The sequence below is a fragment of the Anolis carolinensis genome, chromosome 6 (genome assembly GCF_035594765.1).
Source record: "Anolis carolinensis isolate JA03-04 chromosome 6, rAnoCar3.1.pri, whole genome shotgun sequence".
Taxonomy (NCBI): domain Eukaryota; kingdom Metazoa; phylum Chordata; class Lepidosauria; order Squamata; family Dactyloidae; genus Anolis; species Anolis carolinensis.
The window spans coordinates 21,466,418-21,527,365 of NC_085846.1; the positions used below are offsets into that span (position 1 = coordinate 21,466,418).

General features: G+C 42.0%; 4 protein-coding genes across 7 annotated transcripts in view; 2 read left to right on the plus strand and 2 right to left on the minus strand.

Moving 5' to 3' along the window:
* The window catches only part of trim28 (tripartite motif containing 28), a 24,764-nt gene extending 15,244 nt beyond the window's left edge, over nucleotides 1-9,520 (minus strand). The window contains exon 1 of one of the 2 annotated variants that reach the window (XM_062957501.1): nucleotides 9,030-9,520. In XM_062957501.1, the coding sequence (XP_062813571.1) occupies nucleotides 9,030-9,342 (313 nt within the window). In that variant the 5' untranslated portion in view covers nucleotides 9,343-9,520. The remainder of the gene's footprint in view (nucleotides 1-9,029) is intronic. The other variant, XM_062957502.1, reaches the window with a different exon arrangement.
* Nucleotides 9,521-21,482: 11,962 nt separating this feature from the next.
* On the plus strand, nucleotides 21,483-32,871 carry LOC134292471 (zinc finger protein 436-like). Its single transcript, XM_062957505.1, has 2 exons — nucleotides 21,483-21,600; nucleotides 24,108-32,871. The coding sequence occupies exon 2, from the start codon at nucleotides 24,330-24,332 to the stop codon at nucleotides 24,975-24,977; it is 648 nt and encodes a 215-aa protein (XP_062813575.1). The 5' UTR covers nucleotides 21,483-21,600; nucleotides 24,108-24,329; the 3' UTR covers nucleotides 24,978-32,871.
* Nucleotides 32,872-37,569: 4,698 nt separating this feature from the next.
* On the plus strand, nucleotides 37,570-45,112 carry LOC100565190 (zinc finger protein 239). Of its 2 annotated transcripts, XM_062957503.1 has the most exons (3): nucleotides 37,573-38,074; nucleotides 40,749-40,876; nucleotides 42,293-45,112. In XM_062957503.1, the coding sequence occupies exons 2-3, from the start codon at nucleotides 40,777-40,779 to the stop codon at nucleotides 43,171-43,173; spliced, it is 981 nt and encodes a 326-aa protein (XP_062813573.1). In that variant the 5' UTR covers nucleotides 37,573-38,074; nucleotides 40,749-40,776; the 3' UTR covers nucleotides 43,174-45,112. The 2 variants fall into 2 exon arrangements, with proteins under 2 accessions (XP_062813574.1, XP_062813573.1); XM_062957504.1 differs by lacking the exon at nucleotides 40,749-40,876 and having other exon boundaries at nucleotides 37,570-38,074.
* A 6,316-nt stretch (nucleotides 45,113-51,428) lies between these two features.
* zbtb45 (zinc finger and BTB domain containing 45) lies at nucleotides 51,429-60,738 on the minus strand. 2 transcript variants are annotated; one of them, XM_003224514.4, is made up of 3 exons: nucleotides 60,581-60,738; nucleotides 56,699-58,326; nucleotides 51,429-54,745 (listed from the first exon to the last, which is right to left on the minus strand). In XM_003224514.4, exons 2-3 carry the CDS (start codon nucleotides 58,236-58,238, stop codon nucleotides 54,186-54,188), a joined length of 2,100 nt encoding a protein of 699 aa, XP_003224562.1. In that variant the 5' UTR covers nucleotides 58,239-58,326; nucleotides 60,581-60,738; the 3' UTR covers nucleotides 51,429-54,185. The 2 variants fall into 2 exon arrangements, with proteins under 2 accessions (XP_003224562.1, XP_062813576.1); XM_062957506.1 differs by lacking the exon at nucleotides 60,581-60,738 and adding an exon at nucleotides 59,848-60,178.
* Nucleotides 60,739-60,948: the final 210 nt, after the last annotated feature.

Sequence of the window (60,948 nt, forward strand, 5' to 3'; positions counted from 1 at the left end):
ACATCTTTCATAACATGGAAGCACCTACAGCACTAAGAAGATTTCATAGTTTTCTTTTTACATTTTATCTTGAGCACCCGATTTTCATCATTGTAATAATTAGGCTTTATTGCTTCCACATGTGGCTTTGTTTCTATTTGACAGAACTTTGATAATTAAACATTGTGGATTGATGTGCTAGTTATAAATTAGAGAGCACTATAAAATTGTTCTAACTACCCTGAACCTTAAGGACAGGGAAGAACATTTTCAATTTCTCCACTGACATTTATTTTTTAAATTTGAAACAATTAGCTGTACCTTATATTCTTAGTTCTGAAGACTAAAGTACAAGATGAAAACACACAGCATACTGAAACAATGGCCCTGAGCCAGGCATGACATCATTCCACCACCAAGATAGCGGAGACTGTACTTGAATAAAGCAGTCTTTGTAGGACAAGAATTATTCAACTGGGCAAATTGTACACATTTCTTGCAGACCAATAACAAATATCTATTTTTGAATATCACTGAACGAAGTAGTAAGCATTATAGTAAGGACCAATTTTAGTAGACAAGCAATACTGTTTTCATAGCCAAATGTCATGCAAACAAGAAGAGCACACAATGGATTGCCACTTGCCAGCCATCAGCGTGCATTAGTTAAGAAACTATAATTCTGTGCATTACTCATATGCATGCAAGCAAATAGACGTAATCTAATTAGCTCAATACTAAATCTAACATATCTTAATCTGAAAAGAGTGAAAACAAAACAATCTTAAAAATAAACTGCAGGAAGCCAGTAGCCACAATGAAACTGCTAATTCATCAGTAAGAATGGTGCTACTTCATCTTTTACTCTAGCTTACTCAACTATATGGTTTACAAACCTATACAGATATGATTTGCCCCCTTCAAATGAGTAACAAGTGATTTATTTTGGGGGAAGTTATACTACAGTCACTTCTGCCCCAGTCAGCTTTCCAATTCAATTGTTATGGAATTTCTTTTGTTTAAATAGTTGTCAATGAAAAACAATTTCAGAGTATTTTGTGTAATGTTAGTAGTTGAAGGAAGCTGTAAAGCCTACCCCAAACCCCCCTTTCTCTGCAAAATCCTTAGTACTATTCCTGTTTGCTTTACAAAGCAAAAGGTATGGACAAAGATGGGGTGGGGAAACCTTATCTCTGCTTTCCATGGTTCTCAGCCATCTCCAGTCTTTACATCCTGAAAGGACCGCCAATTTGCCCTTAAGCTATTTCTATTTTTTAAAAGCAGGCAGGAAAGGAAGCTCACTTAATATTCCTTAAAAAAATGTGCTCTTAAATAATGTTTAGGACTAATTGGTTTCACTTACAGGTGTATGCAATGAAGCTATCTGTTCCATTTTTAAAAGATAGTATCTTAGAACCTTTACATTCAAGCAGGTAATATGTCCTCTCCTCCAATACAAATGACTATATTTATTTTCCCACCTAAGGTATCGTTTCTCAGAGGAACAGGCACCAGATCTTAACAGGAATGATCAGAACATATTTTATCAGTTCTTTGTGCCAAGATACAGACCTTTTATGGGTTTTATGGTATGATCTCAACTATAGATTAGTTTTACACTGCTTTATTTTATTGCTTGATTGCAGTGTCAATTTATTGTCTATTCTGTATTAGATGTTTTGTGAAGACAATGTATTTGAAAGAGTTTCCATGCCCAACTGAAGAGCCGTTAGTTGCACAGGCCTCATAGACTGCTTTACAAATTCTGTCTTCCCTCTTTCTCTAGAGCAGCAGTTCTCAAACTGCTCTGTGGAGCACAGTCAGGGGCTCCAAGTGGGTCCCATGCCCCTACCTCCCACTCCATCCTGTCTAGGAAGCACACGGCCTGTGGAGTCCCACAGCGGCCTATGGCCTACAAGGCCTCCCCACCACCATTTTCACTGTGCTATTCCTGCAAGGCAGAAGCAGGTTATACTGGGTAGCCCCAGGTTGCTCCTACTACTACTTTGTTGTTGTTCATTCATTCAGTTGTTTCGGCTCTTTGTGACCTCACAGACCAGTGCACAACAGAGCTTCCTGTCAGCCATCGCTGCACCCAGTTCCTTCAAGGTCAGACTAGTCACTTCCATCCATCTTGCCCTTGGTCGGCCCATCTTCCTTTTTCCTTCCATTTTCCCCAGCATCATGATCTTTTCCAAAGCTTTGCTTCTTCTCATGTTGTGGCCCAAATACTTCATCTTTGCCTCTAATATCCTTCCCTCCAGTGAGCAGAGTATGGACTGGAGTATGGACTGGTTGGATCTTCTTGTGGTCCAAAGCACTCTCAGAATTTTCCTCCAACACCAAAGTTCAAAAGCATCTATCTTCCTCTACTACCTGAGATAGTCACCATGATTCACTGCAGACCTAGGTGTCCAACTATACCACGCAAATTAGGAAGCTATAAATCAGTCACTTCAAATCACTCAGTGCATGGGGAACATGTTAAAACCTAGGATAATCATAAATAATATACACAAGGAAAATACACTACACACACAGATAGACAACAAATTTATTTTCTATTTTGGCTAAGCAAACTATTATTTTTGTCTTACTTCTGCTAAATGCTGGCTTCCATCTTTTAATCACTTTCTGAAGAGCTAATCATGGTGAGTTCAATACAACTTATGTTTCACATCCTAAAAAGCTGTTTAAGGGCAATAACACTGAGCTAGGAGTATTTTGATATGCAGAAGAGTAGTCTGTCTAAGTCTACTTTTGAGCATTGCATCAGAAATAGGAAAAATAAATTAAATACATGTAGAAACATAGTTAAGAAGGTAACAACAACTCAAGGCTTAGAAGAATTTCAAATCTTGATTGTGAGGTAAAGGTACCTAACAAAGTTGTGGGACGATAAGCACAAAACTCAAGGAGAAAATAGATTACAAGCCCATACATCTTGAAAAACCTGAGATATTTCTAAAACTAGAGTTCAAATCATCCTGAGGCCTTCTGATTACTAACCCCAACAAGAGATGTTTTTTTGACCCTTGAACATAGTACCCATCCCCATGTGAACTTATTCAGGCATAGATCTTAAGTTCATGCTTCATGAACTTAAGACACAAATAATGAGCAGGTTTAAGGCTCTCTGAGCAAACCAGAACATTTAGTTGGTACTTGGATCAGTACTGCTAATTCTCCACTCAGCACTGTCAAGCTTACTTTATATTACCCCCATGAAAGCATTTGGCTACTTGTGACACATTTCAGATATTGCTGGACTACAATTCCCATTGCCAGAGACAAACTAGGGAAAAGTGATAGGGCCTTGCAAACTGGGCTGTGACTACCGTGTTTACCTTGTGCTGTAAAATAGTGATGCTGGACCATTATTCGTCTCCCCTCCTCCCTCCTATTTGTCTTATCTACTTCATGTAACTCTTTAGTACAAAATTGGCAAGGAAGACATACACATCACCTTGGTGAGATTTAATATTAACAAATATAACCAATAAATAATTTCAAGTTACTGCACCCATTATTTCTTTCATTCATAGTCAATTAACAGGCATATTGCCTCCTGAACTTGAGGGGGCATTTTATGCTTCTGCATTTTAGTGCTAGGATTCTACTGCCAGGGCTCCATTCCAACATCAGGGAAACAATACAGGTTGAGCATCCTTTATCTGGAATTTAGAAACCTGAAAATGGACTGGTGTTTAAACTCATGGATCTTTAATTGTCATATTAAATCTGTTCTGGATTATGGACATCTTGTCTGGACATTCCCAGAGTTAGATTAGGTCATCATACTCAACAGCTCTCACTCTCAATACTGAGACGCCACAGGGCTGTGTGTTGAGTCCTCTGCTTTTCACTTTGTACGCATATGATTGTACCCCCATCCACCATAGCAATATCATTACCAAATTCGTAGATGATACAACCACAGTGAGGCTTATCTCTGAAGGGGATGAATCTACCTATCAGGATGAGGTTCATTGGCTGCTTTGATGGTCTAAGGAAAATAATCTGGTTAACATCAAGAAGACTAAGGAGGTCATGATGAATTATAGGAAGAACAGGCCAGAAATGCAGTCCCTTGGTCATAAATAGAGACCAAGTGGAGGTCTCCAGTTTTATGTTCCTGGGTGTCAATGTGAAGGAAAATCTGACCTGGGGCACCCAATACGGCAGTGTTGATTAAAAGGGCCCAGGAAACTGTATTACCTGAGACTCCTAAGGAATCAACAAGTGAATGGAAAACCACTGTTGACTTTCTACTGCTGTGTTATAGAGAATATCCTAACTTACTGCATCTGCACATGGTTTGGTAATTGCACAGTGGCAGATAGAAAGGGTCACCACTTCTGCACAGCAATTAATCGGTTTCCCACTATCTTCTTTGGAAGAACCTTGGAGAGGGGGGTGGGATATAAATAAAGCTTTACTATTATTGGGTTGCTGTGGGTTTTCCAGGCTGTATGGCCATGTTGCAGAAGCATTTTCAGAGGTTGTGAGATCTGTTGAGAACTAGGAAGGAAGAGTTTATATATTTGTGGAAAGCCCAGGGAGGGAGAAATAACTCTTGTCTGTTTGAGGCAAGTGTGAATATAGCAATTGGCCACCTTGATTACAATTGAAAGGCCTTGCAGCTTCAAGGACTGGCTGCTTACTGCCTAGGGAAATTCTTTGTTAGGTGGTGTTAGCTGTCCCCGAAGAACAAAAATGAACAAAATCTGGCTACCAGTATTAAAATACTAAAATCAGGACAGTAAATAAAGAACAACACTCAAAAAAACAGAATTCCAGACAGAAAACAGGGCCAACTAACACCAGTCCTTGAAACTGCAATGCCTTTCAATGCTAATCAAGGTGGCCAACTGCTACCGTACATTTACACTTGCCTCAAGCATACAAGAGTTCTTTCTCCTACCCTGGACTTTCCAGACATATAAACACCTCTTCCCTAGTTTTTCAACAGATCTCACAACCCCTGAGGATGCCTGCCATAGATGTGGGCAAAATGACAGGAGAGAATGTATCTGAAACATGGCCATACAGCTCGAAAAACCCACAGCAACCCAGTGATTCCAGCCATTTATTTATTTATCATGTCAGAAGCAAACCGAGGGTATAATTACCGTGTTTCCCCGAAAATAAGACCTCCCCAAAGAATAAGACCTAGCAGGGGTTTGGGGGGATTTCCAAATATAAGGCCTCCCCTGAAAGTAAGACCTAGCAACTAAGGCTGCAGCAGAGTTCCATTGGGAAGCATGGCTGCAGGGCAGAAGCAGCACTCCTCATACACACACTGGAGGGAGGGAGGGAAAGTGCTTGCTGGCCTTGCCTTGCCTGCCCTCCAGCCTCCGTGGCTGCTGCTGCGCTGCCGTTTCTTCCTCCGGAGACAAGGCTATGCTTCCTGGCCATGCCCGCTTTGCCCCCAAGGCTTCTGATTGGCTCCTGGAGCCAGGGCAAGGGAAGGAGGGAGGGAAGGAAGAGGGCTTTCCACTCGTCCTGCTTTTTCAGTTTCTTAAAGGTACAGGACGCATTGGGATTCTCCTCTCATCCTTATTCCTATCCTATGCCATGAAACTGATTATTTTATACTATTATTCTATTGCCATATTATTATCATCATATTCTGTTACTATTATTATATCCCATTATTATATTATCCTATTAATATATTTTATATCATTATATTATTATTCTATTATATTTTCATATTATTATATTATTATTCTGTTATTATTATATTCCATTTTATATTACCCTATTAATATATTTTATATCATTATATTCTATACTATTATTCAATTATATTATCATATTATTTTATCATTATTAGCATATTCTTTTATTATTATATTCCATTTTATATTATCCTATTAATATATTTTATATCATTCTATTCCATTCTATTATTCTATTATATTATCCTATTATTATTATATTATTATGCTATTCTGTTATTATATCCCATTATTATATTATTCCATTAATACCATATTATTATCATATTCTATTATTATTATATCCTATTATTATATTATCTAATTAATATATTGTATATCATTATATTATTATTATATTATCATATTATTATTATAGTATATTATATTATTCATCATTCATGACTACATTGAAACTAGAATAGAGAGAAATCAGCGTGGAAACCTTGTGAAACCTAAACTGCAAGAGGTACCATAGATTGTTGTACATGTAAATAATGGTAGTAACAAGAAATTCTTGATAGGATTCATAGTTTGTCTGGTTATGCTGGTTTGTGATGACAACTACTTTACAGTATATAATAAATGTTCATTTTGTTGTTCAACAATAAATGTGAGCTCTTCTTCATGGAAAAATAAGACATCCCCTGAAAATAAGACCTAGTGCATCTTTGGGAGCAAAAATTAATATAAGACCCTGTCTTATTTTCGGGGAAACAGGGTATAATGTATTTTAAAAACACAAAGTTAAAAACTTGGCATTATACTAAATGGTGGTGGGGGTGTGGTGTGTATGGGGAAGGCTTTCATGGTCGGAATCACTGGGTTGCTGTGAGTTTGCTGGGCTGTATGGACATATTCCAGAAGCATTCTCTCCTGACATTTCACCCACATTTATGGCAGGCATCCTCAGAGGTTGTGAGGTCTATTGGAAACTAGGCAAATAAGGTTTGTCTCCAACAGGCAAGACTTCTTTCTTTCTCCCACCCTGGATCTTCCACAGATATTCCAACAGACCTCACAACCTGAGGGTGCCTGCCATAGATGTAGGCAAAATATCAGGAGAGAATGCTTCTGGAACATGGCCATACAGCCCGGAAAACTCACAGCACCCCAAATAAAGCTTTATTATTATATTATTATGATAAATCATCTGCTCAACGCATTCTTGGGGATTCATCTCACCCCACATATTCTGGTTTTTGAATTATTGCCATGTAATAATGACAAAAACACAGAGTGTTTTTGTCACTATTATTGTCACTGATGTGGCATTGAGGGCTTAGTGGTGGCGGTGTGTGTGTGTGTGGGGGGGTTGTGGTGTGTGATGAAGGCATGTAATTTTGCTGTGCGACAGCAGTGACAAATAACGCTATTCCATTCGATCCTGAGGGAGATGGAACACCATAGCACTCCCCCTCCTTCACTTCCCACCAAAGCTGCGTAGGAATTGCCCACCTCTCGCGAGAGCAAACTCGCGGTGTGGGCCCCCTCGTCGGAATGCACGTGGCCACGCCCCCCTCACTGCGCCTCCGCCGCCATAGAGGCGCCTCCACCACGATAGAGCCGAATGAATCTCAAGGGACACAATCGCGAGGGAAGTGGGGAGGGAGGGAGGATAGAAAGGACCTTGTGCAAATGATCTCTTCTTATTCCTCCGCGAAAGACAAAACACACCTCAAAAACAAGGAACACAATGCGAGGGAGTTTTCTGATAAAGGACAATGCAATGTGAAAGGGGCCTTTTCCTTCCACACGAGGCCTGATTTTTTCCTCTCCAATACAAAGCCTGCTTTTTTCCCCTCACTCTCCTTTAAAGGAAGAAATCGAGGTATAAATACAGAAAAAACCCTCATCGGGTTTCTTTCACAAATCACAAATCCTTCTCCTTCAAGACAAAGATATAATAGTAATAACAATTCTCAAGTTTTTCCTCTTTCAAGAAAGCGAGGTATAAATACACAATTCTCAGGTTTCATTCACAAAACAGGAATGGCTTGCTTCTCTTTCAAGAGAAGAAAGCGAGGTATAAAGATATAACAATAATAGTAATAATATAATTCTTAAGTTTAATTCACAAAATGAGAAGTTTCCTTCTTCAAAATAAAATGAGGTATAAATATATAATATAGTTCTTTTAGGTTTCTTTCACAAAGCGAAAAAGGTTTCCTTCTTTCAAAATAAGAAAGTGGGGTATAAATATGTAATTATAATAATAGAATACTCTTAGGTTTCTTTCACAAAGCGAGAAAGGTTTCCTTCTCTTTCAAGAGAAGAAAACGAGGTATAAATATAATAATGTAATTCTGAGGTTTCTTTCACAAAGTGAGAAAGGTTTCCTTCTCTTTCAAAAGAATAAAGTGAGGTATAAATATATAATAATATAATTGTCTTGGGTTTATTTCACAAAACGAGCAGGGTTTCCTTCTCTTTCAAGATAAGAAAGCCAGGTATGATGATGATAAATCAGGCTTCTTTCACAAAATGAGGCGGCTTTTCTTCTCTTTCAAGAGAACAAAATGAAGTATAAATATAATAACAATTCTCTTAGATTTAAGTGGTTCCTGCTCTTTCAAGAACAAGATATAATAATAACAATAATAGTAATAATTAGTATCAGGCTTCTTTCACAAAACAAGCAGGATTTCTCAGTTTCAAAAAAGCGAGGTATAAACATAATGAATAATAGCAATTCCAATTATTTATTTACTACATTTACATCCCGCTCTTCTCTCCCCGAAGGGGACTCATAGCGGCTTACAAATCAAATGTATATACAATATATTATTAGCATTATAATTATATTATAATTCCTTGGGTTTGTTTCCCTCCCCAAGCGGAGAAGGGTTTCCTTCCCTTTCTCTTTTTGGAGCCTTTATAAAAAACAATGCAACAGTAAGAAGATATAATAATTCACTCCTCGGGTCTCTTTCCCTCACAAGAGGAAGGGATTTCTTTCCCTCCTGGAGTCTCTTAGGTCCCTTCCACACAGCTGTTTAAAATCCATATTGAACTGGATTATGTGGCAGTGCGGACTCAGATAACCCAGATATTGTGGATGATCTGCATTGATATTCTGGGTCATATGGCTGTGTGGATGGGCCCTTAGATGAGGCATGGGCCAACTTGGGTCCACCCTCCAGGTGTTTTGGACTTCAACTCCCACCATTCCTCACAACCTCAGGCCCCTTCTTTTTCCCCCTCAGCCGCTTAAGCGGCTGAGGGGGAAAAAGAAGGGGCCTGAGGTTGTGAGGAATGGTGGGAGTTGAAGTCCAAAACACCCGGAGGGAGGGCCCAAGTTGGCCCATGCCTGCCTTAGATGCTCACCTTGGCCTTCCTTGTTGTTTCCTCCGCCGGCGGGCTCGACTTTGACGCACTCCTTGCAGACGCTATGGAGGCAAGGAAGGAGCCTGGGCTCCCGCTCGGCGCGGAGCTTCTCCCGGCAGACGGCGCACTTCTCCAGCAGGTCGAGGCCTTCCATGTTGAGCGGGGCGCCGGCGGCGGATGAGGCGGAGGCCGAAGCGGACGCGGCGGAGGAAGAGGCAGCCGAGGAGCGCTGCTTCTCCCCGGTGGTGGCGGCTCCTCCTCCGCCACCGCCGCCAGTCTCCGCCGGGGCAGGGGCCGTTGCAGAGGCCGACATGATCAGGGTTGTGGCTGGGAAAAAGAAAGCGGAAGGGGAAAGAGGCCTGTCTTAAATTGCCTGGGAATTGGAAGCGGGATGGAAGAGCGGCCTGCTGCTCCAGGCCTCGTTTTTCTGCCGCCGCCTCCTCTCTTTCTCTCGCTCGCCTTCAGCCCCGCCCACTCGGCGCAATGAATAGCGGGTAATGGGATACACAGCCCAGGCAACGTTCTGCCGCTCTAAAGGCGGGGCTTGTCTCCCCTTAGCCAATCGGTTTCTCCCAAAACAAAGAAGGATGGCTTTAACATCCATTGGCCGTGCGGAAACAAGATAAATGCTCCAATCGAATCTCTCCTGGCTCCAATTGGAACGAAGCGGGGCTGAGGGAAAAAAATGTCAGGGCGTTCTTTGAAGGCAGGATGTAGGGAGGAAAAGGGAAAAATAAGAGATTGTCGCCATAGCAACCAGTTAGTGGAGGTGTTGGAGCAAAATGTAACAGCAAAGGCCATGTATAGGTTGTAAAGGTGTCCCTGGATGAGATTGACCAATTCCTCTCTTTTGTATCCTCCATGTTGGAGGGCAGAGGAGCTTTCTTTCAGGCATTAAATGGCCGAAGCAGAGGCTGGATCTACACTGCCATATAAAATACAGATTATCTGTTTTGAAGTGGATTATATGGCAGTGTAGACCCATATAATCCAGTTCTGCATTGTGATAATCAGGATTATATGACAGCCATAGAGTGGTGTGAAACATGGGATTTTGGCTGGGGCCCACGGTGCCTCAAGGGATTAAACCACTGAGCTGCTGAATTTATTTTATTTATTAGTGACATTTATATCCTGCCCAGGAATAAGAAGGGGACTCAGGGCGGCTTACAAGTCATATGTACATACAATATATTATAGCATTACATATTACTATATATCTTGCTTTACAAAGCCAGCCACATCAGCAAGTCAAGTATACTGTATTGCTGACAGAAAGGTTGCTGGTTCAAATCCGGGGAGTGGAGTGAGCTCCCAATGTTAGCCCCTGGCTTCTGCCAACCTAACAGTTCAAAAACATGCAAATATGAGTAGATCAATAGGTACCGCTCTGGCAGGAAGTCAACAGAGCTCGATGCAGTCATGTCGGCCACATGACCTTGGAGGTGTCTACGGACAACGCCGGTTCTTCGGCTTAGAAATGGAGATGAACACCAACCCCCAGACTTAATGTCAGGGGAAAACCTTTACTTTGAAATAGGAGTATAGTGTCTAGATCCAGGGAAGTCATGCTACCCCTCTATTCTACCATGGTCAGACCACACCTGGAATCACACTGTGTCCAATTCTGGGCACTGCAATTGAAGGGATATGTCGACAGGCTGGAATGTGTCCTGAGGAGGACGACTAAAATGATCAAGGGTCTGAAGAACAAGCCCTATGAGGAGCAGTTTAAAGAACTGGGCATGTTTAGCGTACAGAAGAGAAGGCTGAAAGGAAACATGATAGCCACAAATGAGGGGAAGTCATAGGGAGGAAGGAGCAAGCTTGTTTTCTCCTGACCTGGAGACTAGGACACAGAACAACAGCTTTAAACTACATGAAATGAAATTCCACCAGAACATTAGGAAGAACTTCCTAACTGTGAGAGCTGTTCAACAGTGGAACTCTCTGTGGTGTGGTGTGTGGTAGGGGATCCTTCTTTGGAAGCTTTTAAGCAGAGGCTGGATGACCATCTGTCAGGGGTGATTTGAATGTGATTTTCCTGCTTCTTGGCAGGGGGTTGGACTGGATGGCCCATGAGGTCTCTTCCAACTCTATGATTCTGTGACTCTATGTAAGCAGTAGATTCTGCGGTAGCTTCTCTTTCAATGTGGGATTTGCCATCTAACATTTGGCAGTTTCACACATGCTGGATTTACACCGGCTTGGTGAACAGCGTCAAGGACAGAATTTTTCCAACTGAGTCGAAGACCTTTTGGTAATCAATATTTTGGTAATGATTGACATGGTCAATGACATCTGCCAGGCAAAAAGAAGATGGGGAGGGCATATTGTTGGAATTCAACCCAAAACTGCCCAAGTCTCAAGTCCTCAATGAGGAACGGTTTAGTTAGTTTAGTTTAGACCAGGCATGAGCAAACTTCAGCCCTCCAGGTGTTTTGGACTTCAACTCCCACAATCCCTAAGAGCCTACAGCCGATCAATCAGAGATAGGAATTATGCTACCCTCTAGATCAAGCATGGATAAACATTGGCCCTCCAGGTGTTTTGGACTTCAATTCCGTGTTAGGAATTGTGGGAGTTGAAGTCCAAAACACCTGGAGGGCCGAAGTTTGCCCATGCCTGGTATAAACTAAGGGTTTCCCTTGCCCAAGTCTCCTGTATGACAGCTGGGAATGTCTCTATTTCTTCTCTCCTCTGTTTCTGCTCTCATTCTGATTCGTTGTGTAAAATGGATACTTTTCTATTGCAAGCCATTATTTTGACTTCTGTTTCTTACATCTTACTGTGTGCTGTGTTCTTTGAGAGAGATCTCTGCCTGTGTGTCAGAGAGATGTAGTGATTTTTCCCACTCTTGAAACCTTTGGGTGTTAGAGTAGCTCAGACCCAGTTCTTGATTAAGAAATGCAGTTATTCTTTATTATTGTAAATCAACCTTTTGTGATTTGTAAGATTGGACTCTGCATCTTTGCCTGCCTAAGCTCTGAATTCTTTACAACTGCATCACATGGCCCTTCATGCTCTGCTGGCTAATGAGATGAACACTCAACTTTTGTATCCTGTTTGATTTTTGGGTAGTTTTACCTAACATATAGCACGAACAAAAGACATGTCGACTGATGGACATGTTGACTGATGAACTGTATACCAAGAGACCACAAGCGGCCCTGGGGCAGACCTCATACTTAATGGGATGAACCAATGGTTAAGCAATTTGCTTAGAAATGGAAAAGAAAAGCACAGGATCGTATATTTTGGCAAATGGTAGATTTGTGTGAAGCCCAAAGAGTGGATCGGTGACATCTGATAGGATAGGATTTGGTAGTTTATGTGCAGGTTCAGCGTCCTTTGCCAAGAATTCCAAAATACACCGAAATCCAAAATTGTCTTCTTTGGTAACTAAGATAGTGGTACCTTTGCTTCCTGAGAGTTCAATGTACACAAACTTGGTTCCATGCACAAAATGATTTAAATGTTGCGTATAAATGTATCTTTAGCCTAGGTGTATAAAGTGTGTATGAAACATAAATAAATTTAGTATTTGGACATGGGTCTCCTCTGTATGTACATATGTGCAAATGCAGCTATTTCAAATACTGGGGGAAAATCTATTGAGTTCTTACTTATAATTTTATTGAAAAATGCTCCTGTTGAGGTGGAGGAATATTTTTCATCTGCTCAAGCATGAGTTTTAGAAAGATGTATATAGAATTACTATAACATCCTGGGGAAACAGTGGAAGCCAGGTTTGAAAAACAATGTGGAAATACCTCAGATAGGAATGTTTGGGAGAGTATTTTGCAGACAAAACTATGTCTAGTTTTTCTGGGTTCTCTGTCCTATAGAGGCTATTTTGTATCTGTGTACTGAGGGGGCCATAGCTTCTGAATTTGTTCTGCTGGTATTTCCTAAGACTCTACACATATCTTTAATAGCTTACTTTAACTGCCCATTGCAATTTTATTTAAAAATTCAATTGTTAGAGGTGGAGGTATACGGAATACAGTACTTCACAATTACTTGGGTGATTTGTAGAAGTAGTACACACTGAAGACATAATAGAGATCCCAGTTTCCTTAGGGCAAACTAACTGCAGGTCATAAATGAGACTATTGAAATGCTAACACGGTGAAATACAACAACAAGAAAGAAGCGGTCAATTTAAAATACATTGTGTTGTCAAAGGCTTTTATGGCCGAAATCACTGGGTTACTGTGAGTTTTTCGGGCTGCTGTGAGTTTTTCGGGCTGCATGGCCATGTTCCAGCAGCATTTTCTCCTTAAGTTTTGCCTGCATCTGTGGCTGGCATCTTCAGAGGTTCTGTTGACAGTGAAGCAAGTGGTGTTTTCCATATCAGAGTGGATATAATCTGTGGAATGTCCAGGGTGAAAAAAGACACCTTGTCTGTTTAAAGCAAGTGTGAATGTTGCAATTAACAAGCTTAAATACATTGATTGTTAAAATACATTGTTTGTAGGATCACTATTGTCTTGCCTTTTCACAAAATTGTAAAAATATTAGAAAATCTGTTTTATTAGAGCAAGATATATACAGAGCAAAGAACCTAGATTTTACCTTACATATGTAATATTTGTAGCAGTTTATAAAATACAAATAGTAATTTTCAATTCGTCATTACTGTCCACTCACCTGAAAATTGCAACCTCCCCACAGAAATTAATAGAAAGGAAATAATTTTTATTGGATTGCTGTGAGTTTTCCGGGCTGTATGGCCATGTTCCAGAAGCATTCTCTCCTGACGTTTCGCCTGCATCTATGGCAGGCATTCTCTGAGGTTGTGAGGTCTGTTGAAAACTAGGCAAGTGGGGTTTATATATCTGTGGGATATCCAGTGTGGGAAAAGGAACTCTTGTCTGTTTGAGGCAAGTGTGAAGGTTGCAATTTATTTTTGTTGGATTCCCCCCCCCCCCCCCCCCCCCAATATGAGGAAACCAAACCTAGGCCAGAATTTTCTGATAAATGTGTACCTGATCTGTCTGAATGTTTTTGTGTTGTGTGCTTTCACGTCATTTCCAACCTTACAACAAACCTATCATAGGATTTTCTTGGCATAATTTGTTCACAGGGAGCTGGCCTTTGCCTTCTTATGAAGCTGAGATAATGTGACTTCCCTCAGGCCACCCAGTGGGTTGAGTGGGAATTTCAATGCTACTCCCCAGAGTTGTAGACCAACACTCTACTACTTATATTTAAAACCTTGTATTAAAATATCTGCTAAAATACAGTGAAACAGCCTAAACCAACAGCAGACAATTTGAACCCTTGCCCATTTTCCCAAAACTTTTCCAAGACCTTGACCTCCCAAGTCTTTCGTACAAGAGATTGAACAATGTGAACAGGAGGAGGAAATGACTTCCAAAATTAAGATCCTGCAAAACAAAATGAATAGAGGCATGAAACAACAGCTGGGATCTTAAAGTCTTGTGTCAAAGGAGCACAAAGCTGTAGAAAAAGTATTGAAAAGAGTAAAATGGCTGGAGCAGCGAAGGCAAGCATTTTATCCAGCACTTGGTGAAAAGGGAAAGAGATTTATTGCACACCTAGGGAGAGTAACTGCTGTTGCCAGCATTGTTCTATTTTAAATATGTGTTAGGAAGGAATGGGAAGAGAGGAAATTTTAAGAACTCCACCCCCCAGTTTTCAAGTTCTAAATGTTCTCATTGCTGGCCATTCTCCTCCTCCTTTCAATCTGAAAGTGGTATGCAAACAATAATCTCAGTTGAAAAATGGGCATGGTTCCCATGACTAGCATATTCTGATTTTTTTTCTTTAGTCAATCAGGATTCTATTCTATTGTCTATACTGCCATATCTTATTTGAAAAGACAGTGGATTTGAGAGTACCATCCCTCATTTCACAGATGAAAACTGGAATGTATGTGGCTGAACATCTGAGTGTGGCAAAAAGAGTGTGACCAAACAAAGCGAAAGCAAAAATTATTAATGAGGGAAAACACATGCAACTCTTACTTTAAACAAAGGAATCCTTAATTTTATGTATTGGATTTCATAAAGCCAGATGAAAGGAAAAGAAAAATGCGGATCAATAAATACAATACTCTGCGCACACATGCAGTAGGGATACAGCTGCAGTGGGGAGAAAATGAGGACTGTCCCCATAAATAAAAATTCTGCCCACCCTCAGAAATATTTCTTCAATCCCTACATTTCTAGCATTGCCAGAATGTGACACTGAAAATAATACCTGCCTAGAACTCTTCTATGTATTGCCATTCTCTTAGTAACTTTGCCTGCCCATTCCTTTTGATATCTAAACTGTATTTCTAAATGATCAACTGTGGTTTTATGTTACAGCAAGCCTAGAAATTTGGGGACTGGAGGAAAATTTGAGGGGAAGAATTCTTGTTTGACACATTGCCCTCCTTTCCTCTAAGGGCCATAGATCCTGCACTTCTCAGTATGCAGCTTCTCTTATCTATTCTTATTAATAAGGAAACAAGTTTACCATCTTAACCACAGTCTAATGTTGCTTGATCATATCTATTCTGGTGCTCATCTGTGAAACATCACAAGATAAAAGATTTGTGTTTTGAGTAACAAGTCAATCTCTTTCCAGAAGACAAAGCCAATGTTTGCTTGTTTGTTTCTAACAGAAATGAGTCGTATTCTGCAATATCTTCATCGATGTTTTAAGGCAGATGATAGCAACAGCTAAATAAGGAGAAAACCGACCATAAAACCACTGTAAACATTGTATTAAAAAGAAATGCATAAAACCACTTCAAACATCAGATTAAAAATAAAGGCGGAAAGTGATTATAGTAAAGATTCCCAGACAAAGCAGCAGCCTTGCTCCTAGCTATTAGGAATGTGAACTCTTTTAGACTGCAAAGGGTGGGGAAATGTTTACAAGACATTTATAGAAGCCCTAAAGCAGCACCATTTGTGTTGGCCTCACACTGTAACAGAGGTGGGGTTGTGATTTATGTGTGTAAGAAATTTGTGTGAATCCTAGCAACACTGAACACCAGTTCCTTACTTCAATCCTATTTATAGCTGAAGTTCTAAGTGATCTAAACCAGTGTTAATAATATTTCTAGGAGCTGGTGGACAGTTCCCCTCCCCTGAACTTTCTTTATATTGTTGTACGCTGGTTTAAAGCATTCCACTGATGACACACAGAACGACCTGGGAAAAACAAGAGAAGAATGTTCTCTTTTCCCATAATCTTATCAGACCTGCCATAACATTAAATAATCCAGTCCTGGGGAATGCAAAGCATAAATCCAATGGGATTGAAAGCTAGCAAGGCAGAAAAGGCAAATTATAGACACCAAGGAAAAGAAGTAGTGGTTTCAGTAGGAAAATGGCATCAGGGGGATGATAGAAAATCTATACTTGTATTATAATTTGTATAGAAGTTATCTAATACCTTATTATAATTATTTAACTCTTTTCATCCCTTTTACTGAATATGCATTTCAATTTATTAAAGTTGTTAAATCTATCTCGGAATGCATCTACACAGTTTGATACCACTTAAAACCAACGGCTCAGTGCGATGGGATCCTGGGATTTGTAGCTTGCTGAGGCACCAGAACTCTTTGTCAGAAAAGCCTAAAGACCTTGTAAAACTACAACATCAATGGTTTCATTGAGCAATGGCAGTTACAAGTGATGTCTATAATTGGTTTCTTCCAAATTTGAATAAGTAGGGATATATCTGCAGCCTTTACGACATAACAAAAATCCTGTTGCTCCAGGAGAGGCAATAATAGACCATCTAAAAGGGAATCCTCTAAGACTACTTAAGGTAGTAACTGGTACCAGGCTTGATGCTGATTCCCAGTGAGTTTCCAGGAAATTAACAAAAAGTCAACGGGTACAAACATGGTACCAGTTTCTGACACACTGGAGGGAAAATGACAGTCTTTACATAAAATAGCATAGCTCTTACATTCTGTGTCAACAATTACCCAGCTTTGCTGATGGACGTCAGACCTCCGATAAAACAATTGTAGCAGCTATGAGAAATGATGAAGAAAATGAGGCTGGATAGATTGAAAAGAGACAAGAAATAGACAGGCAGTGTATACCATTCCCCACCCAATACAACAACCCGCTAGGAAGCTTTAGTAGCCATTATAGCTGCTAATACAAACAACCATCTTGCGGCATCTTAAGGGCTAACAAATATTATTTGACATAAGCATTTTGGGATTGCAAGCTAAGCAAGATAATGCTAAATAAAATGTATCTTCACTCTTTCAAGACACATATTTTGACTTCAAAAGACAAATAGGGCTGTCCCTCTTCCAGAAAGCAAATTATGGGAAGCATATGCTTTCTGGGATGGAGGAGCGAAGGAATTGAATATAAAATCAGAGGGAAAATAGTCCCCGATTTGCTTTATGGCCATTTATGGCAGACCACACATTTTTGATCTCTGTGTGTATGTGCCTTCAAGGCTCCTGTTGACTTATGGCAACTCCAAGAGTGTCATAGAGTTTTCTTAAGTAATTAATACTTAGAAGTGGTTTTGGCAGTTTCCACTTTAGATAATATAGCCTACAGCTCCTAGTGGTCACCAATCCAAGTATTAACCAAGACTTACCCTGCTTAGTTTCAAAGATCAATAGGATCTGGTGCCTTTATTGTATTTAGGCCTTTATCAGTCATGTTGTTGCTGTGTACCTTCAAGACATTTCTGACCTTCAGCTACCCTAAGGCAAACCTGTCAAAAGGTATTCTAGGATTTCATGCAGTAAAAGTGGAACTATAGTGCTATAATTGTGCAGTATAAAGGGGCCCTAAAGTAAAGTCCAATGTGGTATCTTGGTACTACACTAAAAACCACACACACACATTTATATAACTTTAAAATAGATGGTGAAGCCATTGAAATAGTGAAAGTCTTTTAAAACCTTGGTTCAGTAATTAATTGGATTGGAGACCGCCCTAAAGAAATCAGAAGGATAAGATTTGGAAGGAACTAAATAAGCCAAGCTTTCCAAACATTTCATGTTGGTGACACACCTTTTAGACATGGATCATTTCACGACACCACTATTCAGTTTTACTAGTAAACCAGAGGTTAAACTAACCACTTATAAGAGATATGGACACACAGATAAATTGTAATAATGAAATGTATGGGGACACAACATACTCATGAAAACTTTTTCATTTATATAATTTAAAAATATATATGATTTATTGCTTATTTCACATAAATCAAGAGGTTTTTTTTTTTACCTTAACATGACACACCTACACACTGCCTCTTACACATGAATGCGCCCAGGAACAAAAATCGTGTTACATAGTGTTATGGTCAAGATAAGATGGAAACTAGGAATTTCCCAATTTAGCCTGGTTTCTCAGTCATTTCTAAAAAAAACTGTATTGCATTTGTTACTACTGAGCTGAAAATACAATTATATTATGCAAATTCATGAAAACAGTATGGCCTTTTAAGATTACTTCTTACTTCTGGATCAGCCTGATGGGATCATAGGTAGGGTAAATGTTTTCCCCTGACATTAAGTCTAGTCATGCCCAACTCTGGGGGTTGGTGCTTATCTCCATTGCTAAGCTGAAGAGCCGGTGTTGTCCATAGATGCTTCCAACATCATGTGGCCAGAGCAGTACCTATTGATCTGCTCACATTTGCATGTTTTTGAACTGCTAGGTTGGCAGTAGCTGGGGCTAATGGCGGGAGTTCACCCTGCTCCCCGGATTCGAACTACCAACCTTTTGGTCAGCAAGTCCAGCAGCTCAGAGATTTAACTCGCTACACCACCAGGGGATCATAGTATTTATAAATAAAAAACAGCATGACCTAAAACAGTATGTCTTTCAAATATATGTGTGCTGTCTCTGTGTGCACCTCTTCCTCTTTAAGTATTTTCTAAATTGCATTTCCTTTAAATCGAAGTCCTGGAGACACCCTAGACAGGACCCACTCTTACTCCAACTCAAGACCGTTGTGATAGTTGTTATTCAAGCTGATCCTTTTATGGATCTCAGGTCTACTCTGTGCATACATGTGAGAAGTTTTCGGGAATCATAGTGTTGGAAGGGGCACCAGAGGCCATTTAGTCCACCCCCCCTCAATTTGGAAATGACATTTATAACCCAGGGCCCTTCCAACACAGGTATATATAATTCAGAATATCAAGGCAGAAAATCTCACAATGGGTCTCATCACACTCGACCATTTTCCCACTTCAATCCACTTTAAAGGCCTCCTGCAGAATACTGGGGTTTGTAGATTTAGGAAGAGTCTTTAAACTGCTCATCCAGAGAACCCCTGGGCCTCCCTAAACTATAAACCCCAAAATTCTGCAGGAGGTAGTCACAGCATTTAAAGGGATTGAAGTGGGAAATGGCTCAAGGGCCCTTCCACACAGCCCTATAACCCAGAATATCAAGGCAGAAAATCCCACAATATCTGCTTTGAACTGGGTTATCTGAGCCTCCTTCCACACAGCTGAATAAAATCCCACATTATCTGCTTTGAATTGGAATATATGTAAGTGTGGGCTCAAATAACCCAGTCCAAAGCAGATATTGTGGGATTTTCTGCCTTGATATTCTGGGTTATATAGCTGTGTGGAAGGGGCCATAGTTATTCCAGTATACTGCCATATATTCCAGTTCAAAGCAGATAATGTTTGGACTACTGCAACACCCTCTACGTGGGGTTGCCTTTGAAGACTGCCCGGAAGCTCCAACTAGTACAACAGGCGGCAGCCAGATTAATAACTGGGGCGACTTACAGGGAGCGCACCACCCCCTTGTTAAGCCAGCTCCACTGGCTGCCGATATGCTACCGAGCCCAATTCAAAGTGTTGGTTATGACCTATAAAGCCCTAAATGGTTCCGGCCCAATCTACTTGTCCGAACGTATCTCCTCCTATGAGCCAGCAAGATCTCTGAGATCATCTGGAGAGGCCCTGCTCTCGGTCCCACCTGCTTCGGAGGCGCAGCTGGTGGGAACGAGGGACAGGGCCTTCTCGGTGGTGGCTCCCTGGCTGTGGAACACCCTCCCAAGAGAGATGCGTCAAATTCCAACCCTGTTGGGCTTCAGAAAAGCCTTAAAAACATGGCTGTGTGCCTAGGCTTTTAAGCAATAAATGGTGAAATTGACACGGACTGAACTATGGACAAAGCATGAGGAAGAACGGATCTGATTTTATGTTTGAAATGTATATTTTTAATTCATAATGTATTTTAATAGTTTTAATTGTTTTATGTGCTGTTTTATATTGGTTTGTATGGGCATCTAATTGTTGCCACTGTTGTAAGCTGCCCTGAGTCCCTTTGGGTGAGAAGGGTGGGATACCGTATAAATGTGAGAAATAAATAAATAAATGTGAGATTTTACTCAGCTGTGTGGAAGGGACTCCAGGAACAAAAATCTGATCCCAGGTTTTCTGATTATCCCAGATTATCTGACAGTGGGGACTCGGGGTCCTTCCTGAATATAAAGGCAGAATAACCCACAATATCTGCTTTGAACTGGAATATATGGCAGTGTGGACTCAGATAACTCTGTTCAAAGCAGATATTGTGGGATTTTCTGCTTTGATAATCTGGGTTATAGAGCTAAATGGAAGAGCCCTGAGTCCACACCGCCATATATCCCAGTTCAAAGCAAATAATGTGGGATTTTATTCAGCTGTGTGGAAGGGGATCATATATTAATGTTTTATTCAGATCCCGGGATATAGGGACTGTCTGGAAGGGCCCATAGTGTAACTGATATGATTTTGGGACTGGTTTGCACAGTAAAATTAATGCAGTTTGACATCACTTTAACTGTCACGGTTGGATGCTATGGAATCATGGAAATCGGAGTTGCACCAGAATTGAGCACACTGTGTCAAGTACTGTGTATATGTGTAGGTTTGTTGTTGTGTTGTTGTTGTTTTTTAATTGCGCTTCAGTTCCCAGAATTCCTGACCATTACACTGCCTCGCTAGGGCTTCTGGGAGTTGAAGTCCAAACACATGGAAGGCTGGGTTGTTGTGAGTTTTCCGGGTTGTATGGCTATGTTCCAGAAGCATTCTCTCCTGACGTTTTGCCTGCATCTATGGCAGGCATCCTCAGAGATTGTGAGGTCTGTTGGAAACTAGGCAAGTGGGGTTTATATATCTGTGGAAGGTCTAAGGTGAGAGAAAGAGCTTTTGTCTTTTTGAAGCAGGTGTGAATGTGCACTTGCCCACCTTGATTAGCATCAATAGCCTTGCAGCTCCAAGGTCTGGATACTTACATGGAAGGTTGTGAATCCCCAGCAGCGAGCGGAAGCCTTGACTTTCGCTCTCACTTGAAGGGTTAATACCACAGAGACGGAGCTGGCTGGCGAAGGGAAGGGCGGGGACAGGATAGGAGAAGGACTTACTTCCGGCCCGCGAGCCCGCCGCTGCCCCTGCAGGCGCATGCGCGGAAGCCCTCTCCCGCCCGCCCGCCCGCCCACCTACCGCGGAGGGTGTTTCCTTGGCTTCCGAGGCCCAGAGGTTAGCGCGCGCCTTCCGGAGGTGCCTCAGTCCCCCCGTTGGATCCTTCCCCCGGGGCTGCTTTCGGTGAGAGCTCCGAAGAAGGGAGGGAGATAGAACGGAGTCCTATCTGTTTATACATAAATATCAATATATATCTATGGGCGAGGAAGGGCAGTGAGTGAGGGGAACTTCATGCTCCTCTCCTTTCCCCTCTTTGTCTTTCCCCCGCTTTCCTTTGCCCCCCCCCCCTTTTTAGGCGCGATTTTCCGTTATGCCATTTAGATATTAGTATCCCGTGTAAATAGAGGTGGTGTCCACCGTCGTTCTAGGATCGTGTGGGTGGGTGTGTTTGGGGAACGCCTTCGAAGCCCCCTCTTTTCCATCTTCCATTCAACTGAATGGCTGTTGCTAGTTGATTGGGGCAAGTCCCTATTCCACACAGCCTTATAACCCAGAATATCAAGGCAGATAATTCACAATATCTGCTTTGAACTGGGCTATTGGAGTCCACACTGCTAAATCCAGTTTAGTGTGGATTTTATACAGCTGTGTGGAAGTGGCCCCAGAATATCAAGGCGGAGAATCCACAAGATCTACTTTGAACTGGGTTAAGAGTCCACATTGCTATATAACCCAGAATATCAAGTCAAATAATCCATAATATCTGTTTTGAACTGGCCTACTGGGAGTCCACACTGCCCTATAATCCAGTTTAATGTGGATTTTATTCAGCTGTGTGGAAGGGGCTCCAGAATATCAAGGCAGATAAGCCACAATATCTGCTTTAAAGTGGGTTATCTGAATCCACACTGCCATATAACCTAGAATATCAAGGCAGATAATTCACGTCTGCTCTGAAGTGGGTTATCCGAGTCCACACTGCCATATGATCCAGTTCAAGGCATGATAGCCATGTATAAATATGTGAAAGGGTGTCATTAGAAAGAGGAAGCAGGCTTGTTTTCTGCTTCCCTTGAAACTAGGACTCAGAGCAATGGGTTCAATTACAGGAAAGAAGATTCCATCTGAACATTAGGAAGAACTTCCTGACTGTACAAGCTGTTCAGTAGTGGAACTCTGCCTCGGAGTGGGGTGGAAGCTCCTTCCTTGGAAACTTTTGAACAGATGGCCATCTGTCAGAGATACTTTATTGGTCTTTCCTGCATGGCAGGGGGTTGGATTCGATGGCCCATGTGGCCTTTCCAACCCTATTATTCTATGGTTCTATTGTTTTTCTTCTAAATCTGAGGCTAGGAACCCACATAACCCAAGGTCATCCAGTTGGTTTCTTTCTGGCTGTTGTTTGCCTTCAAGTCATTTTTGAATTAGGGTGAGTTTTAAACAAAAAAGTTTAGCTTTTGTTTTCTTTGGAGGCTGAGAGAGTGTGACTTGCCCAACATCACAGAATTGGTTTCTATAGCTGAGCGGGGATTCGAACCCTGGCCTTCCGGTGTCTTCCGGGGCATCTACATTGTAGAATTAGTGTAGTTTGATGCCACTTTAACTGTCATGGCTCAATGCCATGAAACCATGGGGATTGTAGTTTTATAAGAACTTTAGACTTCTCTGCCAAAGACTAAATTACACCTCCCAGGATTCCATGACATTGAACCATGGCAGTTAAAGTGATGTCAAACTGCATTAATTCTAGAGTGTAGGTGCTCTCCAAGTTGGTGAACCCATTTTGAAAGAAGGCTTCAATACCCTGGACAGATTATTCAAAGTTCAATTTCAAGCCCAGAGCTGATTTAGGAATCCCCTGATGTGGAAGCCACCAATTGCCACCATGATGGTGGGACTATAATTAATGGATTACTCGCGTAGCTTGGAAAAATTACTTTTGGGATTACAACTCTCAGAGTAATGGCACATCAAGACTTGAAACAGAAGTGGGGAACCCCTTTCTATCTGGTTGTTTGGTATTACAATACTCCATAGCCAGCCACATGGTAGCATGACTCAAGATAAGAATTGTACAAGGAGTAATCTAGAATAGAACTACTGAAAGTAGTAGTCCTTCAGCTCAGTGCTTGTCCATGAGCCACAGGCAGATAATCCCTGGCAGATTTCCAGAAAAGAAAGAAAACACTGGACCCAGTGGACACAAATTGGCACTTTGGAAGAAATTAATTGCTGCTCCACCACATTAGATAGCCTGAAAATCACTATTCTGGTACATTTGGAGGGTTAAAGGTCCACATCCCTAGGTCTTAAGTTTATCTTTGGAAATTGCCAAGGAATGTATTAGCAAATGCATCCAAAAAGTGTGCAATGACCAGGAACACAAAAGTTAAAAGATCTGAGTACAGACATCTTACTCCATAATGTGGGTGCCTGGCTTGAGTGTGGTTTTATGCATTGATATTTATGAACCTTCACTGTTATGCCATTATAGCAGCTGTAATGCAGTACGTAACAAAGTGGGATTTTATTTTATTTGTATGCTGGATGATGTGTGTATGGCAGAAGAGTCTGATGCCAATAAGAAAGTTATTCTTATTTCTTTAATAATTAGTTGTAATGCACTGTACTGCTCAGCTTTGGCAGCAATTTATACAAGCCCTTTTTCCTTGCCTCTCTCCCTGCCCCAGATGGTGATGGAATAGAAATGATGCATGCCTAGAGTCTGAAGAAAAATTATTAAGGAAAAGGATTGGACGGCATCTGAAGATCCTGAAACCACAGCAGCTGACTTGGGGCAGGTGGCCAAAGAAGTTATATCACTCTCTGTGCTCAACCATAAGCAGCTCAAGTGGAGGAGAGGTGGGTCAAGGTGGGTGATTGCTTATCCTTCAACACAACCTTCTGAAACCATGGGAGAAAAGTCCCACAACTGCCCCTACTGTGGAAAAGGTTTCCGGCGCAACTCGCATCTGACGCGCCACCTTGCCACCCACTCTGGGCTTCAGCGTCCCTTAGGTGGGAAACGCCTTGGGCAGCAAGTGCCAGAGGAAGACCGCCCGTACCCCTGTAATTATTGCGGGAAGACGTTTGCCCGCAGTGCTCACCTGGCCCGGCACCAGGAGACCCATTCTGGGGAGCGGCCATATAAATGCACCTACTGTGGGAAGGCCTTTGGTCGCAATTCCCACCTCACTCGCCACCATAGCACTCACACTGGAGAGCGGCCGTACGAGTGTGGGGTTTGTGGCAAAGCTTTCACCCGCAGTGCCCATGTCACCCGCCACCAGGGAACTCACACTGGGGAGCGGCCTTTCCGCTGCACTCACTGCGGGAAGCGCTTCACCCGCAGCGCCCACCTCCAGCGCCACCAGGGCATCCACAGCGGAGACAAACCCTTCAATTGCCGGGACTGTGGGAAAGGCTTCACCCGGAATGCCCACCTGGAGCGCCACCGTGCCACTCACTCAGGCGAGAAGCCTTTTAAGTGTGCCAGCTGTGGGAAAGGATTTGGGGCTGCTTCTCATCTTGTAAGGCACCAGCGGACCCATAAAGTTTAGTTGGTTAGGATTTCTCCTGTCCACCCAAACCAGGAGCAGAAATGGCCAGTATAGGACACTTCAGAGTACTTTCATCTTTGTGCCAAGATGGCTCTTTTCCACTTTTTTCTCCAGTCTACAATGCCTAGATGTTTAGCTCATTGCCATTTTTGAGAGAACTGTATGTAACGCACTTGGTGATTTTCACATAGTCTACAGGGAGACCGATAGTATAAAGTTCTCCCATTCAGTTCAGCTCTTGCAAAGACATTTTAGATGCTTGAACAACAGACTCTTGCCTGCTCCTTTCTCCCCAGATGGGAAGGCATAAATACTAAACTTACCTAACACTGTATTTGTGTGTGCAAAGTATTACATGTGAAGGCTTGCTTTTTCTGCCAGGAAAGATGCCACACTGATTTTCAACAACAGTGACAAGAAAACCTCTGTGGAACCCCTGCAAGATGTGTTGAATTCTCCAGCATCACTATGTGTAGTTGTGTTATAAACACATCAGTGAAGATCAAATATTTTTTTCTGGCAATTCTCATTGAATGAGCATAGAATAGCTTTTCCTTTGACTTGAAACCCTGGAGCTGAGGAAATGCTGATTATTGCATACTTACATTTCCTTGCATTGCCTAATAGGACAGTGTGGGCATGTAGAGGTGCTTTGTCTGCCTCTTGAAAATTTCAGCACTCTGTAAGTAGAAGGGGCTATATATTTTTATTTTGAAGCCAGCTCTTCCGTGCCATGGCTAGCCTGCAGATTGCTATATGGTCATCTACAGTAATCATCGACAGAATGTTCCAGTGCGAAGTGTTTTCTATGTTCCAGCCAGCAATGCTTTCTTTTGGGGAACCATTCCATCTCCCTAATTTTTGGGCCCACCTCTGCATTCTCAGGCCACTGGCCAGGTTTTGTCCTAATTGAGCTTTTTAAGGGTGTAGGCAGACAAATTTGCTCCTTGACATTTTTAGCTCTCAAGACTATTTCTCCTTTTGGAAACTCTGGGGTTTCCCTGAGCATGTAAATAATCTTCCTTTTCTATCTTGTTGGCCTTGTTTTGGTTGTAACTTAGCCCTCAAGTTTGCTGTCACAAAATGGTCATTTATGCTCATAATCATCCAATAGAATACTGAACACTTTGCAGATGGGAACTGAGGAAGAGATCATTATGTTTTTCACATTTTTTTTACATGAGGCTCAGCAGACGTCTTGAAATACTTTTTTGTGTCTCACAAGCCTTCAGCCTCCTCAGTGAATTTTAGCTGCCCCTCCCCTCCCCCTCTTTTTACAAAAATAGTGATGGATATAATTAAACTGACATGCTTCACAGCAACATAACTCCAGTGTGATGTAGAAATAGTTTCAAAAATGACATCCTGCATTCGTTGCTTTTTATTTTTAGATGTCTTTTTAAAATATAACTTCTGTTCCATTTTAAAGTGGGATGTGTGGGCGTAGAGACTGTATTATAAATGATACTGTCATCTGTCTTGTCCAAAAACATTCAGGATATTTCCTTCTGCAAAAGATAACTGATGGGACAGTTGATGTGTCATGTAAAGTACTGAAGCTGTATCGTGGACTGCTCTGAAGCACACAAAAGCTGATGTGCCTAGCAGTTGCTATTGCCGTTTTTAAAGTCTATAAAACAGTATTTTCCCTCATATCTGTGGCCCAGGGAAATACTCTTTTGATGTATGCCAGTACTTCATTCCCTGTGACTCTTAAATAAGATTTCCTTTCTTCAGTTTTGTAGCTGTTTGACACAATTCAACTCTTCAAAAATAATGACTACACAGAGGCTTGGCCATATTTTTTAGACCAAGGCCCAGACAGAGATCACCTACCATGCCACTAACCAAGTTAAATATAGCATTTGGCTTTGGCAACAACCTTGGGTACATAGCATGCATGGATTTTAATTTGGGCTCCTTGAAATCAGGGAAATGAAATTACTCAGAATGTCTGCAATTGGAGCAAAAACTGTCATAAAAGATTTTGTTTCAAGAAGAAAACGAAATGAGACTAATCAGAGCCAAGGACTTACTGCAGTCTTCAGAAACATCTCTCCATTGGTTGTAATAGGACAGATTGTGTTTTATAATAATGTTTCCAGTTCTCTGAGTAACCATCTTTCATTTTTTTAAGCCTGAGCGAGTCATAAATAAGAGAATGGCAAGATCCATCCAGCCATTCTTTTTTCTCTGAGATTTCTGAACTCCTTGTTACAAAATGGAGGAACCAATTCTCGTATACCAGAATGCCCTCTTGGTGGCATCTTGATTTAGTACAACAGACACGGAGTCCTTGAAAAGAATACCAAGAATGATGGGTCAAAATCAAGCTGCTATATACTCTGGTGTCATTTCATATATTCTTCCTTTACATGTGTGTACACTGATCTTATATGCCAGCAAAGAGAGCTTGGCAGTAAGAGAGCTTCTAGTGAATTTAAAGCCAAGCTGAATCCAGAGTGTATTGATCTCTTTCTAAAGTGGCTAGCACAGTGTGGAAATACTGGAGCCACAGCCTTTAATCCTTTTGTGCTGTTATTTGATGTAGTAATGATTTGTGCTTGTTGGCTTTCTTTGCTTAGCTTCTCAGCCATTGCTGGCAGTGGATAGTCTCCCTAATCTTAAATTACCATTACAGCCTTTAACTGCCTCAGTAGTTCATTCTCCAAGGTCAGGCTTTGCTGTTGTGAGTGGAGTTTTCCCTACTCGATTTGCCCTCCTCCCCATGATGAGATCTGAAAAGATGAGAATGTCATACTCTATTTAGACCAGTGATTCCCAAACACCAGTAGTCCACAAGAACTAAAATATGTTCCACGGCTTCACCGTTACTACACCGTTTCAACGCCCCACAGAACACGCCCCTTCCTCGTGACCATTTGCCCGTGATGAGGAGGCAAAAGGAAGCCGTTAGGGACAGTTTCTTGTGTCTCACGCTCCGCTTTTTGTGTTTTTTTCAACCTCAGTCCTCTCCCCTTCTTTTTTTTTTTACATGAGCGTTAACAAAATCCACGGATAATAACACAGCTCAACCAAAAAGAATTATGGGTGTCTTTGTTTTTAGGCCTGTTCTTGTGGTTATTTGGGGTGCTGATTCAGAAAATTGCATCGGATAGACCACATCGGCTCTAGATTATTAAATATGGTTTTCTGTGGGCGAGCAGATGGTGACTACTAGATGGCATATGTTCTGTATCAGAAACTAGAGCTGATGTGGTCTATCCAATGCAGTTTTCTGAATCGGCATCCCAAATAACCAAACCAAATTTAAAGTTGACCAAAACCTGATTCATAACCCTTTTGGTACTAATATTGGAGAGTGGGCCCTGGTCTAGTGGGCCCTGGTCAAAAAAAGGTTGGAAACCACTGATTTAGGCAGTGGAGTATTTAATCTCAAATCAGTGTAAAGGCATCAAAATGAACAAGAATAAGATTAGTCATCAGTAGATTCAAAGTTCAGAGCGTATACTGTACACTGCTGCTTTTTCGGAGTGTTGAAGTGTAAATGCGTAGAAAATGAGGGAATAAAGATATTCAGTGCCATGCTCATCATTGGGAAGACAGAAAATAGCCACCTTTTTGAAATAATAATGCTGTTTCTAAATTGAAACCGAAGAATAATGGAACATGGTTCCTGCTGAAAGAAAAAGATATTAACATCACTGGTTTCAGTGTCATACTTCCAAGCTCTGCTAATTCTGTGGTAAAATAGGTGGCCCCATTTCCAATTTTGTGAGGGTTACACTGTATATAAATGTATTGCAAAGGTCCATGGATTTTATAGAAGACCTAGACAAAAACTGGAAGAAAATAGAGGAGTGGTATTGTTCTACAGTCCTTTTTGTTCAACAGAAAAAACCACCTATGACAACATTTCTTTTTTTGGAATGAGTGAAATGTTTTTGAGGTAAGTTTTTGCCCACTCAGAATGTATAGTACAAATATATTTTTTTTGTAAGACAATCTACAGAGTTAAAAAAAAGAATCCTTGTGTATATGTAGATATATAAAACACACAGTTCCCAGCTGTATTCCTGCAGATAAGATGCTTTTGCCTTTTGTAGGGGAGCAGCCAGGGCTTTTGTTGCTTGTGGATTGTTGCTTGCCTTATAGTATCTTTCAATGTAGTGTGGAGGTAGTCATTTGAAGTAAGTATCCTTCAACCATTGTCCTTTTCACCGGATCCCTTTTGGCCCAGCATGGATAACCCACTACAAAACATGGATTTTGTAGTTTGGGGTCCACAACCCTATACAGACATACCTGTATATAAGCTCCATGCATTTCTGTGTAAAAATGCATGGGATTCTTCTGCAAATTTAAGAACTGCTCAAAGTAGTAGTGTTCTATGTACTAATCAAATCGCAAACCATGAGTGTCAAGTTGTTAAAAGAGTAAAATAAGTTTTAGGTTCATTAGGAAATGTTGCCTAGAAGTCCACTCCACCCACCCCGTTCTGTGTGTGCATGTGCTTTCTTTATAGAAACAGGTTTTCCTTCCCAGGGCTTCAGAAGTTCAGGAAATGTTTCATTTCTGCTTAGAAAATCCTCAAATTCACTGCACTACAGCCCTCATACTGGTTTGTTTCTCTGGTCTGTGGGTTTGGTAAGGCAGCAGCTGTAGAACAGAAATGACAAGTGACAAAACAAATTAAAATTCCAAAACTATGTAGTGTATATAGATGATACTTTTGTAGGGCCAGAGGCACTACAGGTTGATTATCCCTTATCTGAAATGCTCAATACAATCATAGAATAATAGTTGAAAGAGACTACATGAGCCATCTAGTCCAACCCCCTGCCATGCAGGAAAAGCACAATCAAAGTATCCATCCAGCCACTGTTCAAAAGCTTGGGACCATAGGTGTTCCATATATTGGATTTTTGAATACTTGCAAACACATAATGAGATATAGGAAATACAAGACTCAAGTCTAAACAAGAAATCCGTTTATGCTACACCTTATGCACACAGCTTAGAGGTATTTTATGCACACATTTAAATTTTGTGCTGAAACCACGTTTGTGTAGATTGGACCATCGGAAAGCATGTGGTCAATTTTGGAGTATTTTGGAGTTGCAGATGATGGGTGCTCAACCTGTATTGTAACACAGTCATTGGTGATGCATATTTGTTTTCTGTTGCGTTTAAAAGTATACAGTAGTGAAAAAGAAGTTATGCAGGTTTCAGTATACTAGTGCTTTAAGCCATCCTTGGAAGGAAAAAACCCAAAAATGAGTCCCAGCAGAACTCTAATCGATACAGTAATGAATAGTCGCATGCCCAAGTTGAGCAATTTTTGGTGTTGACAGTCACCCTCCAGTTTATAATGCCTACTCATCCCTACTCCCTCATGTAATTTTTTGGGATACCAGAGTTATTCAACGGATAAATGGCATTATGATTGTGATTCCCTCCTGGGATGGCTACTGGCGCATGTCAGAAAAGAGGAAGACCATCACCAAAAGAGAGAGGGTCCAGATTTGGAGATTTGATTATAGTTTTAGCAAAAATACAGAATATCACTGATGAGAAAAACTAGCCAAATGGACCTGTTCAGCCTGCTTAATGAGCCATTTCGCGATCCCTGACTTCTCAGCCATATCATGATTCTTTATCTTTGAAATGAGCTAATCAGGCATCAAACAGAACACTTTGAAAAGACAAGTCTCCTTTGATAGGTTTTCTGTTAGAGGACTGCTCTTGGTAACGCCATGGCCCTATGTAGTCCATGGTCTCATACCTGAAGCAGGTTTTATTTATTTTTGCTTAGTGTGTGAGCCCAACATTTTAAAAGACAGAAAAGGTGAGTTCCCTTTTGATTATTGCACCTTCCTTCCCTTGTTGACATTTTTTTTACTAATAGAGAAAATAAATTAAAATATGTATTGTATAGTTCTTTAAGAAGATGCAAGACTGAGTCACCATATCTCAATTACTTTGAATAGCATATCTCTTCATACCAGTTTCTGCATTCACACTCATATTAGTGTGATGCATTCTTGTAACAGAACCTGAACTCATAGGAGGGTGGCTTCCTGTAAATTTACTTCAATGAAGAATTAGCACAATTGCTATTAAGCAATTGCTGTTGTGTGCCTTCGAGTCATTTGCAACTTATGGTGACCCTAAGGAAAACTCACTTGAGGGTGGGGGCATGATTTATTTAAAGCAGGGTTGACATAGTTTTCCACTAAGATAAGAGATTGTAACTTGCCCTTTTCTGCATAATGACTCCCTTATCTATCCACAGCTCATATCACAAACAATTATTTTAGTGCCAAAATCTGCTATTGACTTTTTGCATGAGATCGACTTATAACGGAATCTATGTATGGGAAGAATTTCCTGGGCAATGCAGTGTCTTTGCAGTAGTGAATTTAACCTTTCTGAAATGCTTGGAACCAGAAGTGTTTTCAGTTTTGGAATTTTCTTTTTGGATTCTGGAATACATATATTTGCACATATGTACATAATTAAGATATCTTCAAGGTGGAAACCAATTCTAAACATGAAAATCATTAAATATCGGAAAGCAAAAAACATAACTATTGCAGACACCTAGTTGGACTATTTTTGATTTTGGAGTATTTTGAATTTTGGAATTCCAGATAAGGGATGCTCAACTTATATAACTAATTTCCTCCTTTTCACAGGTAGTGAAATCTGAATAGGGAACCGTTGGCCCCACAGATGCTTTGAATTACAGCTCCCATCATTCCCTACCCAAACCAATAAAAAAGCCAAAGCAGCTTCATCTCTGGTTTAAAGCCTATTGTACAGAAGTGATAAAACCCTAGAATTCTAGTTCTATATGCTCTCGAGGGTTTAAAAAACCTTTTCATTTAAAATGTATTACTACAGTAGAAAGCTTTTATCTTAGCTGTCTGCCAGCCATGATAGTTTTCTATTTGTCAAGTATATTGGCACAGAGGTGTCTTTGAAAAGAGGCTTTCTTGGCTGTAGTGGGAATTGTGAAATTACCTGTTTCATTCAGTTGCATGTATAGGTCAGGTCTCATTCTTCCATAATTGAACTTGGATGGATTGTTATTTTCCATTCACATTCATCAGTGTTTTTACTTGATTCACTGCTTTCTGAGAGCAATCTTAAACTCATTGCACCTAGTTTAGAGATTAGAGAGGCAGGCAGGAACAGAAGGGGCAGAGTGTATGTTGGAGCGTTCTCTCTCCTATGTGTGTAGTTACTGGAAGAAAAATAATTTGATTTCCCATTTACGTTTCCTTCTTTAAAAATCTTTCTCTAAATTCAAGCTCCTCAGTTTTGACAGTTTGCTTTCCAGTAAGTAGGCTCAGAATCAAAGCATTCTTTTAATTTCCAATTTTTGATGTAATGGGTGATGACAGACAAAAGTATCACCTCTGACCTTTAACTAATAAAATAGATGAAAATATGTATCGTTACACAGAGGGCTTCAGCAATGTGTATGTGTGTGGGGGCAAAGTACTCATTTGGGGTTGCTTGTTCCCCTCCTTTGCCTGGTGTCATCTCGAGCGAGCTCTGTTAAGACACTCCTTATTGGTTCAGCTTGACCTTTCTGAATCTATCTAGCTTTTTAATAGGTCGGGGCAAGTTTATCTTAGTTTGCTTTTGTATTGTTTGCAGGTGAGAATATGCTAGGGTTGATTTTGGATTGTTCTGACCTTTTTTCTTGTTGTTTTCTATTAGTACTACTGCCAATGGGTAAGCCTTAAAAATAGTAATAAATGCTATTGCAGCTGTATCATAGCCAAATTGAAATCTAAGTATTCTGCTACCATCTATTACATTTCCAGGTATTGCCCTTGGTAACTTACTTTATTTTCCTATTGTACTAACAGTGTCTGTCTTTCCTCTGTATGAAATAAACTTTACTTTTTGGATTCTGAAATGCCTCTTGATCATTTATCTCAAGGAGACAGGACTCTCTCTTCTCAGTTAATGCATGTTGGCACAGTCGGAGGCCTTGGGTAGCCAAAATATAAGTGAGAGGGGCCCTGTAGCCCACAGCCACACTTTCCCATTATAATAAGTGCAGATTGCAGTGGGCCATCTCTTGCAGATGGGTCAATATTAGTATTTCAGGGATTTTACTGAGGACAAGATTGAGAAGAGATACGATGGCCATCGTTAAATGTCTGAAAGGTCACAGAGGACGTGGAGTGAGTTTGAGGGTTGGATCCAAACCATTTGATGCAACTTACAAGAAAGGAGTTTACAGCTAAACTTCTATAGGATAACTTCCTGATGCTAAAGATCTTCAGCCGTGAAATGGATTCCCTCAGAGAATGATAGACTCTTCGGACCTTTAAAAAGATGTTGGATGCACACCTCTCAGGTTACTTTAATAGTTAAGAAGGTGTGGATTAAATGGCCTCTGATACCCCTTCCAACATTATGATTCCCGAAAACTTCTCACACATATGCATGCAGTACACATGAGATCCATAAAAGAATCAGCTTGAATAGAAACTATCATTTTCAGCAGTTCCTGTCTTTAGTTGGAGGAAGGGTGGGCCGGCCTAGGGTGTTTCCAGGACTTAGCACTTTATCATAGAGTTGGATGAGACCTCGTGGACCATCCAGTCCAACCCCCTGCCAAGAAGCAGGAAAACCATTCAAAGTACCCCTGACAGATGGCCATCCAGCCTCTGTTTAAAAGTCTCCAAAGACGAAGTCTCCAACACACTTGGGCAGAGAGTTCCGCTGCTGAACAGCTCTCACATTGATGAGAATCTTCCTAATGTTCAGGTGGAATCTCCTTTCCTGTAGTTTGAAGTCATTTTTCATTCCCTTTGATTGAATGGAAATAAAATTTAGGAAATACTTGAAGGGGAAGAGGTGCACACAGAGACAGTACACATATATTTGGAAGTCATACTGTTTTATTTCATACTTTTTTATTTATAAATACTATGATCCCGTCAGGCTGATTCAGAAGTAAGAAGTAATTTAAAAGGGCCATACTGCTTTCAGGAATATGTGTAATACAATTCTATTTTCAGCTCAGTAGTAACAAATGCAATACATTTTTAAAGAACTGACTGAGAAACCAGGCTAAATTGGGAAATTCCTAGTTTCCATCTCACCTTGACCATAACGGTATGTAACATGATTTTTTTCCCCTCGGATATAAATGTCATTTCCTAATTGGTTCTAACATAAAAACATGGAAAGGTGTATTAAATGGCAAAAACTTGGTTTTTGCAGGACGTCATGCAACACATTTTGCTATCGTTTTCAACAAATATCTCATAGAGTCTCAACCAATTAAACATAGTTTGTGGCAGCCACAAAAACAACAACTTTCAGAGTAAGTACTGCATAATCCTGGTGCCACAGTGTGTTAAAGCACTGAGCTGCAGAACTTGCGGACCAAAAGGTCCCAGGTTCAAATCCCGGGAGCGGAATGAGCGGCCGCTGTTAGCCCCAACTCCTGCCAACCTAGCAGTTCGAAAACATGCAAATGTGAGTAGATCAATAGGTACAGTTTCGGCAGGAGGGTAACCGCGCTCCATGCAGTCGTGCCAGCCACATGACCTTGGAGGTGTCTACGGACAATGCCGGCTCTTCGGCTTAGAAATGGAGATGAGCACCATCCCCCAGAGTCGGTCACGACGACTTAACATCAGGGGAAAACCTTTACCTTTACCTTACTGTATAATCAAACAGGAAATAATACTTTCAAACCAGGAACAGAAAATATTTCAAATTTTGTTACGTAATGTAATCTATTCAAAACACTTCTCTCCAGATAGAGCACACTTAAGTTATGAATCAGAAGGCATTGCAGATATATGTTATATTTCTATTTAATGGTTGGGGAAAAGCAAAACAAAAACAAAACCCTTGAACAAAGTATAAGGATTGTAGGATGATGACATCAGAAGGCCCCATAAAATTCAGACAATGAAGCAGTGTGATGGTGAGATGGAAGCTTCATCAGTACCATCTGTCTCTCAGCTTTCCAAATGTGCTGCCTTACAAAACATGTTTCTTTTTAAAAAGCCATACTAAGAAGTGCTTTTGCATTTTTAGAGACAAATGTCTATATAGACATATCTGTTTCTGCTTATTTTTATTGCCCATAAAGTATAGACTTTTTATCTTTCCAAGTACAGAAGCTTATGTTGGCAGTTCTAAATTGACTAGTCAGCAAGAGTTTACCATGACTGGCATGAAAAATATATCCCACATTGCTTGCTTTTCAGCTTGCCATGTGTCAAAAAGAGAAACCCAGAGCTCATGCATTTCTGAATGGCATGCCATTAGAGTTGGTCTCTTCATCCCAGAACAATGGCAGGCTATAATTGTTCAGCCATAGTAGCTAAAGTTGGTCCTCCATATCTACATATTCAGCCATACACAGCTTGAAAATTTTTTTTTCAAATTCCAAAAACAAAACTATTTTACCATTTAATATACCACGTCATTGTATATAACGGGACTAAAGCATCCATGCATTGTGCTGTCCACAGCGGCGTCTTGGAACCAGACCATAGCGGGTACTAAGGGCCAACTGTATGTATGTTCCTTGTCAGTGAAAATTCGCATGATTTTCATAAGGTGTTCTTAGATAGGAATATGGAGAAGTGATTCACCATTACCTTTTTCTGAAGTATAGTCTATATCAATTGTTCTCAATCTATGGGTCCCCAGATGTTTTGGCCTTCAACTCCCGGAAATCCTAACAGCTGGTAAACTGGCTGGGATTTCTGGGAGTTGTAGGCCAAAACACCTGGGGACCCACAGGTTGAGAACCACTGGTCTATATATAGCATATTGTGGTTCTTGCTGTCCCCTGTTTAGTACTAACCAGTGCTGGGCCTGCTTAGCTTCCTTGATCAAATGGGATCTGGTGCTTTCAGGGTAGCTAGAATAAAGCATCACAGTGGCTATTTGTATGTTACTCTCCACCAACATACTCCCACATTCTACCCGAGGGCCAGATCTGGAAGCAAATCTGATTCTCAATGGCTGGAGGCAACAGATGTGGAAAATGACTCCACTGCTGCCCCAACTCGATGTTTTAACTTTCCCCCAGCTGATTTCTCACCTTCAGGCTTAATTTGCTTTAGGATTCATGTATTTGTCTGATTTTTTCATCTTAAAAACATGCAAAAAGCATAAGTGGGTTAAAATCCCAAAGAAGGGTTACAAAATACCTTTATTGGACATCTTAAATATAAAGACAAAACAGAAAACTCCAAGAAATACTTAGAATTAGATGAAGTTTTTATCAAGCACCTCCATGCCACCAAAGTTAAATAAAATATCTTTGAAGAAGGAAAAGACAATATCCTTTGTCTGGAAACATTTATTCTTATCTCTTCCAGCTGGAGCCCTCTGAATTTGGGTGCTGGGTGCATCTACACTGCCGCTTTAATGCACTTGGGCACCACCTTGATTCCCATCTCCTTGTGCGATGGAATCACGAGAAATGTGTCTAAAAAAATGTCTTTATACGTGAGTTGCTGTGAGTTTTCCAGGCTGTATGGTCATGTTTCAGAAGCATTCCCTCCTGATGTTTTGCCCACATCTATGGCAGGCATCCTCAGAGGTTGTGAGGTCTGTGGGAAACTAGGCAAGTAGGGTTTATATATCTGTGGAAGGTCTGTAGACCTCTCTTTGAAAGAGTGCTGGAGCCTCACCAAACTTGCCAGAAGTCCCTGTTGGCTGTTGCCATCCCTAACTCCTTCAAGGTCAAGCCAGTCTCTTCAAGGATACCATCCATCCATCTTGCCCTTGTTTGGCCCCTCTTCCTTTTTCCTTCCATTTTCCCTAGCATAGTATCTTCTCCAAGCTTTCCTGTCTTCTCATGATGTGGCCAAAATACTTCATCTTTGCCTCTAATATCCTTCCCTCCAGTGAGCAGCGGGGCATTATTTCCTGGAGGATGGACTGGTTGGATCTTCTTGTGGTCCAAGGCACTCTCAGGATTTTCCTCCAACACCACAGTTCAAAAGCATCTATCTTCCTTCGCTCAGCCTTCCTTATGGTCCAGCTCTCACATCCATAGGTTACTATGGGGAATACCATTTCTTTAACTATGTGGACCTTCATTGCCAGTGTGATTTCTCTATTCTTCACTATTTTAACGAGGTTGGCCTTTGTTCTCCTCCCAAGAAGTACAGTAGAGTCTCACTAATCGCTTATCCAAGCCTCTGGATTATCCAAGCCATTTTTGTAGTCAATGTTTTCAGTATGTCGTGATATTTTGATACTAAATTCGTAAATACAGTAATTACAACATAACATTACTATGTATTGAACTACTTTTTCTGTCAAATTTGTTGTGTAATATGATGTTTTGGTGCTTAATTTGTAAAATCATAAGATATTTGCTTATCCAAGCTTCTGCCGGCCCGTTTAGCTTGGATAAGTGAGACTCTACTGTAATTGTCTTCTTTCTTGGCTGCAGTCTGCGTCTGCAGTAATCCAAAGTCTGTCCCTGCCTCCACCTTTTCTCCCTCTATTTGCCATTTATTAGTCGGTCTGGTTGCCATAATCTTGGTTTTCTAGATGTTTCACTGCATCCCAGCTTTTGCACTTTCTTCTTTCACCTTGGCGATAAGGCTCCTCAGCCCTCGCCAAACTACATCTTCATGATTCCATGGCATTGAGCCGTGGAGGGTTAAAGCGGTGCCAAACCGCGTTCTTTCTCCCAAGGCCGGGTTCCTTTTCCGTGGCTCTTTAAGCGCAAGAGGAGGTTCTTGTTTGGGGTTTTGTTCCGCGTGTGAAAGGGAGGCCATGCCGCTAGAGGGCTCTGGCCATTGTCAAAAAAAAAGGAAGAGAGGAGACACACACGCACACACACACGCAGAGGGGACTGCTCGTTTTCCCCCCTTTTTCTGCCGCTGACGAGTTTTGGGGGCTGAACTTCCCAGGTCAGAACCAGCGAGAAGGGAAAAGCCCTGTTGTTGTTTCGCCTGCTTGCGTTGCAGCCGCCGACGCCTTGGCTCGCTTCGGATTTGAAGAGCTCTCCTTTGGCTTTCCCGCCCGCCCGAGCCTTTTTTTCCTCCCTTCTTTAAAAGGGCGAGACTTTCCAACTCTTGCTTCAGCCCGGAAGCCACGAAAAAGACTTTGATTTCCAGGTAAAACTCCCGACGGTCTGGGGCTTGGGCGAAAACCAAAGTCCAGCCAGGCAGCCAGGCAACTTCCTCGTTTGGAGGGGGAGGAGGGAGGAAAATGTAAATACAAATAGACATAACAGAAAGGAGGAGACGTCTGGCTCCCCGTCCCTGCGCGCCTTCGCCCCGGCGCCTTTCTCCGGCGCCCCCGCCGCTTCCCCCGCCCGGGATTGAATCCAAGACATCCGGATGGTTCCCAAAAGATAATTAATAAGAGAGGTTTAAAAATAAAGAGGGAAGGGGGGGGGGGGGTAGGAAAGAGAGGCCTTTCCAAACGTGGGGCTGACGTAGGGCCTGACGTGGACTGGGGAGGGTTTGGAGGGACTACTAGGAAGCATGGTCTTTTCTTCCCAAGTAAGTGCCTCTAAAGGAAAATAAATATCTTGCTGCCATGGCTAAGCAGTTCAGCAGGTGAAGCATTGCCCGAAGAGGGTTTTTTATGATGCTCCTCCAGGTACAAGAGAAGCCTCACCTGTTGAATTTTTGGGCCCTTACTAGGGCCCTTCCACACAGCTCTATATCCCAGAATATCAAGGCAGAAAATTCCACATTATCTGCTTTGAACTGGGATATATGGCAGTGTGGACTCAGATAACCCAGTTCAAAGAAGATATTGTGGGATTTTCTGCCTTGATATTCTGGGATATAGGGCTGTGTGGAAGGGCCCTAGGAGTCCATCTTCACCAAGCATGGGCAAACTTGGGCCTTCCTCCAGGTGTTTTGGACCTCAGCTCCCACCATTCCTAACAGCCAGAGTCCCCTTCCTAAGAGGCTGAGCGGGGGAAAAAAAGGGGGCCTGAGGCTGTTAGGAATGGTGGGAGTTGAAGTCCAAAACACCTGGAGGAAGGCCCAAGTTTGCCCATGCTTGATCTACACTGACCGCTTAATCCAAAGTGAAACCCGCAGTTGCACTGTGCAGATGATGCAGCACCCACCCCCCGCGCTACACTGACCATTTAATGCTGTTTCAAACCATTATTGAAAAAAGGTAGGAAATCCTGGAACCAGTTTGAGGTCCCAATGGTGGCAACACTAACCACAAAGCGCTTATGCGCATTAAAGGCTTTCTTTTGCACACTACAGTGAGTCACTGAGTTTTCCAGGTTGTATGGCCATGTTCCAGAAGCATTATCTCTTGACACTTTGATTCCCATGGCCCAGGGTGATGGAATCATGAGACATGTGTCTTCAATAAGGTCTTTGGGTTACCGTGAGTTTTCCAGGCTGCATAGTCATGTTTCAGAAGCATTCTCTCCTGGCATTTTGCCCGCATCTATGGCAGGCATCCTCAGAGGTTGTGAGGTCTGCTTGAAACTAGGCAAGTGGGGTTTATATATCCAGGGTGGGAAAAAGAAGTCTGTCTGTTGAGTCAAGTGTGAATGTTGCAATTGATCACCTTGGATTGCATTTAATGGCCTTGCAGATTCAAAGCCTAGTTGCTTCCTGGGGGAATCCTTTTGTGGGAGGGGTTAGCTGGCACTGATTGTTTCCTATCTGGAATTCCCCTGTTTTCAGAGAGTTGTTCTTTATTTACTGTCCTGATTTTAGAATTTTTAAAATATTGGTAGCCAGATCTTGTTCATTTTCATAGTTTCCTTTCCATATTTGAGAACACAGAAATGCTGGACCACTCTAATAACTATCAGGTCACAGAGAAGCCATTGAAATCAGCAAGCATGTGGACAAGTTCAACAGAAAAGGAGGAAACCATGAACATGAACAAATTATGGCTGCCAGTATTAAAAACTCTAAAATCAGGACAGTAAATAAAGAACAACACCCTGAAAACAGGGGAATTCCAGACAGTGCTCTTTTTTGGAGTATCCCCCAGACTTTGCTTATCTAATTTCAAAACAAACTGCAGAGCAGTGGTTCTCCACCTGTGGGTCCCCAGATGTTTTGGCCTTCAACTCCCACAAATCCTAACAGCTGGTAAACTGGCTGGGATTTCTGGGAGTTGTAGGCCAAAACACCTGGGAACCCACAGGTTGAAAACCACTGCTGTAGGGTGTGTTTGCAGCATGCAGCATCTAAACGCCATACACTGAAGCTGCCTTCAAACTGCAATAAATGGTCAGTGTAGATGTGCCCTTTGTTGTTTGAAAGCACCTGGGGAACCATGCCTGGGGAGGCAGGAGGAGGAGCAAGGCTGTAGGTTGGAGCATACCTCCCATCCTTCCTAGTCACAGATGATGCTGGCCAGAGATTATGGGGGCTGGAGTCCCAACAATAGAAAGCTTTTTCATCCCAATGAGAAGAATAAAAGTAGAGAAACCAGGATGATTTCAGAGAGGTGTTCACCTGTAGGATCAGGAGAGAGAAGATGCTCAAAGCAAAGTAAAGACTTTCTGTATATATTTCAGATTTCAGTATTAATGTCAAAAATATGTAGTATGATTTTACATAAGATTTATGCTATATTAGAACAGTAAAGACAAATATCACTTAAGTAAAATAAACATTAAATATTAAATAACCAAACAAAAATAAAATAAGGTGTTAACACTAAACTAATCTGGGAATCTGCTATTGCAACACATCCAATGAAGTGGTTTAAAACCAGCATAAAAAAAAGATTGAAGGCCCAAGGTGACGGGGTTGGTCTTGGATGCTGAGCAGGGGACCCTTATTCTTTCAGAGGCCACAGCCTTCTGCAGAAGTGACTGATGTATTTTGCTGAGATACAGTGGGCCCTTCTGGACCCATGCCAGAGACCTGTCTACAGGGACATTGTGCAGGACAATTATGGGACTCTACTCTCGCTAGGTAAGGACCTTTTTATTTATTTCTTTTTTCTTTATTTCTTTTTTTTAAAGGAGATTTTAGATTTGAGATTGCAAATTCCAGGTTCCTTTAAAAAAGAAGTTCAGACCTGAAATTCCGAATCCAAGATGGCTGGGGATAATTGTGTTGATTTCTGCTGGTTTAAGAATATGCTCATTTAGAATTACATAGAACTCTTGATCACAGGATTTCTGTGTCAACCCAGAAGAAAGCATGTTGCTACACCAGCAAAATTTGCTCTGGTAAAAATGTATCGGGACCAGATGGTCCTTTGTAAGGTTCTTAGAAAAGGTTCTGAAGACTAGGAAAGGTTCTGAAGATTAGGAAAACTCCATTCTGTTGTGGATGGCAAGATGATGGGTGGGTGGAGTTATGCACACATTTCCTATCTCCATATAAGTCAGAGAATTAGTCACAGTGTATGGTGGCTACGAACAAAGTGAATAACTCGAGGAATTCCCATAAAATTCTTCCAGTTAGACAAATGTGAGGAATTAGATTAACTAGAATTTGCAGCAGCTGCCCCTATCGCCTTTGCATAGCCTTCTGAACCATACCTCAGTGTTAGTCTTCTCAAGGTGACAACTTCCTTCAACCCATCAATGCTCTTTGAGTTGCAACATCTGCAACGTGGGCTTAATTTTTAAAATGTGTTATCAAGGATTTCATAGTCAGAATTACTGGGTTGTTGTGAATTTTCCGAGCTGTGTGGCATTCTCTCCTGATGTTTCACCCATATCTATGGCAGGCATCCTCAGAGGTTGTGAGGTATATTGGAAAAGAATCAAGTGAGGTTTATATATCTGCAGAATGTCCAGGGTGGGAGAAAGAACTCTTGTCTGTTGGAGGCAAGTGTGAATGTTACAATTAATCACCTTGATTAGCATTGAAAAGCCTTGCAGCTTCAAGGCCTGACTGATTTCTGCCTGGGGGATGAACCAACCTGGACACAGCATATCATCTGAGAACACAGAAATGCTGGACTGCTCTAACAACCACTACGTCAGACTACACAGAGAAGCCATTGAAATCCACAAGCATGTGGACAATTTCAACAGAAAGGAGGAAACATAAAAATGAGGCAAGTGGGGTTTCTCCCACCGTGGACCTTCCACAAATATATAACTTCCCTTGTCTAGTTTCCAATATACCTCACAGCCTCTGAGGATGCCTGCCATAGATGTGGATGAAACGTCAGGAGAGAATGCACAGAAACCCAATTTTTAAAATGTTTTTAATTATGCTGTTAGATTCATTCTAGCCGGACTAGCTAATGCCCCATAAAGAACACAATGATCCCAAAGTTTCAAGGTAAAGTATCAATTGAAATCTAAAGTATACGTATGGAAATAATGCCTCTTTCCCTCTATGCTGGCTTTATTCTCTTTCCTTTGGTAGATGGAGGAAATATGAACTCCAATCCACAGCCTGGAGGTACTGAAGCCATGCAAACCCAGAAGCAGGTCCTGGGCCGAACCAATGGGTCTTCTTTCCCAAGCCATAGTCAAGCTGGGCAGCAAGGGGAGGATCCAGGGAAAGGATGGGCCAAACCACCTCTTCTTCCTCCAGCGCCAAAGGACAACCCTCCTCTCCCACCCCGGGTATATATGGGGCCCAGTTCCAGCTTGTGCGTACAATGTGGGGAGAGCCTTGCCCAGGCTCAACAGAACCTAGTCCAGGCTCAGCAAAGCCTTGCCCAGGCTCAACAGGGCCTTGCCCAGCCCCAGAAAGCATCCCGCTTGGCTGATAAGCTGTACCCATGCGCTGACTGTGGGAAGAGCTTTGGCGTGAGCTCTCACCTTACCATTCACCGGAGAATCCACACTGGAGAGAAACCGTACGAGTGCAGCGAGTGCGGAAAGCGGTTCAGCCAGAGCTCAACCCTGGTCCTCCACCGCCGCATCCACACTGGGGAGAAGCCTTACAAGTGCGCCGATTGTGGGAAATGCTTCTCTGTAAGTTCCCACCTCACCAAGCATCAGAGAGTCCACACGGGCGAGAAACCCTACGAATGCCAAGCGTGTGGGAAAAGGTTCAGCCAAAGCTCCACTCTTATCCTCCACCAGCGAATCCACACCGGAGAGAGGCCTTATAAATGTGACGAATGTGGGAAAACCTTCAGTGTCAGCTCCCACCTTACCATCCACCAGAGGATCCATACCGGGGAGAAACCGTACCGCTGCATGGAATGTGGGAAGTGTTTCCGACAGAGGTCCGGCCTCAGCACGCACCAGAAAACCCACATGATCCTTGTGAGGCCTTACAAGTGCCCACCTTAAGACCAGGCCCTGAACCAGCTTGCCAAGTCACGTCAAACCTTTGTCTAATGATACAAAACAACAATAAGACAGAGACTGAACACATTCAAAAGTCTCTGCTTTTGGAAATACAAAAATTCACCAAACTGAAAAACTATCCAGATTTGTTTCTGTAATGTCAAACAAGAATGGGAAAAGACATATGGAAACCTTAATTTGCCTTAATTTGCATGCTTTATTGTAGATCCACCTCTGAAGAAATGAGGAATTTTGTTCAACACATTTGTGGTGATAGTTTAGAATATGGGTGTGGGGATTCTTGAGACAATAGAAATTGATAGGCGCATGGGAGATGGAGTCTGGATACTACGACAATGGCTATTTCTTTTTTTAAAAGTTACTTGTTGAGCCTGCCTTGACAGTAACATTCAATGGAGCTGGAAGTCTATCCATGTTAGAGGCTTTCAGTTTTTGGATCAGAATTGGTCAGCCTTTTGCCCATTGCTGAATATTAGCAGAATCTCACTCCATTTCATAAAAGTCTGACAGCCAGTATATGAGACTTTGGGTACTGCTCATTGGGTGGATCCATCCCTCACTGCAGTATACAGAGTTAAGACCTTTCAGAGGTGACCTTTGTTGGTTATTTGTTGCATGAGATCCAGATGCGGTCACTCAAATAAAACACTTCTGTGTCAAAAGAGATGGCATTTCCCAAGGAAGCCCATTTCAGTATTGCATTCCCAGGGACACTGCCATTGAGTTTTGCAGGCTGTATGACCATGTTCCAGAAGCATTATCTCCTGAAGGCTCCCTCCTGAAAGCCTTTGACAGCAAATTGAACATTGCCATTGTGTCTCCAGCTAGCTTTCTGGAGAGCTGCCTGAAGAGCGTGTTTGTCCATCATAACGTGTGTCACAAACACTGACTGGCTAGTGCCTGTGACGTCATGGAGGCTCTTTTACTTGCCGCCCTTTTTCTGGGGCGTTCCACATGTGAGGAAACATTTCTGTAAATATTTCAAAAGGAGACAGTGAAGAGATTAAAAGGGTGCAATGCCAACAAGACTATAGATGCTTCTTTGCAGCAATGCTCTGCCATTTTACAAACCTGTTATTTTGCTCTGTGGCTCCATCTGTTATTGTTTTAAAAATGATTTTTATTGTACTTGTCGGTTACTTTCTGTATTATATGATTCTAAGCCTCATCAGTAAGAAGGTTAGGGGATTGTTTGCATTGGGATTGAGGCACAGATAATAATATCTCAAGTTGCTTGTTCAAATACAGTCAGCCTTCCACATTCAAAGGAGTTAATGGCACAGGACACTGGTGAAAGTGAAAACCTGGGAATAAAGAAATGTCAGTTTCTTTACTTAAGAGAACACCTTGTTAGGAATTTCTTTGTCCTTCAGCACAACTCTGAGGTCAGTATCTGCTGGAAGCTGGCTATTGATCCACACTGGGGGAACTAGAGATTCCTAGGGATTGCATTTTAATTAAATCTACAAAGTCAGAGACAAGTTTAGAAAGCATGTCACCCTCTTCTTCATAATATGTGGGCAGCATATCTGTGTTACTGTTGTTGGATAAGAACCAGACCTTAGGCAAAGTTGTTGTTTTTTAGACTGCAGTTTCCAGAATTCCCCCAACCAGAATGTCTTAGTATAATGCTTGCTAGGGGATTTTGGTCACTGTAGCAGAAATTTCTCTGAGCTCGCACAGATATAGCACTAAAGAAGCAGTCTATTTTTCATTCATTTCCAGTTGTCTGGATGCCTGTTAGATAGCTGAACACTCCATTTACGAGACAATTGTAGTTTTAATGGGTTCTTCCTTTCCATTTGTATTTTTTTCTTCTCAACGGTCATTTATATTTCTTCACCCACAAATCTTGCAGTAATGCCTAGCTTCATAATTGCCATGGCTTCATTCAATGTGTATTAAAATTCAAAGAACTGCATGGAAGTGTTTTGTGTGGTCATTTTTATATCACAGGTGAAGCTGGAGACATTAGTTTTTTTGGGATGACATTTCAGAATAATGGAATGGTAAGTGGAAATGCAAATTTAGTGGAGGCTGTCATTGTTCGAGCCATGAGGAGAGGCAGGTAACAACAACGATAATGATGATAGTAATAACTATTAAAGAGACGAGGGATATATCCCCCTCCACAGTTGTCGTAATCCCTTGCCAGTGGTTATGCTGCCTAAACTGGTGGGAATTGTAGTTTCAGCCACAACTGGAGAGCCATGCATTCTGTAAATAATTTCTCTCAAAATGTTGAATTGTGGTTCCCAGTATCCTTAGCCACCAGAGTCCTGGGAGATGCAATTCATCACTATCTGGAGGAATTGCCTGCATAGGAGAAGATCCAGAACATGTTACTATTTCAACAATGTAAAGCTTTCCATACTTACTGCAAAGGATCATTTGATATGAAGTCAGCTTTCGAAAATCCATGGCTACCCTAACAATAACTCCCAAGAGCCTCCGGTCATCAACTGCATTGCTCAAGTCTTGCAAACTTCTTTGCTGTCCAGGCTCCTTCACTGTCCAGCCATGGTGTGGCATGGATGAACCTGACTTTTGAGGCTTGGCAATTTTACTTATTTCCTTTATAGCTACTTACTAAAAGATCTATACCACTGAATTCAACAAGTTTTGTTCCCAAGTAAGCATTCAAGGAAGGAATAAAGGAAAATCTAGTCCAGGGATGGAAACTGTAACCCTCCTGATCTTGTTGGACTGCAAACCCCAACATTCTTCACCTATTAGTTAGACCTGCTGGGACTTGTATTCCAACAACATTTGGAGATCCATCAGATCCCTCTTCTCAGTCCCTTTAGGCAGCAGCTAACACTATGTAACACTATTTGAAACATTTTCTGTTTCTAGTTTGAAAGTACAGTAGAGTCTCACTTATCCAACATAAACGGGCCGGCAGAACGTTGGATAAGCGAATATGTTGGATAATAAGGAGACATTAAGGAAAAGCCTATTAAACATCAAATTAGGTTATGATTTTACAAATGAAGCACCAAAACATCATGTTAGACAACAAATTTGGCAGAAAAAGTAGTTCAATACGCAGTAATACTATGTTGTAATTACTATATTTACGAATTTAGCACCAAAATATCACGATATATTGAAAACATTGACTACAAAAATGCGTTGGATAATCCAGAACGTTGGATAAGCGAGTGTTGGATAAGTGAGACTCTACTGTATTATTTCCTGTTTAATTGTGCGGTACTTACTTTGAAAGTAGTTGTCATACTCCAGAAGCTTTGTTTTCGTGGCTGCCACAATCTACGTTGAATTTGTTGAATTCATTGAAAAACTATAGCAAAATGTGCTGCAGGATGTCCTGCAAAAACAAACTTTTTTACAGTTTAAGAAAACTTTTCCATGTTTTTAGGACTGGGAAATGACATTTTTAACCCAGGAACATAGAAAATCATGGTACATAGTGTTATGAGAGATGGGAGCAGGTTAGAATTCTTTGCAACAGGCAGTAATCCTTTTCCACAGGGCACTGACGTTACTGGGAAAAAATACTGGTTCTGAATGTCACTCCACCACCTTTCACAAGGTTTAAATATTGAGGTGATTTCCCCAAAAGGGCCAACTTTTTCTCATTTCATGTATATGGAGCACTCAAATTGCATCATCTATGGATTGTTGACTCCCAAGGTTTTGGGTAACTCACATTTGCAACTGCGGCCTGTCCACTGGGAATAACAAATATTTCTAAAGTTTTACAGGGTTATCTTTCCTCTGCCTTTAAGCACAGAATTTCTTTTTGAAAGTTCAGACATTTCTGTTGCTTCCTCTTATCCCTAGAAGGGGATTATATATCAAACTGCTCTTGAATAGTTTCTTTTTGCTGGCTGCATGTTACCACAATTACACATTTCCTCTGTTGTTGTTGTTTTTAATGGGGCCATTTATATTCAGTGTTAACTAATGACTGAACATCATCCCTCTGTTGTAGTGTGCCTTCAGGCCATTTCTGACCTATAGTGACCCTATAGTAGGGATATCCTGGCAAGGGTCATTTATAAGAACTAGGTTGCTTTGAGTTTTCCGGGCTGTATGGCCATGTTCCAGAAGCATTCTCCCCTGAAGTTTCACTCACATCTGTGGCAGGCATCTGCAGAGGTTGTGAGGTATATTGGGCTTTATATACAGTTTCTGTGGAATGTGCAGGGTGGGAGAAACCCCATTTACCTAGTTTACAACAGTCCTCACACCCTCTGAGGATACCTGTTATAGACAAGGGTGAAACGTCAGGAGAGAATGCTTCTGGAACATGGCCATACAGCCCGGAAAACACACAGCATCCCAGCGATTCCGTTCACAAAAGACTTCAACAACATATTCAGAAGAAGTTTGCCCATTGCCTCCTCTGAGGCTGAGTGTGTCACCTACCCAAGAACACCCAGTGGGTTTTATATGCCCAAACATATATAAGAAGGCACAATGGTGTTGCTTTTCTTAAAGGGAGGGATTTCTGGATTATGGATTTTTTTTTAAGTTGGCAAAAGAACTATTTCCAAAATTCGCCTTTTATGGGAAATTTCCTTTTATCCCCAGCAGGGGAAGCTAGGATTCACATGTCACAATCACACAGAAACCATAGAGACAAACGTGACAACAGCCGAATGGAAGTTGTCAGCTCAGTGACCCCAGGAAATGAAAGGCAAACGAAAGCGGATCTTGAGATAGATTGCTGCCTTTTGTTGGTGTGCTAAATGTTACTGTCATGCCAAATTCTTCATGAAGACTGAAAAAAAAATTGAGATAGCTGAATTTCATTTCAAAAAAAATCAAAGCTCTTCCCTTTTAGATTAAAAATGCAATAAAGCATGTATTGTGTGAAATGGATCCACTTTGTGATTACAGTTAAGATTTAGGGTGCATCTGCATTGTAGAATTCATGCAGTTTGATACCACTTTAACTGCTATGGAACCTAGGGAATTGTAAATTTACAAAGTTAGAATTCTCTGCTAAGGAGTGCTGGTGCTTTACCAAAGTATAACTCCCATGACTCCATAATATTGAGCTATGGCAGTTGGTGGTGTAAAATGCATTGATTCTACAGTGTAAATCAGGCATGTACAAACTTCGAATCTCCAAGGTGTTTTGGACTTCAACTACCACAATTTCTTACCTCCTGCCTTTTCCTTTCTCCCCTCAGCCGCTTAAGCATTTCAAACGTGTTTACATTGATTCAGAATTTGTGGATACAAGGGTTGACTGTAATTGCTTGGTTGCCTACAGACTCCTAGTGATTTAATTAAAGTTTTAGTCAAGCCTAGTATCCTACAGTAGCGAAGAGATCAAACTGAAAATTTGGATCAAGACAGATAAACTGTGTGTGTGTGTGTGTGTGTCAGGAGCGATATGAGAAACTGCAAGTTGCTTCTGGTGTGGGAGAATTGGCTGTCTGCAACGATGTTGCCCAGAGGACGCCTGGATGTTTTAACATCCTGTGCAAGGCTTCTCTCATGTCCTCGCATAGGAAGCTGGAGCTGAAGACGGGGGCTCACCCCGCTCCCCAAATTCGAAATGCCGATCTTTTGGTCAGCGGTCCTGCTGGTACAAGGGTTTACCCACTGTGCCACTGGGGGCTCCAACCTATTTGATGGCCATAGATAAGTCATTATCTGCCTCAGTTTTGCTGCCTGCAGCAGGGGTATAATACTAGCCAATCTAAAGGAATGTTGCTGTAGTTACACATAAGGTATCTGAATATCTTTCATAGCTGAAAGCACTTCATAAAATGACCACATCACATCAGAAGATGATCTTGTTGGAGATTGAAGATGATAGATGGAGGCCCAGAGGCACCCCACAGAATGATGCCCCACTCAGCTTTGCAGAACAAATAACACAGGAATGTTTACTAAGTCCAAGAGATCAACAGAACAATGGTATTTACAATAGTCCCTCAGTTTGCTTACAGAAATCAGCAGTTACTGTATAAACAATTCTTTCATAGTCCATGGATCTGCTTCAGTGAAGATCAACAGCCAACAGGGCCTCAGAAATAGTCAGGCCTCTCTGAGTACAGATCCATCTTCTTTCCAGTCAGTACTCAGTAGACTCACGCACACACACACAGAAAAACCTGTTCAAACTGGTTCTCCAGCAGCAGAATAGCAACAGTTACAAACCAATTCCCCAGGTCCTTGCAAACTCAGCCAATCGGCTTCATGTATTTGATTTTTTTTCCAGTTAACACATATATAGTATCTTTGCAAACCCTGACTAATACAATCTGACACCATCATATCTTCTGTGACATTCTTCACGTTGTTATTTTCATTTCAGATTGCTCCTTGGATGTTCTTGGGTCTGTCTGCTACAAACCATGCTTGGAGTGAACCAGATTCCATTCCTGGCACTGGCAACATCCTTGCATTGCTTTCCTCTTTGTTCTCATTATATATATTTTAAAAATTCTCCCTGGAGGGGGAATAGGCCTCTTGGGAAATGTGACGATAATGACCTTTAATTGAAACAACTTTCTAAGAGAATGGTTAGAAAGGCAGGTCTCTTGCCATTGCTCCGCCTGAAGCATACATAAGCTCCAGGGAAGGGTTGGCAATGCCTCCGATCCTCCTACCCAGAGAGACAATGGGTTAATTAGCTCTCACTGGATGCCATTAAAAGTTTCCACTTTTTGAAAACAGTCCTAACTGCCAATAGCCTCTCCGGAGATGGAAGAAGCAGCTGGCATGTTCACCTTTGGTTTGCTGCCAAGAAAGGCATCTCCTCCCCTTCCTTCTGCTCCTCACGCTCTATTCTGCTTTTTTGCAGCAAAGGCATTGTGCATTGTCTAAGGCTGGAGCAGATGGTGGGAGAGGACTGGTGGCAGCCAGTTCTCAGTGGAGGCATGGCCCATGTGCACAACCACTTTATTTCCTTGATGCCAAAAGCAGAGTCTAAATACAGCAAACAGCCAATCTGTGCTCTTGGGATACCCAGTTAGTGAGCAATGACCAGAGATCTTCATACTGACAGGTAACTATTTTTCAGGGGATTTCAAATCATTGGGTCAGGAAGCATTTAAGGAAATTGCATTGTAACCGTGATTGCAGGACAAAGAAACTGGTGGCAAACAGGAGATACAGATGGTTCATCCACACAATGATGACTGCTGACCATTTCCATATGAATAATAACCCACATATATGTGAACCAACACACACATATAGAAGTGGACCCTTGGTATCAATTGGGTTTTTTTTTACCACAACTCATCTACACATTCCAAAATCTGTAGATGCTTAAGCCACATTATATGCAGTGGTGTCTTTTATATAAAACGGGAATCAAAAAATATTTTCTAGCTGTGGATTGTTTAATCTGTGGATGCAGATCAATTGATACAGAGACAGACAGATGTACCCCTCTCTCCATAAATGTATCAAAAGATCTTTGGGGATCTTTCCACACATGTAAAGTGCTATGATTCCACTTTAACTACCACAATCTGGAATTCAGTAAGGCAGTTATTAATGTGTAGCCCAGAGTTGAACATTCCTGAATAGTTTGCATTCATGAGTCCTACATATCCCCTAATTTAAGGCAACTGCAGTAGTTATAGTTGATAGAGAATTCTGCCCATTTCCCCATCCTATGGAATTCTAGGTTTTGCAGTTTACAGAGAATCATTTACAGTTCTTAGCCAGAGAGCTCTGCTGTATCACCAAACTAAAAAATCCCAGGATACTTTAGGATGTTTCTATAACAGTTAAAGTGGAATACATTTCAGCCCTCCATACCCATGGATTTAACCATTCATGTATTGAAAACGATCCAAAATACCCCCCCCCCCAAAAAAAAACCCATTGATTTTGGCTTTTAAAATAAGGGACACTGTTTTGCTATTCCTTTGTATATAATAGGAACTGAGCATTCAATTTTGGTATCCACAGGAGGTGGAATGAGGGGGTTGGAACAAAATGCCAGTGGATACCAAGAACCAATTGCAGTATGTAACATGATCTCAAACTGACTTAATTCTAGGACAGGTCTGGAACTACGCCCCCTTACCAGCACAAGAAAAGCAACTAATATATATTAAAAAATCATAAAGAGTTGTATGACAATTGATGTGGGTTTTTCAGAGACGATGGGGAAGAATGCTCCTATCTTTCAAGGAAATGGGCTCCAAACCTCTGCTTGACTTTACATTGACTCTGCAAGCCATGACATCTTTTGACAGATGCTGTGTACAATGATCTTCTGAGGAGCAGCGCAGTTAATAAGTACAATTACAATTTTATTTTATGTTGTGGTCAAGGATTGGCAAGACCAAAAAATATTACATCCACTTATAAAATGTACCAGGCAGAAGCACAGTCAAAAGCACACCCAGTTCTATCTTGGGGATGTACTGTTCCTATAAAAGGGTGGGAATCATGTTTCTAAAATCCAAGGACTGGAATCATGCCGTCTGTCAGATATTCTTGGGCTCCAACTCCCAACATTTTTTATCATTGCTATCTCCTGAAACTTGCAGCCTGGTCGCATGATTCCCATCCCTGGAATAAACAATAGCCTGGAATGAGGAAAAGAACAGTTAAGTAGCTGACCAGTCCAGAACCTGGAAAAGTTACTTTCATTGGACCATGGTTTCAATGTTGGTTGGAGGCTTTTGGGCATGATAGCACAAAGAAACTAACTTCTCCAGACAAAACCCAACAATTGTTTGTGTAGAATCACAAAATTATAAAATTCTATCATGTGCCATTTGTCATATGTAGTGTTTCATAATAACGATTGTACATTTCCTCAGCTCTACTACAGATCTGGTCACCTATCGGGAATCTGTATCAAGCCTTTGGTTATTGAATGAAACCATGATTCATGGGATCAACAGCAGTATGTGTGAAAAAGACCTTAGAGTCCTCATGGACAACAAGTTAAACATGAGCCAAAAATGTGATGCGGCAGCTAAAAAGGCCAACGAAATTTTGGCCTGCATCAATAGGAATCTAGTGTCTAGATCCAGGGAAGTCATACTACCCCTCTATTCTGCCTTGGTCAGACCACACCTGGAATCACACTGTGTCCAATTCTGGGCTGGAAAGTGTCCAGAGGAGGGTGACTAAAATGATCAAGGGTCTGGAGAACAAGCCCTATGAGGAGCGGCTTAAACAGCTGGGTATGTTTTAACTGCAGAAGAGAAGGCTGAGAGGAGACATGATAGCCATGTATAAATATGTGAGGGGAAATCATAGGGAGGAGGGAGCAAGCTTGTTTTCTGCTGCCCTGCAGACTAGGACGCGGAACAATGGCTTCAAACTACAGAAAAGGAAATTCCACCTGAACATCAGGAAGAACTTCCTCACTGTGAGGGCTGTTTGGCAGTGGAACTGTCTCCCCCGGACTGTGGTGGAGGCTCCTTCTTTGGAGGCTTTTAAGCAGAGGCTGGATGGCCATCTGTTGGGGGTGCTTTGAATGCGATTTCCTGCTTCTTGGCAGGGTGTTGGACTGGATGGCCCATGAGGTCTCTTCCAGCTCTATGATTCTATGATTCTAGGAATGGCATATCATGTCACACTGATTGTGCATCCAATTCAGTATTGTTTATGCCGAAGAATTTGGAAAAATTAACTTTTGTTTGGTCCAGTAATTCCCAGAATGCGCCAGCCACCATGGAGGGTGTCCTTTTCTGGATGAGATATTATGGAAGTTGTAGACTGCCACTGAATACCAGGTCCTGTAAGCTATATGCCAGATAAAGAAACTGTGAAAAATACCTCCATGTATTCCTTCCCTTAAGAAAACCCAATGAAATGTATGGAGTCACTATAAATACATAGGCAACTTGAAGGCACAGTCCTAAAAAGTAACCCTTTCAAGCTGTTGTGACTATCAGAGGCTCTCCATCAAGGAGACATCTTTCATACAACATGTTACCAAAGATTCTTATTACCAGAGGTTGAATCTGAAATAAACCGCATGTAATACAAATAGATAGAGTTATGATCATCCTCCAAAATTCCACTGAATGCCATATATTTCCGTAGTTAAGGAATACAAACACATACTGTTTTATTTCCTGTAGAGAATGGTTAAATAGCAGGAAAAGGCTCGGACAGCACCATTAAGGTCCACCACCTCACCCCTTTTTCAGAAGCCTCATAAACTAACCGTAATACTATTAAGCCAGTTTTCCCAGGTAACATGTATTGGGAGTTGAAGTCCAACACAGCTAGAGGCCGACAGTCTCTGGGAAAGCTGCCAGAGATTATAAGAATATACCCAAGGCTGCCCACTTGATTATTTTTCAATATGGCAGTAAAGAATGTGCATTTCCAGTTTCTTGTTACTGAACCCAAGAGCAGCTCTGTTCGATCATAGTTTGAATGAACTTTCCTAAAGAGATCAGCCAGATGCCACTGGGGACAAGGCCATCAAAGTAACAGATTTCTCCAGTTGGTTCCTCCCAGCAAGTTGTGTATACTTGTACTGTGGCTATTATCCATGTTGGACCACTGGTTCATATACCCAGCATTGTTCAAAACTCCCCAATGACTCATAAAAAGTTCCTTCTCAGTTTAGCATTAATGGAGGATCCTTCAGATGGAAAGGCAAACAGTCGAATCTGTGACTTTATCCAAGCAAAGCATGTTCTACCACTAAATGTCAGGCAGGCTAGGGATGCTGTTGCAAACATCACAGCAAAGGCAGCTATGCCCCCGATCCTCAGCCCAAAACTCTTGATTTAATATATCCCAGACACATGACACTTCCATGCTCCACATTTGAACCTACAGGTTGCCTCACTTACGCATCAGCTCCTGAAATATTATTATTTTATTATTATGTTTATTTATATCCTGTTTTTCTCTCCACAAGGAGACTCAAATATCTGCCCCATAGGAGTAGACATCCTGGATAAAATAGTGTTCCAAGCCACAAAACACTGCGGTGGAACAATTCCAGGCTGGACTGCAGGCTGCCACACCACTTTTGTCAAATACATCACAGCCTCTTATTGCCCAATGTCCTATGCTGTGTGAGGCTGCATGGACGCCTCTGAAGCTGGATCCCCTTTCCAGGCTGCAACCGACCCTTCTCCTGTCGTCTCCCCCTTCCAACCCACTAGGTTGCCATCCCCAGGAGCTGGATCCCCAGCTTTCCAAGCAACAATGGCACTCTCAGCTGATGGCTCTCCAGTCTTCCATGCTGTAGTGGTGCCAGCAACATTGCCTTCGATGGCCGGCACAGTGCCAGCAACATTAGGCTTCTCCTTCCAGTCAGTAGAAGAAGTGGTTGGTGCCATGGCGCCTGGGGCCTCGGGCTGCCCACCTTTCCAGGCAGTATGGGTGGTCATGTGGCGCTCCAGCAACGTGCGGTGGGAGAAGTACTTGTTGCAGATGCAGCACTGGAAGCGTTCGGGGCGGTGGGTGCGCATGTGGACATTGAGGGAACTCTTTTGAGTGAAGCGCTTGCAACAAATAGAGCACTGGAAGGCACGCACCCCTGTATGGGTCACCATATGCTTGAGCAGGTAGTCCCTCAGGGAAAATGAGCGCCAGCAGATGCTGCACTGGTGGGGCTTCTCACCTGCCGGGGAAGAAAGACAACAGTGTTTAAGTTTTGCATTTTGGTTGATCTATGCTTTATTAACATGCTGCTGGAGACAGGCACACACAACACAGTAAGATTGGCTAGAGCAGAATATTGTTCTTGCTCAGTTCATGTTTTATAGCATTATTTACTGCATACACATTGCTGTAACTGAACACCAATAGTCTGTGTATTTGCAGCTGCCCCTCACCATTATTGTGATGCTGATGCTGCTAAAAATCCTGCAGCTAGACTGAAGACAAGGAGGAATTTGTTACCAGGAGCTTTTCCCCCCAAAGATTTTGTTACGAAGATATTATAAGTATATAATGTATGTATACAATGGGTTTGGGTTTTTTCCAGGAACCTCTGTGGATACCAAAATCCATCGATGCTCAAGTCTCATCATATGCAGTAAAAAGGTATCACTTATAAGGTAAAAGTAAAGGTTTTCCCCTTACATTAAGTCTAGTCATGTCCGACTCTGAGGGTTAGTGCTCATCTCCATTTCTGAGCCGAATAGGCGGCATTGTCCATAGACATCTCTAAGGTCATGTGGCCAGCATGACTGCATGGAGCGCCATTACCTTCCCACCGGGGCAGTACCTATTGATCTACTCACATTTGTATGTTTTTGAACTGCTAGGTTGGCATAAACTGGTGCTAACAGTAGGAGCTCACCCCGCCATTTGGATTCGAACGGCCGACCTTTTGGTCAGCAAGTTCAGCAGCTTAGCAGCTTAACCTGCTGCGCCACCAGGGGTATCCCTTATATAAAGTGGCAAAATCAAGGTTTGCTTCTTTGAAATTTATTTTTAAAATTTCAAGCCATGGATGACCGAATCCATTGATGCAGAATCCATAGTTACAGAAGAGCAACTGCATATAGATACCTGTTAACAAGCTCTCTGACAAACAAATTCCCCTTTTACAAAGTTTTATTACTTTTTACAACTAAATTCCTCCTTGTCCTCTGTAAATAATTAAAATACTGAATGATATGGAAAAAATCAGATTGCACAGAAATTCTTAGCAATAAAACATTTTCTCTTGCCCACTCAGGAGCCAACACGGGGCAGCAAGTGAGCAAATGTGGCTTTTTAGGTGTTGTTGGTCCCTTATTCTATCACCACTGGCTATGCTGGCAAGGGCTGATCGAATATGTAGTTCAACAAGATCTGGAAGGTCACGTGTTATTGATTCTTGCCTTAGCATTTTTTTAAGCAAGTGATTTGTAGTGCATGTAGGTAGTACCAGATTCAATCAATAAATCACCATAAATACTACAGTAGAGTCTCACTTATCCAAGCTAAACAGGCCGGCAGAAGCTTGGATAAGCGAATATCTTGGATAATAAGGAAGGATTAAGGAAAAGCCTATTAAACATCAAATTAGGTTATGATTTTACAAATTAAGAGCCAAAACATCATGTTATACAACAAATTTGACAGAAAAAGTAGTTCAATACGCAATAATGTTATGTTGTAATTACTGTATTTATGAATTTAGCACCAAAATATCACGATATATTGAAAACATTGACTACAAAAATGGCTTGGATAATCCAGAAGCTTGGATAAGCGAGGCTTGGATAAGTGAGACTCTACTGTACGAGGTAGCTTTTCTATGCAACCAGGCATGACCTCAACATTACATTTTCCTTGTGCCTTTCCTGCATCTTATCACCATTCATCCATCTTTTAAAAATTCCCAATAGTTGGCTTCCAGATTTGTTTGGACTACAACTCCCACCACCCCACACAATTTGCAACAATGGAGGATTTAATGGGAGTTGTATTCTATCCATCTACGGGAGTCACTCTCCCCTAGTCTTGTAAGGTGATCAAACTGTGAACAAGTTCATGATGTGCCTACTACTGTCCACAGAAGGCCTTGCTCTGCTCTTCCTCACCCAAACCCAGACATTCCAACCCTCTGTATGTGCATTACCGGAATGGATGAACATATGCTTGGTGTAGTTTTTGCGGGAGCTGAAGGTTTTCTGGCAATGGCTGCATTGGTAAGAAGGCTCAGAGCACCGTGAGGGACCTGGCTGTTGATTCTGCTGCTCTCCGCCGTGCATGGCGCCCGAGCCCATATTGCTGGGGCCAAGCTGCACCATGTTAGTGCCACCTGCATCCTGCTGCTGTGGTTGCTGCTGGATACTGTAGAAACTCTGAGCCACCCCACTAGGTTGGGGCAGATGAAACTGGAAGATGCTGGTGGTGCTGGTGGCTGCGTTGGCACTGCTGACTTCGGGTTTAAGCTCCCGTTGGATGCCCAGTGAAGAGACAAAGGCCAACCCCCCACCACTGTTAGTGCTGCGTGGTGGGAATGCAGAAGAGGGTCCGCCCAAGTCTGGCTTGAACTCCCCTGCCAAGCTTCTCAAGTTGGAGATCTCCAAACCACAATCCGAGTGGAACTTCTCCCTGTCTCGGGTGACAGAAGCTGTAGCCTCTTCATTGCTTTCTTCTCCCTGCCAGGAGGGGATGAAGGACTCTGAAAAAACATCCTGGTTCCCAAAAAAATCCTGTCCCTCAGCAGTGGCATAATCCATGTGGATGCTCTCCTTCCGGTTAGCACCACTAGTGTTCCCAGAATTCTTTGTATCTGTCTCATCAGGAAACCCAGCAGGGAAGTTAGTGCTCCCACCACACTCGGCAAAGCAGCTCAATTTGCCTTCTGGTTCTGAAGTGGCAGTAGTTGCCACCACACCTTCCCTGCTTTCCCTGCCTGCTTCCTCTTCGTCCTTGATGATGACAGGCATTACTTCAGACAGCTGGAGCCTTACCGGCTGACGCTGCTTGCGGCTATGGCAGCTGGGTGTTGCCTCTGCTGGGTGCAAATAAGCCCCTCCAGCTTCCCCATCACTGATGCCCCCCTCGCAAGTGGCTCCTCTCGCCTCCCTGTGTTGGGAAGAGAGCAAGTCCCGCAACTTATAGCGCACCTCTGAGGCGCAAAGCAACTTGGGAGCTTCAAGGTGAGTGGCCTCGATGTCACTAGGTCGTGAGACACTGGCAATGGCCTCTTTGGAGGTCAGCTGCTCTTGAGGCTTGGCAGGGAGAACCCTGGGGATAGAGAGGGAGACTGGTGGAGGAGCCGTGGGGGGCTTAGGGCTGCGGCTCTGAGAGATGATCTGGGTGCATTCGTCAATGACGGTCTTGATCTGGAGGATGGAGGCCGCTGTGAGGATCTGCAGTGCTTCGGATTGGGCCACCACCAGTGAGCCGCTGTACATGAATTCCACAAGCTGGCGTACCACTTGGCTAGGCACCACCGGTGGCACCTCGATCTCCGAGTAACCCAGCAGCAGCTTGTCATGGAAGAAAGGGCTGCCGGCGGCCAGCACGCACCGGTGGGCACGAAGAGTAGCCTCCTGAATATGCACTGTTACATCGCAGAAATGGCCACCCAGCCTCTGCCCATTCAGGGTCTCTAGGAGAGACTTGCTGAAGTTCTGGAGGTGGATGTAATGGACAGCTTCAGCCATGCCAACCTGTGTCCTATGGCCAAACCCTTCTGAAGAATAGTGTACATCAAAAAAGGAGAGATCTTGCGAAGAATTCTATAGTACGATCCTGAAATATATGATGGAAAGAGGAAAAGTAAAGCAGATGTAAAGGGTTTTATTACAGTGGACCCTCAGTATCCACAGAAGGATGGCTCAAGTACCCTTCACAGATACACCCCCTCTTCTAAAATGCATGCTCAACTCCCTAATAAAAATGGGAGATAACAGAAAAAAATATACACATTACCTTGTTTGATAAAGAAGTCAATTGATAACTTTGTAAAAAGAATGGGAACCATTTATAAAGAAAAAAGCAAACGTAAAAATGCTTGAAGATTGAGTCAAACAATGAGATAGCAAACTAGAACGAAAAAAAGTCTATAAAAGATTAACAGGAACATAATATTTTCATCGCATGTCTTAGAGGTCTAAAGTCCATTTTAACCTTTTAATTTTATTATTTCAATGATTGTTTTTTTAGTCAGGAGGGTGGAGACAGGTAGTTTTTTATGTTTTAATATCTGAAAGATTATTTATAATTGATATGTATATATTTTTATAGTTTTATAATATTATATTTTACTATTGTAGTTATTGTCTGAATTTTGCATTGAACTATCACCATAGTTGTAAGCCACCCTGAGTCTTTCTTTGAGGGTGAGAAGGGCGAGGTATAAGAACAGTAAATAAATAAATAAATAAATAGTTTTCATTGGTGCATAAAGTGGTGTAAGTCATATATGGGGAAATTCTTGTCTTTACAAATTGTACAACAACACTCATATTGCTGAAAAACCTAATAAATATATATTTAAAATATGCAAGATGAAGTCCAGACTAAAAAGGGCATTTGGCAGTTGTGAACTGTAACCTCAGCAACCACAGACAGTATCATCAACAGTAGAGAATGGGGAAACAGAATGTGTAAGGGGTCCAGACAAACCATATCCCAAAATACAAAACATGGACAATCTTGCATTTTTTCAAAACTGCAATAACAACTAACTATACCTCTGTATCAAAGACAGACATTAAGTCATCCTACTATGGGACTAACTCTCACGGGGCTGAAAGGTGTGGAGGTCCGACAACATCTGCAGGATCGCAGGGTTATCTATGCCATGTTTTTCTAAACCACACAATCCTGGCACAGAAGAGGGGAAGAAGAGAAATAAACATTCAGCACTCCACAGCCAAATCATTTCTGATAGTAATGATACAAAAGAGGTTTGGAGATTTGGGGGAGAGGAGCTCAATGGAAAGCATTTTGCTCCTATTTCCAGCCATTGTTTTTTTCCCAATGGAAAGAAATACCTCTGAATCAATACAGGCTGAGTATCCCTTATCCAAAAATGCTTGGGACCAGAAGTGTTTTGGATTCTGGAATATCTGCCTATAGGTAAAGGTAAAGGTAAAGGTTTTCCCCTGACATTGTCTAGTCGTGTCGACTCTGGGGGTTGGTGCTCATCTCCATTTCTAAGCCAAAGAGCAGGTGTTGTCCGTAGACACCTCCAAGGTCATGTGGCCAGCATGACTGCATGGAACGCCGTTACCTTCCCACCGGAGCGGTACCTATTGATCTACTCACATTGGCATATTTTCGAACTGCTAGGTTGTCAGAAGCTGGGGCTAACAGCCGGACAGGAGCTCACCCTGCTCCCCGGATTCAAACCACTGATCATTTTGCCAGCAGGTTCAGCAGCTCAGTGGTTTAAAATATATAGGCGACAGGGTATAAGTCTAAACGCAGAATTCATTTACATTTCATATACATCTCATCCGCATAATCTGATGGTAATTTCATTCACAATATTTTAAATAGTCCTGTACATGAAACAAAGTTTGTGTCCAGCAAACCACTGGAAAACAAAAGTCTTACAATCCCAGCCATTTTGGATTTGGGAGGATTTCGGATTTCTGGATAAGGCAGGCATGGGCAAACTTGGGCCTTCCTCCAGGTGTTTTGGACTTCAACTCCCACCATTCCTAACAGCCTCAGGCCCCTTCCTTTTCCCCCTCAGCCGCTTAAGCGGCTGAGGGGGAAAAGGAAGGGGCCTGAGGCTGTTAGGAATGGTGGGAGTTGAAGTCCAAAACACTTGGAGTAAGGCCCAAGTTTGCCCATACCTGGTGTAGACCAACACCTAGTAGTCCAATGCTCTCAAACCATGCTGGCTCTTAAAGGCACAGCCTACTTTCTCTTAATTGTATGCTTCCCAGGGCTGAGCCCTGCCTGCCCTCTTCCCCCCTCAGTGGGAATGATTGACAGTCCTCTGGAGTCCCGCCCCCCAATAAGGAAAAAGCAACCCAAGCAATCACATTACCTGAGAATCCTAGGGGATCAGAGAGCAATGGGAGCCGGAGGGGGCGTGTCCGTCAAGGCGTTGTGGGCGTGGCTTCCGAGGGGCGGGGCCCTGCTCGCTTACTTCCTGTGACCTCCTCCTTCCGCACACGTCCCCATCCCTCCGCCTCCTCTCCCAACGCTCGCCCATAGAGATAGAAAAATTAGAGCCACGCACACAAGATCAACCAGCGGGTTTCATGCATGACCCTATGGAGAATGAAAGAAGCACATTCACCCATCCCATTGGCAATTTAAGGAGAAGTGTTCACAACGTTCCGCCAGGGGGAGCCAGTGCTCACCAAATAGCAGATCCTAGGATTTCAATTCAAGCCGAATGATAGTGAGTTG

Excerpts from the sequence above, each read along its gene's own strand:
- LOC134292471 (XM_062957505.1), top strand. The coding sequence starts at position 24,330 with ATGGGAGAAAAGTCCCACAACTGCCCCTACTGTGGAAAAGGTTTCCGG.
- LOC100565190 (XM_062957503.1), top strand. The coding sequence starts at position 40,777 with ATGTATTTTGCTGAGATACAGTGGGCCCTTCTGGACCCATGCCAGAGA. Across the intron at positions 40,877-42,292 it reads TGGGACTCTACTCTCGCTAG|ATGGAGGAAATATGAACTCC; the intron begins GTAAGGACCTTT and ends TTCCTTTGGTAG.
- zbtb45 (XM_003224514.4), bottom strand. The coding sequence starts at position 58,238 with ATGGCTGAAGCTGTCCATTACATCCACCTCCAGAACTTCAGCAAGTCT. Across the intron at positions 54,746-56,698 it reads GCATATGTTCATCCATTCCG|GTGAGAAGCCCCACCAGTGC; the intron begins GTAATGCACATA and ends CTTCCCCGGCAG.